This window comes from Juglans regia, chromosome 10 (assembly GCF_001411555.2).
Source record: "Juglans regia cultivar Chandler chromosome 10, Walnut 2.0, whole genome shotgun sequence".
Taxonomy (NCBI): Eukaryota; Viridiplantae; Streptophyta; class Magnoliopsida; order Fagales; family Juglandaceae; genus Juglans; species Juglans regia.
Genome location: NC_049910.1, coordinates 10,809,382 through 10,880,489, shown reverse-complemented (window position 1 = coordinate 10,880,489; position 71,108 = coordinate 10,809,382). Strand labels below are relative to the sequence as shown.

At 36.9% G+C, this 71,108-nt stretch overlaps 5 protein-coding genes and 1 pseudogene across 7 annotated transcripts; 2 read left to right on the top strand and 4 right to left on the bottom strand.

The window, feature by feature from the left end:
* Positions 1 to 393, bottom strand: part of LOC118343744 — a 3,892-nt pseudogene extending 3,499 nt beyond the window's left edge.
* A 553-nt stretch (positions 394 to 946) lies between these two features.
* On the bottom strand, positions 947 to 4,503 carry LOC108989053 (protein XRI1-like). Of its 2 annotated transcripts, none has more exons than XM_035694331.1 (9): positions 4,294 to 4,503; positions 3,304 to 3,362; positions 3,093 to 3,212; positions 2,835 to 2,974; positions 2,270 to 2,333; positions 2,070 to 2,172; positions 1,951 to 1,991; positions 1,749 to 1,832; positions 947 to 1,251 (listed from the first exon to the last, which is right to left on the bottom strand). In XM_035694331.1, the coding sequence occupies exons 1-9, from the start codon at positions 4,311 to 4,313 to the stop codon at positions 974 to 976; spliced, it is 909 nt and encodes a 302-aa protein (XP_035550224.1). In that variant the 5' UTR covers positions 4,314 to 4,503; the 3' UTR covers positions 947 to 973. The 2 variants fall into 2 exon arrangements, with proteins under 2 accessions (XP_035550224.1, XP_035550225.1); XM_035694332.1 differs by having other exon boundaries at positions 3,304 to 3,359.
* A 4,684-nt stretch (positions 4,504 to 9,187) lies between these two features.
* On the bottom strand, positions 9,188 to 12,527 carry LOC108989051 (small ubiquitin-related modifier 1-like). The gene is made up of 3 exons (XM_018962506.2): positions 12,241 to 12,527; positions 10,718 to 10,867; positions 9,188 to 9,558 (listed from the first exon to the last, which is right to left on the bottom strand). The coding sequence occupies exons 1-3, from the start codon at positions 12,343 to 12,345 to the stop codon at positions 9,490 to 9,492; spliced, it is 324 nt and encodes a 107-aa protein (XP_018818051.1). The 5' UTR covers positions 12,346 to 12,527; the 3' UTR covers positions 9,188 to 9,489.
* Positions 12,528 to 31,683: 19,156 nt separating this feature from the next.
* Positions 31,684 to 46,638, top strand: LOC108989048 (UBX domain-containing protein 1-like). 2 transcript variants are annotated; one of them, XM_035695083.1, is made up of 11 exons: positions 31,684 to 31,910; positions 32,736 to 32,852; positions 33,389 to 33,465; positions 34,958 to 35,037; positions 35,244 to 35,304; positions 36,065 to 36,132; positions 36,264 to 36,345; positions 37,672 to 37,755; positions 37,876 to 37,953; positions 45,444 to 45,563; positions 46,296 to 46,442. In XM_035695083.1, the coding sequence occupies exons 2-11, from the start codon at positions 32,747 to 32,749 to the stop codon at positions 46,329 to 46,331; spliced, it is 792 nt and encodes a 263-aa protein (XP_035550976.1). In that variant the 5' UTR covers positions 31,684 to 31,910; positions 32,736 to 32,746; the 3' UTR covers positions 46,332 to 46,442. The 2 variants fall into 2 exon arrangements, with proteins under 2 accessions (XP_035550976.1, XP_018818038.1); XM_018962493.2 differs by having other exon boundaries at positions 31,687 to 31,910; positions 46,291 to 46,638.
* Positions 46,639 to 48,038: 1,400 nt separating this feature from the next.
* On the top strand, positions 48,039 to 56,619 carry LOC108989049 (ankyrin repeat and SAM domain-containing protein 6-like). Its single transcript, XM_018962498.2, has 6 exons — positions 48,039 to 48,400; positions 49,744 to 49,805; positions 49,908 to 50,173; positions 54,664 to 54,738; positions 55,003 to 55,065; positions 56,277 to 56,619. The coding sequence occupies exons 1-6, from the start codon at positions 48,297 to 48,299 to the stop codon at positions 56,319 to 56,321; spliced, it is 615 nt and encodes a 204-aa protein (XP_018818043.1). The 5' UTR covers positions 48,039 to 48,296; the 3' UTR covers positions 56,322 to 56,619.
* A 7,651-nt stretch (positions 56,620 to 64,270) lies between these two features.
* Positions 64,271 to 65,972, bottom strand: LOC108989052 (RING-H2 finger protein ATL52-like). The gene has a single exon (XM_018962507.2). It carries the CDS (start codon positions 65,750 to 65,752, stop codon positions 64,565 to 64,567), a length of 1,188 nt encoding a protein of 395 aa, XP_018818052.2. The 5' UTR covers positions 65,753 to 65,972; the 3' UTR covers positions 64,271 to 64,564.
* Positions 65,973 to 71,108: the final 5,136 nt, after the last annotated feature.

Sequence of the window (71,108 nt, the reverse complement as noted above, 5' to 3'; positions counted from 1 at the left end):
CTCTTGATCGATATCCTTTCAAAAGCTCTTATTTCCCTCCATATATTCTTCCCTGTTCTTCAGTTTTTTTCAGACCCATCTTTACCTTTACATCATGGATGGACATCCAAATCCATCCAAGACCTCAAGGCAATAACATCTAGCTTGGAAAAGAAAGAAAATGAAAAAAGAAAAGAAAAGATATATTACCTGATTTATTGTATGCAATATAGGCCCCAAGCATGATGAAATGTATTCCACCTGCATTAAAGGAGTAATAGAGTGTGGATGAAGACCCACTTTCATCGGATGGGAATGCAAATCGTGAGCTATAAGCAGCAAATTTAGAAAGACATACACATGAATTAATAATAAGATACAAATCCATTTAGAGAACTCACAATCCCCCAACCAACAAAGACTAAACTTATAAACATATATAATTGGTTAATCTCAGTGGGTAAAGTAAAATGTAGCATGAACATATTTAAAACTGATTACAAACTGGATACAATTTAATGCAACAAACTCAAAGAAGCCAATTAACACAATAATGGTTCATAAACAATACAGATGATGGTAATGGCCATAGTGGAAGAACAAATGAGATACATGTATTCTTTCGACTCAATATCAAACACAACCTATATATAACATTCCAGCATCCAAGGCTTCTGCAATATAAGAAATTTGGTGAAAGATTAGCATGGCTTTTCTAAAGCATTAACAGGAGGATCTAATAGAAATAGAGATTCTAATTACAATTTAAGCTCAAAGTCATGTATCAGGTACTTGACACCTACAACACAACTTATAAACATAAGTACTTTGATGAGATAATTTATGAATTACAAGAACTAGTCCAACGAAAAAACAAAGTATCAACTACTATACTTGTGAACCCTCCAATATTACAAAAAATACAACCCCAGGGAATAATGGGGAGAGAAGGGCCAAAACAGTGATGAGTTCCAAAGAGCGGTCATCTACCCATTCAACCTTTGGTTCTCATAATTGTGATGCTTCCTTTTCCTCCTTCAGTGCGAATTTTTGTTTTTCCAACTACAGGCTTCCCAGAGAAGGCCGAAGTGGGGTAAGAAATGACAGGATCTTCATTACCTTGCTTCGATTTTGAAGGAGGTGGTGTGCGAATCCTCTGGTTTATTTCTTTCAAAGTTACATCTCCGTGGGCCCCACTTGGTTTAATGAAAGCAAATGGATAGGCAACAGAAGCAGCCAACTTAGTTGGAGTCCGTATGAAAGAATTCCTACCTATGTGGGCAAAACAGATCTGAACCAGTTAGTTTTTATTTTCTTTATTTCATGGTATATGTGTAAGTTGTTTCCAGGTATAAGAATCTAGCAGCATAATTAATTTTGCAGAGAACACATATTTAAAATCTATTATAAATTTTTTTTTTTTTTAAATTGATGCCTTGGCTCTCATGACAAATGAGTACATGACTATATCCAAATGACTCCAGTGAAGAGTACTTCTACTTGCAAGCAGGTGTGGAGGACACACCGTCCACAATGTTTATGCTGCAAGATTTGATTTCCAATATTAAAATTGAAAATTTCTCTTACAAATCAAATCATGCCATATCAGCAGTGTGAAATATGTGTTCTCCACACCGGCTTGCAAATAGAATTTTTCCTCCATTGAATGGATGCCAAATTTCATGGTAACAACTGTTATAACAGGATTCATAGATCTTTTGAGCAAACAAACACAAGCAACGAATAGGATATTAAGTGTAGAGAGAAACCTTTAAAAACAATTTTTTGAGGAGTTCGAGTAACACACTGTTGGACCACATTATCTTCATACTTGGGTGGAAAGTCACACAACTCTACAAGATAAAACTAACTCAATTGTATCAGCAATGATGCTGCATGCAGGAAAAATAGAAAGAAGAGAACAAAGAAAAAATAGTAAACAATATAGAAAGCCAAAACAAACTCATGCACCTGCAATGTTGAACTGAATATCAGATGCTCCAGATAAATTCCTGAGTCTCAAATGATAAAGGAATCAGATTGATGTAAAATAGTTGTTGCACTAAAAATTTAAGCCCAAAGAAGCATACACATCATCAGTGTTGAAATTCATCTCGGTATCATTAAAGCATTCTGCAAGCCACTCTTCAGATGACTGATCCAGGCTCTCATTAGTCAAGGCAGATGCATTTCCTGAGATACATTGAATTTCAATTAAAAAGAAAAAAGAAAAACTTGTGCTACATAAATCATATTAGTGAAGAATATTGCCAAGATAAATAATACAAACCTGAAGGCCCAGAAATCCAATATGACGATTCAGGGCAAAACTCTTCAAGTGAATCCTCCCTCTCCTAAACATAGAACCAGAACAATGTTGATGACAATTCAGAACAACATCCACAGCAAATATAAAGTTCTGTTCATTTACTTGATTGCCATGATACTGGTACCGAACACACATTAGTACCAACAGATGCTTTGGTCACAAAATTTACCAAAGTGTGTAATTCCTAGAGAATTAAAGGAGAGAAAAATGAATTGAGGCTAGTTAGGCAATATACCAAATATCAATAACAATTGTTGCACGTTTAAGCTTGGTTTAACAAGTCTGATGACATTCTTTTCCCAACTAAGTGCATAAAGACCAAAAATTAAGTGCATATTGATGCATATTACATTATCTGGGTAACATTCTTTTCCTAATCAACAACATAAAGATTGTATTGGAATAGAATATATGAATATGCAATCATTTTCATCCATCGTCAATATGAATATTACTTTACATCCAAAAATAAAAAATTATTCCACACCATACATACAAAACAAGTAAAGAGTTACCCAGGACTCACATTTGATTTTAGGAATGCAGATGACCTCTCTTCACTTGAATGGGAAGGATCCGTAGCTTGACTGTTGAACTGTAGCATCCGGCGCCTCTTTACTTGTAAAGAAGTCTCTCTACATTCTTCTGGTTCCTTGTCCATATTCCCTGGAAACACACTTTAAAGTTATCGAGCGAAGAAAAGGTGCTATCCACTGAAGGCACGGGTAATCACAATTATGTCAAAGAATATTGGGAACAAACGATGGTGGAATGAAAAAAGTACCACTATGAGCAACATGGTAAGCCAAATCCCCACAAGCCTTGACAGGAGTTGTTTCATTGAATATGTATGAAAGATCCTCTTTGTTCTGTGGTACTCCATTCCATAGGCATTCAGATATGTCTGCCAAAAAAATATGATCCTAGCAGACATCACACACCTCATTCGAGTGCACAAACCAGTGAGTTAATGAAGAACCAGAATGAGAACTTACCGGAATTGGGATCCTTTTGTAGACAATAATCTTTTATGTGCCAGTCCCATGACTCACTACTACCATTTCATGCAAAGAAGAAAACAAGCCCATGTTCATAAATAAACATTTCTAAAGCTAAGTAAAGTAAATCTCCAACCACAAGAATTTTTAGGCTCATCCAGTGCCAACGTGGAAGAAAGTTAAGATGGGGTTGAGAAGCTAGTATCCAAATTTTAATTTTGATAAGTAATTGCACATTTTATTGCGCAAGTACACAGACTGTTTAGGAGTGGAAGCTCAGGCTCCAAATCACCTACAATAATATTTGGTAATATCTACATTGATAACCTTTTCTATTTGGGGATTGAAGAGATTGCAATAGTTAACAACCCCACATAGACAAAAGCCGAACCGAAAGTTCATAGTGGTAACAACATCTAACAAGTCAGAAGCAGAAGAGTACAATGGCAACATTGGAAAATCGTTCGGCTGAATAATACTGTAACTGCAAATACTAGCAAGAAACAGGTAAACAAACAGAAAAGTAGAATGGGAATATTGGGTCAATTTCTAGAATTTGAAAAGAGCATCAAATAAAGAAAAAAGGGGTGCTTACTTAATCTGGATATAAACACACATGGGGAGCTACATGAAAGAGAATCATAACCCGGGAGTATTATCAGACATATTAGCAAAGAAAAAGCAAAAGGAAGAAAGTGGGAAAATATTATCAGAGCCCACATCCTCATCGTCATTATAACTTCAAAAATAAACCAAACAATCTAAAAAAAGCGAATAAAAAAAAAAGAATGAAATCAAGCAAATCCCTTTCATAAAAGACTGAGAAAAGTGAAGAAAACCCAGAATAAAAAACATAAATGCAAATGAAAAAACAAATAGTGAGGCAAAGAAAAGGAAAAATATATCATACGAATCCACATTTCCATGACAAACCCAGAAACATGTTTCACAAAAACACAGGGAGTGGATGGGAAAATATAGATTTACTTGTCATTGTTGTAATCCATTCCAGTATCAGCAGCCACCAAAACAAAATTCACAGCCTTCTAACTCTGTACGACCACAAGTAGCCGTTACCAAGAGATCGATTTGCTCGCACACCCACGCTCTCGCTATATTTCAAGCTACACTGTCTGCTGCTTGAGATGTGTACTGTTTGGTGAGCGAGTAAAAGTGCCCACTCTCTCTCTCTCTCTCGGAAACAGCAAACAAGGACGGTAATGTCCATGACCACGACCATTACAGTGAGCGCTTTTACTCCATTGGGACCCACTCCGGAATCCGTTACTCAAGAGATTTAATGCCTTTTTTAATTTAATTTAATCCCCTTGAATTTTATCTCAAAAAAAAAAAATCTCCTTGCATTTTTGTCTTAAACTCTTAATTAAGAAAATGTTCCGTTTCGCATTTTTTTGCTAAAAATTGGGGTGACAATTTTTTTTATGGGGACAAAAAAAAAACATAGCCTCCATTTTTTAGATCGAAACTTCCTACTGCTACTATTTTTAATATCAAATATATTTTATAATTCAGAAAAATAAACATTATATATTTTAAAATAAATAGTAATATTTTATTTAAATTATCTATATATTTTTTTAAAAAATATGAGTTATTAAATAGTAATGCTAAATACAATAATAAATTATACAAACACGGCGTACTCTTTAAAAGAGAGTATAATTCACTATTAAAAAATTAATTTTTTTTATATGAGTTCTATATTTACTTACTTTTTTTAAAAAGAATGCATAGTAATTACTAATTATACACTCTATAACTGTAAATATTATTTCTACATAGAGAAATTATATTCATCAGTCACTATTCACTCTCACATCTTATATTTATAATTTTTTTTTATAAAATATGAGAGTTTTTTTCATAAAATATGAGATATGGAATAACAAATAGTGATTAATGAGAAGATTTTTCTTCTCCACACGCCTATTAATAGAATTTTTCTTGTTTTAGCTAGTTAGGTAGGCATGAAATGAATTTTTATATGTGCGAGTGGGACGATGGATTAGGAATTAGGCACATGAAATTACTTTTTAGAAAAATAATTGAGGTGAGCGTCATAGGATTGGATGGAAATTGCTGATGGGCCGGAAAATCCGGGAACTTCCTTTTCTCCGTGGGCTTTTGCCTCAACAGTCAATACTGTGCGCATCAGTTAGGCAGTACCTTCTTTTGATCAAATTTAAGTGGTCAGCGATATGTTAAAGAAATTGGAAAGCGATCCTCAAGGATCTCTTGAGATAATCCTCTATGATAATTATCAGCAAAAAATATTGCTTTTTTTTTTTTATAAATTTTTAAGTTTTTAAATTTTTATTAAATGAAAACTTTAAAAATTTAAGGATAAACAAAATAATTTTTGCTAATAAATTTCAAATATGATCGTAACAATGACATTTATGAAATTCACTTAAAAGTTATAGGATTTTATTGTATCTACTTGGTAGATTTGGATCTTTTAGAGTTATTGTTCCAATTTTAAAGAGTGTAGTGAGAGAGATATATGCACATAAAATATACCCCACAATATTTATAAGTTGTGCAAGTAAATTTTTTGAGGCAGCATTAAATGCATAATATATATTATAAAACTCAATTCATGTATATATCTCTCTTATACTTTAAGCCTTCAAGTTTGATAGGACGAAATTTTAGGAAATCTTGTCCCTAATCGATGAATTTTGTGGGTTGATACTTTAAAGGAAGTGTTAGTTTGGGGTATCAAATTGTTAGTTTTATGCAGTTTGAGGAGCGAAATGGGATTTTCCCTATCATAGGCTTACTCATGAAATTAGAAATGATTTGTACAAGTTTCAAATAGACAAGTCTCACGCAAGCCTTTGTAAAAAAGTGGACCACATTTTTAAAAAATATATATAAAAGAAAATTTATTCTTTATTAGTGAGATTCACTTTTTTAAAAAAAAAAACTTGTACAGAGCTTATTAATTTGGAGCTTGTACCTAGCCCCAAACTAATTATATTTGCGTCGTATGATACATTTGGTAGAAAATGAATGATAGAAATTTTGAAGACTCAAAATGGAAATTGGAGGGGCTCAAAATATTAATTTTAATACTCTTTATTTATAGAATTTAAATTTTAATAGAATTTTATGCTTTTTAATGGATTTAATTTCTGAGATCAATTTCATTGCTTGTGATAATGAGAAGTGAGCAATGAGCATGACTACTCTTGATGAATGTTCAACTTGGAGGGACCAACTCATTAATACTTAGATTATGACCTAACTCTTTGCCAATGTTTGTTGTCAGGATATGCAAAGCAACTTCCAGGAATCTTTGATTTTCATCCCTATATGTGTTTATTATAGGGTTCCTTGTTTGATTCTGATGACAGATGGTCCCCTCAAACTGCTGGCATTGTATTTCGCGAGTGATTTTTTTGGTGTTCTCTCTCTCTCTCAATGATACAAAAATTTATCTTAATTTCTATAACAAATAAAAATCAAAATATATGTTCCTATAATTTTTTATAATGAGAAATGATATTTATAATAATAATGTATACAAATTATGCATACTTTTTTTTTTAAAAAATGAATAAATCTAGAATACACATAAAATAATTATTTTTAAATAATAGATTATTTTTTTAAAAGAAGTATGCGAGACTTTATCTAATATTACTCTTTTATAATATCATATTGTCAAAATTTATCTAAGATTAGGTTTAGATAATGAGTTGAGATGATAGTTGAAAATTAAATAAAATATTGTTAGAATAGTATTTTTTAATATTATTATTGTTTTGAGATTTGAAAAAATTGAATTGTTTATTGTATTTTGTTTGAAAATTTGTAAAAATTATAATAATAAGATGAGATTGGTTGAGATTAAGGCTACATTTCGATATTAAACTGAGTTGAGTTGAGTTGAGATGAAAATTGAATACTACGAAGCGAGCCACAAATACTCTCTCTCTCTTCTTTGGACCAAAAAAAGTTGTTCTTCTTCGCCATGCTACGCTCTCTCTCTCGTTCAAAAGAAGAACTTCATTCATGTAGAGAATTTCTTTCCATTTGTAAGTGCAACTTATATGTAAAATATTTGTTTTACATCCAGCCCGATCTCTCTCTCTCTCTCCCCTCCTCCCCCCACTTCGCATCCCCCCCTCTCTCTCTAAAATACACACTCTCTCTCCTTTGAAGCCCCCTTTCCTTTGTGGTGAAAGTTTTGAAGGTTTATAAAAAAAACTTTTTAAGTCCAGATCTCTCACTTGTTCCAAGAGCAAAAAAATACAACCCAGCCCAAAAAAACAGCAAAAACAGTCTATCTTTGAAAAAAACTAAATTCAAACAACAAAGAAAATCAAAGTTTCGAAAACCCAAAAAACAAAGAAATACATGAAGGGAGTTTTTGATAAAAAGCATGCGCAAGGCAGCGAGATATGCTAAGATCAAGAACTTGTATGTACTATGCTGTTACCCATTACTTAAGGTGCGGATCACTGATCCCCTTATAGCATTCTCATTAAATTAATTAAAATTAAATGATATTTTTTATTAATATAAGAAAATTTTGATTTTTAGCAATTCCATTCACATAAATCTCTATATTGAAATAGTTATTTTTTCATTATATAACAATAAAATAATATAAGATGAATTTAATTTTAGTTATTCGCAACAAATCTCAACGTTAGATTATACATTTATTCATTATATAGTAATGAATAACTAATAATTTCAAAAATATTTAATTTTTTAAATTATTATTTTATTTTATTTTATTATATTTTATTATTATACCTATTATATATCAATTAATAATCATATTCTTATTAAATTAATATACCACTAACTCAAATTAATATACCAATTGTGATAAAATATGTGATAGAAAGAAAGGGAGAGAGAAATAATTAATAAAATATATATTTGATGTATGTATAGTAACCTTCAAATTTGAAATTTTTTTTGAAAGTCACTGTAGCTAAATTCTAAATATTTGAAATTTAGTTAATCCATTATGAGCATATTTTGCTTTCTAATAGTTAAATATTTAATGAATTTAACTTTTAACTAATCCAATGAGAGTACTCTAAAAATCAACATATATAGTCACATTACAAAATATATTCAAAATCAAATAAGAGAGTTGCGGGGGAGAGAAGAGACAAATGAGTGATTTTGATTCAGAGATGAGTTGAGATGGTTTGTGAATATTAGAATAAAAATTGAATTATTTATTATATTTTGTGTAAAAATTTGAAAAAAAATGTTTTGAAATTTAAAAAAGTTGAATTGTTTATTATATTTTGTATGTAAACTTGAAAAAATTGTAATGATAAGATGAGATGAGTTGAGTTGAATTGGATTGAGATGCATTACGAATACAAACGAGACCTGAGAAAAAGAGAGAGGAGAAAGAAAAGAAGGTGCTGGAGAGAGAAGAGAAAAAGAGGAGAGGTACAATTCAATAAACTCGTATTCACCATAAAACACAAGTCTTGTGTGTTAAAACTCTATTAGCTGGTGTAAAGTAAAAAATAACACCCGACCCGTTTGAAAATTTTCTCATTTTCAAAACCTTCCACATATTTCTAGCTGTGAAATTTTCGTTTGGAACATTCCGTGATTCCGGCCCCACAGTATACATGAGGATTACGAAATTTAAACTAACAGTCTCACAGATGCAGATTTTGAGAAGATTTCAATAATTTGACTTAGAACTAATAATTAAAATTTCGAGAGCAGGAAATGCGCTGGGCGGGGGGGTTATGGGGTAAGTCATGCCTTTCGGCTTCCGGTATGATAGGAAAGAAAAAAAAAACCCGTTCAACCCAAACGTATAGTTTCCATCCATCAGAATCAAAGTTCCGAAAGAACACATCACACGAGAGGGAACCCCGAAGGCCTCTAGAGAAATTAATAACGTGATCATCATACACACAGAAGAGAGGGAGAGAGAGAGAGTCAAAATAGCTCACAGCATATTGTAGTACCAAAAGACAACAACAAAGCATTTAAAAGTTTAAAGTATCATCGGTACATAATACCTCAACTCAACTTTTTTCACTTCAGCATCAGATCCATTGCTAATTACATAAATATTTCCATAGTTAAATCAAGATAAGAAACTTTGCACTTGACATAAACTCTCCATGCCACAGGATCCACATAGAGTAGCCCAATCTGAAGTTAAGGGCAGTTTCCACCCCCAGTTTGGTGAAGCATTGCATCAATTTCATCACCATCCTCCATCTCAAGCTGACCCCAAGTCCAAGTTTTGTGCATAATACAAACAAGACGGCAAAACAGCAAGTAAGATGCAAATACAGTTTGGGATGCTTGTATATTAAATCTCTAACATTAACATTAATCTCTAGAAAAATTAAAGTACGGTTTGAATAGTGAAATGAGATGAGATGATTTTAGATAGAAATTAAAAGTTGAATAAAATATTGTTAGAATATTATTTTATAATATTATTATTGTTTTGGGATTTGAAAAAGTTGATATGTTTATTATATTTTGTGTAGGAATTTGAAAAAGTTGTAATGATAAGATGAAACATTTTTACTATCCAAACGGGACCTTAAGCTGAAACAAATTTTTTTTATTGGCACCAGATGTCCGAAAACAAATTTCCGACTAATGTTAGGGGTGCACAAGTCCTCAGTAAGGAGTTTCCTACAAGTGCACATCAGGTAATTCAAGAAGAAGTTCCATCAGTCCGATGGCCCATAGAAATTGTTTGCACCCTATAGGATTTGAACCTTAAACTAGAGAGAACATACTACCAAGACCAAAGCCTTTAGTACTCGAGACTGAAACAACTCAAGTACTAAACCATGGATTGTCACTTCGCTTAACAGCTCAAATATGTAATCTCTCAACGGGGACAAGGAAGGATTAAGGGGATGTTTGAAAAAAGTTTTCATCTCATCTTATCTCATCTCATTTTCTTCTCAAACATCATTCAAACACAAATATTTTCAAACTAATCATTACAACTTTCCCAAATTTTCAAATAAAAAATAATTTAACTTTTTCAAATCTCAAAATAAAAATTATATTAAAAAAAATATATTCTAACAATATTTTAACTTTATAATATTTTTTATTCAACTTTTTCTCTCTTTTTTCAAAACCCAATAAATACTTAACTCAAACTATCTCACTTCTATTCACAAGCCATCTTACAACTAATTACAAAATTATCATCTCATCTCATTTCTCATACATCCCCTTAATGCAGTCAACAAATGTCCAAATGTTGTACATATGAGTTTAAAACATTTCAAAAAATTGGACCGCAATTAATATGATATAAATAGCAGAATGTAACCATTACAAATTCAGCACCTTCTAAGAAATATCACTATAATCAAAGGGTGCCTAGAATTTAAAAATAATGAAAATCTACCTCATCCGGAGTCTGTTCTGCTCGAAGTCTGCGCCCATCAAACAAGAATGCAATAGAGTTGAGCTCTACAGATTGACGATCACAGTATGCAGTCATGAGTTTCCGCAACTGGGTGCTTCTTTTAATCCTAAAGAACACCTCATTGCCATCCTACAATCAGACAACAGCTACTGAGATTTATGAGGGGACCAAGATGGAAAAGGCGACAGCACACCTTTTTTGGTAAGTAGAGAAAAAGAGATAGCACACCTTCTTCACTCATAAAGACAGTTCAGTAACAGCGCACTATAAAAGACCTTGATGTAACAGCGCACTATAAAGACCTTAGCATGTACAACATATTTCAGAAAAGGTTTAAATTTGGAGTTCTCAAAAGGGGTCAGGGTCGAAAGTAATTTATTTGATAAGTGAGTGGCCCATGCTCGCCTGCAAAGTAATAAAATGGCATAGAGCCTACCAAGACATAAAAACAACTTCCACGAATTTCATGGCAGATCCCGCTTATTTTCAATTGTTAAAAATGCATTTGTTTTAGAACATTTAAATGAGTAAGGTGCCTACACACACAAAAAAAAAAAGTGTTCAAGCAATGGTCACTTGCAGACACATTGTTACTTCAGTTAAACAAAAAGTTGCATTTCATCTAAAATAACCACACAATGTATGACTCCTATGGTCAAAGGTATATGATAAGAACATTTTTCTTCCCAATAGAAAAATAAGTCTAGATGGCATTACTCCTCTAGCATATAATTGGGAGGAATTCGATAAGACCCAAATATTCCATTTCACATTGCACGAATTGAATTACAAAGAATTTAAGTACTCGTGTTACTAATCTTAAACAGACACGTATAAACAACCTTCACAAAGTAAACATCATTACCACATACTGATATCGGCAACACACCACACTAGCAATTTGAATTTATATAAAACCAGCTTTTCAATACAAAATGGCATTCTTCTATCACAGTTACAGATAACTGCACCGCCAAACTTTTCTCTTCTGTTATCACCTCTAGTTTTTTATTAAATCCCATAAGTGCATTTAAAGAGTATCAGCTGTACAATATTATCTCTCACATTCACATAGTCGATACAACTGGTCAAATAGAGTGAAATGAAACCGAACCCTTACACACAGAGACACACAAGGCATAAAATTTAACACACCATCATCTGCACTTTTCACGATTAATCCAATTGCATACGAGAAACCCAGAAAAATAAAAAAAATCCGTCAGACACCTCCTTTCAACAGAGTTTATCTCTCAACCAAAATCAACACACACAGTGAGCCTCACACACTCAAATAGCTCCATTAAACACAATCCAACATCAATTGAAATCCCAATGCCAGCCAAACACAGTCAAAACAACAGCCATGTAGTTCTCCTTGATCCCTCCATTGAGACACAACGTATCAAGGATTAGCACCCAAATATATATATATATATATAAACAGAAATTAAACATAAAAAGCAACATCATTTTCTATTACAGATAACAGATATCTATACCTGGCCCTTGACTTTGAGATTAATGTGCTGGTCCATGGGCTTCTTGTCCTCCTCTTGACCACCACTAACACCACCACCACCGGCACCGGCACCTGTTGCAGACATCTTCACCCACAACTCCTTTTAAATCCACCTAATTCCCTCCCTTTCTCCGTCTCTTTCTCACTTTGAATCTCTTTGTGGTTTTAGGGTTTTCTTTCTGCAACCAGAAATAGCAATATTAGGGTGATGTAGGGAGCCCAATTCGTCGATTCGACACCAAAAAGAGCAAGCGTCGCATACACGCTACACTACGGCTTCCCTCCACTTGCGGAAGTGGCATTACAGTAATTTAGGATGAACATAATTACACGTGTCGGCTGGAGAGAGCGAGTGTTACAGTTGTTTATGCTTTTGTAAACGCGCGAGGATGGAGGGGAAGCGGAATAAACTGAAATTGAGAAGGGTTTGGATTCCAGAGGGAATCACCCAGGGGAAAAAGGTGACGTTGGAATGGGCGGCTGAAATCGAAGAGAAGAAGAATCGGACGGTAGTAATTGGATTCCTGAGGTCACTGTCTTCGCTTCTTTTTTTTAAAAAAAGAGTGCGTTTCTTTTATGTGTTTTGATTGGTGAGTACGATGCGTATAATTTTACATATGCTTATTATTTCCTGTCATTTTTTTATTATTATCTCTATTTTTTTTATTTTTTTTACTTAATAATTAAAAAAGTAACAATTAAAAAAGTTGTATATTTTTTTTAATTTTTTCTTAATAATTAAGAATGTTAAAAAAATACTTGAGATAAAATAAAATAAAAATTTAAATACACTATAAAATTTTAAAATAATTGTAAAAAATAGTAACTTTATCGTTATTTTATTTTTATTGAATCATTTTCGAGTTTAGAGGTTTTTAATTTTAGATAATTAAAAATCTGAAAAAAAAAAAAAACAAAATTAAAGTTAGATTCATTCTTATCCACTTCAAGTGGTCGCTGATTCACTACGCTCCCTTGGCCAGTGGTGGTCCTGTATTGACCAGATATTGTCAGGTCAGGTTTTTGCGTTGAGTCTATTTAGGCTGCGTTTGCTTTCGTGACCAAATTGTTCGGTTCAGATGATTTTTTTTAATATTTTAACATTCAATTCTTAAATTTTTAAATTTATTTTAATTTAAAATTTTTTTATACGTATGATCTATAATTTTTTTTAATTTTTCATAAATATATTTAAATTCATCTTAACATTTAAATATATCTAAACTCATTTTAGATGGACTTCATAAAACTTAAAGTGCGTTTAGATGTTGAATTGAGTTAAATTGAATTGAGATACTTAAATATTATTATTTATTATTATTATTATTTTGAGATTTGAAAAAGTTGAATTGTTTATTATATTTTGTGTTGAGATTTAAAAAAGTTGTAATTATGAGTTGAAATGAGTTTAGGTTCCAAATGAAGCCTCTACCGTCTCAATTCACTATTATTCATAGAGAACTTAACTCAGTTAAACTCAACTCAACTCAACATTCAAATGCAATCTTAATGTTATGATACGTTAAATTATAAAATTATTTTTATTATAAAATATATATAATATATTATATGAAGTAAAATGATACTTGATCCCTCAAACTTATCGTTCAAAGTTATTGTTCAAATATCTTATTTTATTTTTTATTTTTCTTAATAATTAAAGATGTAAAAAAATGTTTAAAAGAAAATAAAATATTTTACCTAGCGGAATGCCTAGCGATAAACATTAGGCGACTAACTAATACTATCCATTACATGAAACTACATTAATTTATAAGTTTATTTTTATAAAATCTTTTTGTTACTATGACACTTTTCTTTTTCTTTTTAAATAATTTATTACAACTTGTGATAGATCATCTCATAGAGAAAATATAATATTAAAAAATGCTATAAGTTTTTCGATATTAGATATGGTAAGTTCTACATATTATTTATATTTTCTTGTAAGTTAGAATCCAACTCGGATAAAAAATTGAACTATCTCTATCGGTTGATGTCATGTTTTGCAGGCTTGGACGATTCCATGATGACAGTGGTCGGGACACAATGCTTGGATTATTCCCTACAAGGAGGAGATGAAGACCTCGGGATCCGTGATACATCTGACACTCAAGTTAGTTTCAATGTAAGAGAGGAAGAGAGAAAGCAGTAGGAATATATGTAAAATGTTAACCTTATCTACGGTTGCAGGAGGCATCTATTTATACTTGTCGGTTTGGTCTCCATGGTAGTGGGGTGTTGCTCTGTAGAAGATCGGATATTCATGCCACCTACTCACCGTGCTATAAGGCACTTAGGTTTGACGTGAGTGTTCCGAGCTCTGGGTTGCATTGAATGCGACATACTTTCTTCCTTAAGTTTCTCTCATCTCATTAATGTGGTGTGACTTCCTCTCTAAGCTTCTCTGTCAGTCATGTCTAGGTGGCGATATTTTCAATCGGCGAGCACATCTGTCCGTTGGTTAGTGGTTTCTAGGCTGTCTTCCTTGCCACACGTTTTGCTATGATTTTTCTATTTACTCATCCCCTTGATCTGGGCCTTCGATGTATACATGACCCAGCCCAAATCCCATGTCTGGTCTAGGTCTGGGTCTAACCTAGGGAATAATTGCCTTCACGGTACCCGCGAATTTTCAGCACCCTTTGGGGTCTGGGAATTATGAAGAAAATTTCTTGTGCTCCTTTAAATTCTAATCGGGGGGCTTTTATGAAGGGTAAGGATATTTGCACATGCATATTCACCTGTTCCCCTTCTTCAGGCCATTGGGATGTGAAACATTCCCTGAACATGTCGCCTTCCCATGCGTAGAGCTAACGATGGTTCCTGCCCTCATTAATTGAAATTGTCCCTTCAGATGGACTTTCGTGCTGGACATGGTGTTCAGGGTTGGTTCGTGTGAGGTACACGCCCTGTTGGTGACTGTTGGTGTGGTTTCCCACGACTAACACATCCGTTAGGATTTCATGTTGCTGTTTCAGAAGTCCCGCCGTCCCCTCACACTATTTCAGCATATTACTTCCTTCATTTTTCTCTCTTCTGCCATTTTTGTTACTCCAGACCTCTCCTTTCGTCTTCTTCCTTGAGCCTCCCTCTTTTCCTATTTTCGAAACATGAAAGATATAACCTCTCATTTCTTTTGCCATGTCTAACCGAGACGATACCAATGCCCGTTTAAGCTATTTTGTTGGGAAACAGTGGTTGTCCGCTGTGACCAATGATGACCTTCATGTATACCATAGGTTGTACAACATTCCTCCATACATTGTTCTAGAGATTCCCGGTCCTTGTGTCTCTACCGTGGATGCTGACGGACTGGCAACACGAGTTGCTATATTCCACTATATGTTCACTAACGGACTGCGGTTCCGTTCTGCCGCCCTATCAGGAATATTTTGGACTACCTCGAGTTGGCCCCGACACAGCTTCATCCCATTGCCTGGCGCTTGATGGTGGCCAGTTGTATTGCCTTTCAGATAGCCCTTGGTGGTTTTTCAGAGGATTATCTCGATTTGACAGCTCAAGAGTTTTTATTGGTATATCGCATCAACCGGCTTCCTGGGAATATCTGCAGTTTCCAGTCGTAATCTTCAGAGAAACGCTTTGTCTCCTTGGAGAAGCGTCATTCTTCGATAAAAGAGTGGCAATGACGTTTATTTTTTGTTTCGGGTTCGGGCTGGGAGTTCCCGGAAAAGGAGTTGGAAGGTGGGGAGTTTCCTGTCCGAGCGGTCTGGGCCAAAGTGCCAAGTTCCTTTCCATCAAATTGTCAGAGAGGGAAGAACTTAGGGTTGCCACTGTGATGTCCTAGGCGGCAGCTCACCCCAATCTTTCTGAATCATATATGTTGCTGACAGATACTAACATTCGGCATTACATAACACTTCCCTGCCGTTCGCATGTGCTTGGTCGGGAGTTCTTGATGGTTCCCCATTCCCCTCCTAGGGAAAAATGTTGGGCCACCTCTTCTCTGGAAGGTGATCGGGTGAAGCGGCCAAGAACAGGTGAAAGCCCCTCCAAATCTGCTCGCCCTGGGGCTGGGGACCTTCACCCTCATCCCTCTAGACCATCTCAGACTACTTCGTCTGCCCGTGGTCATGACTAGCCTTCTGGCTCGTCATTCTGCCTGCCAGCGGGGTCTCCTTTTAGCAAGTATGTTGGAGTCCCTTGCTTGACATCTCGACCACCAGGTCACAGGGCCCACGGTGACTCCCGCTCGGGTTCCCAGGTTCCTGCTCAGAGGGTCTCTGAGAGTTCCATGCGCCCATCTTCGTCAAGTGCCCCTTGTAAGGGAGAGAGCAGTTCTCACCAAGTCGCTCCGACGACCAGCTCTTCTTTTGCCCGCCAAGTTCAACTGGCAGGTAACACACTTGAGATTTGATAAGCTGTGACAATCTTCCTTTTTTAGTACGCTCCGTGAGTCAATTTTTCTTTCAGGTTCCGCTGGGGAAGACGAGGGAGCTGACATTGCCATTGCTTTTCTCTTCTCCAAAACTTTCACCAACTCTACCGCTCGTGATCCCGGTCAGATGATGGGAGCTTTTCCTTCATTCGAGGAAATGCTTGACCAAGCGGAAGTTCCTCCACTTGAGCCGCTGGTTAGAGAGCCGACTCCCTTTAAGGAAAGGCTTGCCAAGGTGGAGGCTGCTTTTGGGGAGTGCTTGATGATGCCACTAGTATCTTTTCCGAAGTCCTCGGGCCTCACTCCTCCAAGCTTCTCTGCAATTCCCGAGCCAACAAGTCTTGGTACCACTCCTGGTACATCTTTTGCAGCAGTTGTGGAGGCTACCTCTTCAAGAGTCGTGGGGCCAACCCCTTTGGAAGTTGTTAAGTCGACCATCTAGGAGGTGGTGGCACCGATCCTTATGGAGGTTGTGGAACCAACCCCCCAAGAGGTCCCGACCTCTTCAAAGATCTTGGAACCCATTCCTTTCTATGTTTTCGAATCGGGCACACCGGCATTTGTGGGGGTGATCCCTTCTTTAGTCTCCAAGCTGACCCTTCCAACTTTTTCGGATGTGACCCATCCTCATTCGACCTCTCAGGTAATTGTTCTTGTATCCTTCGTTCGGACTTCTTCTTCTTTTATTATTGTCTCGTGTCCTGTCGACTATTTGACCCAAGAATCTTCGGTTCCTCAAACTGAGGTAGATTCTCTGAGCTGTGTAGACGTCATTCTAATGGAGGATAGTTCTTCTCCTGCCTCCCCCCAGATCGAGAATGGTTATGACCGTTCTGAGGCTCCCCAGGGTGAAACTTCTGCTCAAGGTGGGGAGGGTTTTGGCCTTCCGTTCGTGCTTCCTCGGGTCGATCTGCCGTTGGTGTGCGTAGGATCTCCTTTTCCTACTAGGGGAGCTAAGCCTCAGGGAACAAGGCCAGGTTTTGAGAAGGCTAGGGATGAGTCAATTGCAGCGCAAGCTCGGAAGTTTAGATCTCTGTTTGTCAAAGTAAGTGTATCTTTTTTCCATTGTTTAGCTGGTTTCTAACCTCCGTTGTTGTTTATAACTTCATTTTTTCCGATCTTCAGGCCGCCGATCAGTATAAACCCTATTAAGGAGGAGTTTAGGGCTCAAAAAGTACTGAACACCCTCATGCACCTGCAGGGAAAAAAGTTGAGTGACGATCTCCACAACCTATCCATGGAACGTAACTCTTTGTTAGAGGACATTGAGTTCTACCGTCAGAAGATTCGGGCTCAAAGGAAGGAGCTCGAGGTGAAGGATCAGAAGATTAGGGCGAAGGATCGTCAGATACAAGCGAGGGGCCTGAAGATTGAGCTCAAGGATAAAGAGATCCATTTTAAAGATCTGGAAATCAAGGAGAAGGATCTGGAGACCGCTTTAAAGGCCTGGGAGTCGCACTCCACCAGGAAGGAGCTCGACGATCTTCAGAAAAGGTTCAATCTCTTTCTTTCTGAAAGTGGGAATGCCTAGGCGTAGGTTGGGAAGCTGGAGCATGAGTTGGAGTCTGCCCGGTAAGAGCTGAAGAAGTACCACTGGGCCGTCGAGATGTTAGCAAGGAGGAAAAGGTGCATTGAGGAGGTTCATTCTCGAATATTCTACAAGTACATCGGGATTACCATGTCGGAGGATAAATTAAGGACCTCTGCTCGGCAGCTTCAGCTCGAGGCTGCTCGTTTGGAGTCTTCTTTGGATGTTGCGCGGCAATGGGCATATCTCCTTGAGTCCCAACTTAGATTGGCTCCTGCCCTCCATAATGACGCTTGGATTTACGGGTACAGAGAAGGTCTTGAACGCCTACGAGATCAACTGATGGAGAACCTTGAGACTGGCCTTCGCACCTTTAATCTTCAAACACTTCCTCCGAACTACAAAGCTTATCGTGAAATGCTGACCATGGACATATAGGAGATGCCTCTAGCCTTTTGCGATGCTCCCCCATAATTTTAGCTCCTATGTATATCTTTTTGTTTCCAGGCCTGCATGGATTTTTAGTGTAATTCAACAAATATGTACATGAATATACCTTAAGTTTTGTTTGAGTATGGTTGAGTTTTAGTTTCATGTTTTGTCTTTTTTTCCTACTTTTCGAATTTATTTGTCCTCTCTCTTTGATCCTCTTGCTTACTTTGCTTCCATTCCTTTTTCCTCTCAGGCTGGGTCGGGCAATAGTTAGAAACCGAGCAGTGCACGTTGTCTTGTCGGGAATGAAACCGAGCAGGGCACCCTTCATTTTTGTTTGATGGAAACTAAGTAGGATATACTGTTGATGGAAACGAATCCCAATAATTATTATGCTCAACTTTTTTCGGACGTGTCTGGGAAGAGTTTATTCTTTCTAACTTGTCAAACTTCCTATTCACGTGATTGCTTGCCGAATTTGTATTTTGCACACGTGGCAACTTAGCGTCAGTTATGCTTTCGCATTAAATGACATCCCTTCAATTACTGCGTCATGGCTTTATTCTTTATCAACTTTTTGCCAGTTTCGAAGTCACATTGAATGACGCATTTTCGGTCTTCGTGCATTGATTGTCATTAACCTAACGATTGTGCGTTAATTTTGCATTAACTCTGCATTAACTTATTCATTAATTATGTATGTTGTACTGATAGTCATGCGCCGATTCTGCATTTACTTTTGCACGTTATGATTAATGGTTTCCTGGAGGGGACACGTGGCTACTCGGGGCGATTTGTGGAGTTATGATGCCTTGACATGCCAAACGTCAACCCTGCCTATAAAAGGACCTATCATTTTCTTGAGGAATTCATTCTATTTGCTTGTCTTTTCACATGCATTATGTGACTTCCAATATCTCCTGGCATCTTTACACCCTAGTGGATGACAAATCCTCTTGTGGTGTTCATGCTATCATTGGATATGGCAGTTTGATCATCGAAGATTCAAGTCGCCCATCCTTCCTGTTATTGCCCTTTTGCTTATTGTGTCTAGCTTGTTCTTGTCCCTTTGCTTACGGGGCTCAACTTCAAAAGCTTTTATGGATATCAGAATCTCTTCGAAGATCTGTACTCGAACTCGCTGCCTGCTTGTTCACAGCAGAGAAGGGCAAGAACATTTGGGGAATGGTGGTGGCAGTGGAGGAGGGCTTTTCGCCCGGTAGACGGTTCTCAATGTAGAAATTAACTCCGAAACATTTTGACTTTCAGAGTTGTTTTCGGCTTTTCGCCCGGTAGACAGTTCTCAATGTAGAAATTAACTCCGAAACATTCTGACTTTCAGAGTTGTTTCGTTGTTGCTTCAGCAATCACGTACCCCATCAAACCACCCACAACTGAAGACCTCGAACTCATTTCATTCCCCTAGAAGCGTGGATGGGGATCCAGATGCTGCAATATGGAGTTGCCCAGGCCATATTCCTTCTCGTCAAGTTTTCTTTTTGTTCCTTGTTGTCTCAATGCAAATTCTTCCTTGTATCTTTGCAACTTTATGATGTAATTTTCTTCTTGTATCTTTGCAACTTGATGATGTAATTTTCTTCTTGTAGTCCTGTGTGAATAATAAAATGATTTTGTGTACCTGGCTGTATGGTTTTTGCCTTCTCCTTGTTGCATTTTATTTTTACCACTTTTCCTTTCCTTTCGTTTCCTTTTATTTCTTTTGCCTCTTTCGATAACTCTTTGACTTGTGCTCCTCATGAGTTTTGATCCATAGTTGATTTCTTGTGGCTAGTCAAGGGACTGCGCTTGTTTGCTGCGAAGGTCTGCAAGTCCAGCCTAGGGGCTGGCTTGTGTTCCGACTGGCTGTTGTTCAAGGTAGAGCCCTGGGGCTCCGGTCCTTAGCCAATGCACTGCAGACATCAACCTAGCACGAAGGTCGGCAAGTCAATGGACTTGTGTTCCGAGTGGCTAGTGTTTGGGTAGAGCTTAAGGCTTTGGTCCTTAGCTAATACATCGTGACCAATCAAGAGACTGAGCTTGTACCTCGTGAAGGCCAATAAGTCCAATCTAGGGACTGGCTTGTGTTCCGACTGGCTGTTGTTCAAGGCAGAGTCTGAGGGCTCTGGTCCTTAGCCAATGCATTGCAGGCATCAACCTAGCACGAAGGTCGGCAAGTCAATGAACTTGTGTTCCAAGTGGCTAGTGTTTGGGTAGAGCTTAAGGCTCTGGTCCTTAGCCAATACATCGTGACCAATCAAGAGACTGAGCTTGTACCCCGTGAAGGCCAACAAGTCCAATCTAGGGACTGTCTTGTGTTTCGACTGACTGTTATTCAGGGTAGAGTCCGATGGCTCTATTTCTTAGCCAATGCATCACAAGCAGCAACCTGACACAAAGGTCAGCAAGTCAATGGACTTGTCTTCCGAGTGGCTATCGTTCGGGCAGAGCTCAGGGCTCTGGTAAGAGACTGGGCTTGTACTTCGAAAAGGCGGCAAGTCCAATCTAGGGATTGACTTATATTCCTATTGGTTGTTGTTCAGGGCAGAGCTCAGGGGCTCTGGTCCTTATCCAATACATCGCAGACAACAACCTGACACGAAGGTCAGCAAGTCAAGAGACTTGTGTTCTGAGTGATTATTGTTCAAGCAGAGTTCAGAGTTCAGAGTTCTGGTCCTTAACCAATACTTCGTGGCCAATCAAGAGACTAAACTTGTACCCTGCAAAGGCTGACAAATCCAATCTAGGGACTGATTTGTGTTCCGACTGGCTATTATTCAGGGCAAATCCCGAGGACTCTGGTCCTTAGCTAATGCATTGTAGGCAACAAGAGATTGAGTTTTATCTGTTTGGATTTTTGACAGCAGGGGATAGGAGAATAGAACATTGGAGTTAGTTCATAAAATTTTTATTGACAAGTATCTATCTTAACACTGTGGGGTGGCATTATGACCTTCATACAAAATATTTCCTTAAGTACTCAGCATTCCATGGGTGGGGTAGTTCATGACCTTCTTGATCCTTAAGTGAATAAGAGCCAGGCTTCCCGGTTGTTGTTACTAAGTACGGCCCTTTCCATTGAGGGCCTAGTTTACCTTCTTACTGGGTGGTGACTCTCGTCTGCTTCAAGACCATGTTTCCTATCTTGAAGTTTCAAGGCCGCACTCATTTGTTGAAGTATCGTTCAACCTTTTGTTTATTGGTCGTCGTTTGGCTTATTGCTTCCTCTCGCCTTTCTTTTAAGAAGTCTAAGTTTTCTTTCAACCCCTTGTCGTTGCGCTCTTGGTTGTATTGTTGTGCTTGGTACGTGGGTATGGCCACCTTCGCTGGTACTATGGCGTCGGTCTCATAAACGAGGGCGAAAGGCGTTTCCCTTGTAGGGGTCCTTATTGACATTTGGTATGCCCATAGTAAGCTAGGGATTTCCTCGGCCCATCTCCCTTTTTGGTTTCCTAGTTTTTTCTTCAGGATGTTGAGTAATGTCTTGTTGGTGGCTTCTACTTGTATGTTCGCTTGCGGGTGTCCTGTAGATGAATACTTAGTTTTGATTATGAGTTCTGAGCACCACTCTCGATAATGGGAGCAATCAAATTGTCGTCCGTTGTCTGATATGAAACTTTGGGGAATTCCGAAGTGACAGATTATAGATTTCCAAAGGAAATTTGTAATCGCTCGTGTTGTGATCATTGCTAGGGCTTCTATCTCCACCCATTTTGTAAAGTAATCGACTGCCACTACAACGAATTTTACCCCTCCTTTGCCCCCATGGAGCTGACCAATGAGGTCAAGCCCCCATTGTGTGAAAGGGCAGGGGGAGGTGAGTTCTTCAGGAGGATAATGGGGAATAGGTGCGTGTACTTGGCACTTGTGTCATTTTTTCACCAAGTGCTTCGCATCTTTGAGGGAGTTAGGCCAATACTATCCTTCTTGTGCGACTCGTGCTGCTAGAGCTTTTCTGCCAGACTGGTTTCCGCATACTCCTTCATATACTTCGGCCAGTACATATTGAGCTTGCTCAGATGAGATGCATCTCAGAAGGGGCTCAGTGAAACCTTTCCTATACAGGATTCCTTCCACCAATGTGAAGCGAGTCACTCTGTTCCTGATCTTTCTCGCCTCTTCTTGGTCGTCTACAACAAGTCCCTCCTGAAAGAATTTTATAATGTTGATGGGGGATAATGGGGAATAGGTGAGCTCTTCAGGAGGATAATGGGGAATAGGTGCGTGTACTTGGCACTTGGGTCATTTTTTCACCAAGTGCTTCGCATCTTTGAGGGAGTTAGGCCAATACTATCCTTCTTGTGCAACTCGTGCTGTTAGAGTTTTTTTCTGCCAGATTGGTTTCTGCATACTCCTTCATGTACTTCGGCCAGTACATATTGAGCTTGCTCAGATGAGATGCATCTCAGAAGGGGCTCGGTGAAACCTTTCCTATACAGGATTCCTTCCACCAATGTGAAGCGAGTCACTCTGTTCCTGATCTTTCTTGCCTCTTCTCGGTCGTCTGGAACAAGTCCCTCCTGAAAGAATTTTATAATGTTGATGATCCACTCTGGGGGTTGTAATAGCTGGACCATAGACATTCCAATCCCAATGGCTGGTATGTCAATTGTCCAGATTGTGGTGTGATCTGGAAGAGGTGTTTCTTCTTGGTTTGAGGCAACTTTTGCTAGTCGATCTGCTTTTAGGTTTTCTCCCATCGGGATTTGCTGTACATGGGAATATTGGAAGATGTCATGTTCTTCTCCTACTCGTTGGAGATACTTCTTCAAATTTTCTCCTTTAATAGCGAACTGTCCCGTTACTTGGCTGACTACCACCTTGAAGTCAGCCTTTACTTCGACCTCAGCAGCGCCTAACGACTTGGCTATTGCCAAGCCAGCAAGTAATGCCTCATACTCGGCCTCATTGTTGGTGGCTTTGAAGCCGAGCTTGAGCGCATAGTTGAGTTCTTCTTCGGATTCCCTGATTATGTGCACTCCTACTCCTCCTTCGGCCCGACAGAATGAGTTGTCGACGTAGACTTGCTAAGGTTTGCCTTGGAGTGTAATGATTATCTCTTCCGAAAAGTCTGAGAATTCAGCCAGAAAATCTGTCAATATTTGTCCTTTAATTGTAGTAAGAGGGAGGTATTTGATCTCGAACTTGCTCATTTCGATCGCTCAGTTAGTCATTTGGCTAGATATATCAAGTTTTTGTAATATTTTTCTCAGTGGGATATATGTGAGTACCTTTATTTGGTGGGCTTGAAAATTTGGTCTTAGTGTTTTGTCGGCGATGACCAATGCGAATGCTAACATTTATGTTCGGGGATATTTGGCTTACTCTTAACTAGAAGGTTGTCTACGTAGACTTCCATATTCCGCCCGATTTGATATTTGAACATTCGGTTGACCAATCGCTGGTATGTTGCTCTTGCATTTTTGAGATCGAATGATATTGCTTTGTAGTAGTAGAGGCCTCAGTCAATGATGAATGCAGTCTTTTCTTCATCATCTGGGTGGATCATGATCTGGTTGTATCTTGAGTATGCATCCATGAAGCTGAGTAGGGGGTATCTTGCTGTTGAATCTACTATCAAATCTATCCTTGGTAGGGGAAGCTGTCCTTTGGGCAGGTTTTATTTAGGTTAATGAAGTCTATGCACATCCTCCACTTTCCACTTACTTTTTTTACTAAGACAACATTGGAGAGCCACTCGGGGTAATATACTTCTCTGATGAACCCCGCGGCTAGAAGACGATCCACTTCCTCAGCGATGGCTGCATACTTCTCTGCGTTGAAACTGCGGCATTTTTGTTTAATCATTTTCAACTTGGGGTCCATGCTGAGGTGGTGTTTGATGATGGACACATCAATTCCAGGCATCTCTTTGTGGCTCCATGCAAACACGTCTTGATGTTCGGCGATGAGTCGTCTCATGGTCTGGCTCAGCTCGATGGCCATCTTAGTCCCCATTCGAACTGTGCACGTCAGCTTTCCTGGATCCACTGGCACTAGGGCCAAGGGTTCATTAGGCTCTGCCTGCCGTAGGGCCTCTTCAGCTCTTACTTCTCTGTTCAGCTCAGTCAGTTCTAGGGGTGGGGGTAGGATGATTGCTTCTTGGTCTTCTTTGAGAGTTCGGACCTCTATTACTTCGGGTTTCATTTCCCATTTATAGCAGTCTCCTGCGATTTTCTGTTCACCATGCGTTTCCCCCACCCCAGATGGAGTTGAAAATTTTACTTTGAGGTTGTATGTGGAAGTTACCGCTCTCATGTGATTCAGGGCAGGACGTCTGAGAATTGCGTTGTAGGAATAGGGGACTTTCATCACAAGGAAGTCTACCATGAGGGATGTTCTGGGGGTTGTTCCGGCCAAGACGGATAGAGTGATCGCTCTGATAGGTTGGACCATGTCTTCGATGAAGCCTTTGAGGGTAGTTGGCGCTGGGCGTAGCTGGTCTGGCGTGATCCCCATCTAAATAAACGCCTCCCAGAATAGGATGTCGACAAAATTGACATTATTGATCGACACTCTCCTTGTCAAATAATTGGCGATTTGCTTCATTATGACCAGGGCGTCATCATGGAGGCATAGCAAGCCTTCTTTGTCCTTCTCATTGAAAGTTATAAAGTGCTCTCTTGGTTGGCCCTTGGCACCAGAGGCTGACCTATGGGTAGGGGACACTTCTTCATGCCTGGCTTTTCTGGCATTGGCCTTTCGTGCTAATGAGGTAGTCCCTCCTTCAGCATATCCTCCAGCTATTGTACGTATCTCACCTATCGGGGCTTCTCTTCTATTCTGGCTCTCCCGACGCAGACTTGCTCGGTGCCGACCTATAGTTCTTCTCCTAGCAGAGTTCCTGTTTCTCCGGGTAGGACTCCTATTTCTCTGGGCAGGGCTTCTGCTTGTCTGGGCAGAGGTTCTACTTCTCCTAGGACGCCAATGATCGTCTCGTTGTTGGCTACGTCTCTCATGACCACATTGGTCTATATGAGCTTCCATTTCTTCCATATTTTGCCTCCTGGTGAAGCAATCTTCGGTTCGGTGGCCTCCAGTCTTGTGGTAGGTGCAATATGTAGGATAAGCCGAATCCCGTCTTTGGTTGTCTTGAGAGTTTGGTCCTTTCTCAATTTCTACCACTAGGTTAGAATGTAGGCGTGGCATGACTTTCTCATAGGAAATTCGCTTTTCCTTTCACTTTGCTTCATGGGAGAATTGTTGTCCTCTTCTCGGATTGGCCTTTTGCTCTGGTCATTAGCCCTTTTGTCCACTCTTTACATTTCAGTCTATCTGGGAGCCATCAGCGCTCGGAGTATTTCCTCAGCATTTATGAAACTGTATGCACGGTCCATGAACTCCCTTAGCGAAGTTGGGGTCTTTCGAGTAATTTCCTTCATGAAGGGGTTGCGAGGCCAGACTCCCCTAATAATGCTGCCAATGTAATTTTCTCATCTTGGTCATCCGTCGTCATGCGCTCTTTGTTAAAGCGAGAGAGGTATGACTTGAGGCTCTCATCGTCCCTCTGCTTTACAGTTAGAAGGTAGACAGCAAGTCTCATCCTCTTTCAACTGGCCATGAACTGAGTTAAAAAGAGACGAGCTAACTCGTTGAAGTTGATGATGGTCTTAAGCTGTAGAGACCCAAGCCAAGCTCGTGCCGCTCCTTTCAACGTAAGGGGAAATGGTCTGCAGGCGACCTTACTAGGGAAACCGTGCAGGGTCATATAGGCCTTGATAGTTTCTAGATGTTCCAAGGGATCTTTTGACCTGTCATATGCGTCCATCTGTGGTACTTTGAATTTCGGAGGTAAAGGTACCGCCATAATCTCGGGGCTGTATGGTAGCTCAGCGCTGATGAGAAGTTGATCCACATTTGATGCTGGGCCTATCTGCTTAGCCACCTTATCACACTTGTTTTGGAGCTTTTGGATCTGGAGGTCCACCCTTCGTCATTCTTCCTTCGCCAATGTTGCGTTGGGGGGTTGGCAAATCTCAGAGTGATGACTTTGTTGATCTCCTTCTGGTTCCCCGTCACCCCCTCGTAGGACAACATTCTCTCGACAAAGGGTTTCCATTTCGTCCATAAGTTTCTGTATGGTTGCAGCCTGTTCATTGAGTATTCCTTCCATTGCTTCGGATCTTGCCTTTTCACGTCGCAAGCTCTGAGAGTGTGTTGTCATCAACATACAGAAGGACATGCTATTTATGGGAAACATATATCCCACAGATGGCGCCACTGTTAATGTCGTGTTTCGCAGGCTTGGACGATTCCACGTTGACAGTGCTCAGGACACAATGCTCAGATTCTTCCCTACAAAGAAGAGATGGAGACCTCAGGATCCATGGTACCTTTAATGCTCAAGTTAGTTTCAATGTAGGAGAGAAAGAGAGAAAGCAGTAGAAATGTATGTAAAATGTTAACCTTATCATCGATTGTAGGAGACATCTATTTATACCTGTCGGTCTGGTCTCCATGGTAATGGGGTGTTGCTCTGTAGGAGATTGTATATTCATGTCGCCTACTCACCGTGCTATAAGGCACTTAGGTTTGACGGGAGTGTTCCGAGCTTTGAGTAGCATTGAATGTGGCATGCTTTCTTTCCTAGGTTTCTCCCATCTCATTAATGCGGCATGTCTTCTTCTCTAAGCTTATTTGCCTGTCATGTCTGAGTGGCAATATTTTCAGTCGGCGAGCACATATTTTCGTTGATTAGTGGTTTCCAGGCTGTCTTCCTTGCCACACGTTTTGTTATGATTTTTCTATCTACTCATCCCTTTGATCTGGGCCTTCGATGTATACATGACCCGGCCCGGATCCCATGTTTGGTCTGGGCCTGGGCTTGGGTCTATTCCAGGGAATAACTCCATTCACACTATCCATATTGTAAATGCTTTTTATGAACTCTTTTTTTATTTTATTTTATTCAACATGTTTCTTGCAGTTTTTTTCAAGTGTCGATGTCCTTCATGTTTACAAATAACAGAGTGATCATGCATGCAAAGATACTTATCTATGGGTTTGTGAAGAAAAATAAAATCAGCAAAGAATAAAAAAAGTTGTCAAAATCGATAACTTTTTTATTTACAAATATAAAAAAAGCTTTGTTTTTAGGGTTCAATATATATTATTTATAAACTAAGGCCTTATTTATTTTTGCAGATAAGAGGATATGAGATGAGTTAAGATAAAAGTTAAAAGTTGAATAAAATATTGTTAAAATTTATTTTTTAATATTATTTTTATTTTTGGATTTGAAAAAGTTAAATTATTTTATTTTGTGTGAAAAATTGAAAAAATTATAATGATTATATGAGATGAGATAAAATTATGAAATGAGATGAGAATGATTGTGAAAATAAACGAGGCCTAAGTTGTAGGAGAGGAAAGATGAGAGAGAATAAATTAGTCAAATAAGTTTGGTCAATGCTACAGTTCTCAACAAATCCGTTGAAATACTGTGGCTCACAAACATTGTGTATTGTTTTTTAAAAAAGAACATTTTATTATATAAATTTTATATTTATTTTTTTTAAATAAGTGAAACTTGCCTTTATTTTTTTTTGGGGTGGGGGGGAGGACGGAAGAAAACCGTAGTTACAAGGACATTATCAATAAAACAAAATCAACAATTACAAGTTAAAAACAAACAAACCCAACCTATGACTTAAGCCACTCTTAAATAAGGAAGACTCATCTTATCCGTTTTAAGCAAACATTTTAAAAAACGTGGAATATCATTATAATTATTCCCTGTGCCGCTAAATCCCTCAGCTCCCATGCGTGCCAAAAAATCTGTTGGCGAATTATCTTGCCTATAGACATGATAAATAGAGTAGTTCAACCCCTACAAAAGATCTAATATCTCCTCCCAATAGTCTTCAAAGTACTAATGGCCACATCTTGGTTTTTCCACCCACTGAATCATAAGCATAGAGTCCATCTCCAGATCTACATTAACTGAGCCCAACATCTTCACTAACTGCAAACCATGTAATAAGCCCATTCCTTCAGCAAATGTATTTGTACCATGTCCAATATGCACCGCAAAGGCACGAATCATATCACCATTTGAGCTTATAATCACCCCCAACACCTGCCCTCCCTAGGTTGCCTAAAGAACTACCATCTACATTCATTTTTAATTTCCCTTCCATCGGCTTTAACCATTTGACAACCTACACATTCTTATTCACTGGCTTTTTAATGGGAATATTAAAACTTTGTAAAATCTGAGCATCCCTATGCGAGAGAGAAGCACCTGCAGATCATTTTTCTCCTACTCGACCAACCCATAATTGAATAGACCTCCAAACCGAGGCACTAGATTCAAGAATACCCTCCATGCAGTTTGTACACCGACGCAACCAAAGCCTCCAGGTGATGATGAGAGGAATTAAACCCATCAGCTGTCCCATTTGTGATCTTTTTGTAGCTTTTGAAGCCACATGCAACAATCTCTTGCCAACGTTGTGAACATAAGGAATACCCACAAGTACACTTGCTTTTTTTCATAGCAAATTCAACTTGTTGCCAAAACATGATTTTAGTCTTCATAACCACCATTCACACAACAATCAAAACAATAGGAATACCAGTCTTTTTGACTCGATCATCTACACTAAGAGCAAGACTAAAAGCTTTCCACACCATAACAAAAATATGTTTTGGTAAACAAGAGTGCCAAACCCATTTTGTTCACTGAAGTTTAGGAGCTTGTACTCGAATGATGTCTCAAGCACTTTTAGTGGAGAAATTCTCATCCGAGTTGCCTTTCCACACCAAGATATATTCTCCTTCTCGATTTCTACCAAGCATTTGGAGGACGACCTCCGCTTGCTCCATACCCAAAACTCTTTGAAGAAAATCAAAATCCTAATCATTTTCCGACTTGAAATCCTTCACTCGAATGTTAGGAAAATTTGTGATTGATAGACTATAGCAAAGAGGGCCATCATTTAATCAAGCGTCTCTCCAAAAAGAGATGTTACCATCTTTAATATGCCATTTGGAATTTCTAAGCACCTCTGGCATACAAGAAATGATCATTCTCTAAAATCTAGTGTCTTTGTTTGGATGAATCAGAGAACTATGATTATGTGTAACATACTTAGCCCTGAAAAAATTTTGACCAAAGAGAATCATCCTTTATAAGTTTTCAAGCAAATTTCATGTGGAGAGATTTTTGGACTTCAAAAAGATTTTTAAAGGCCCAGTCCACCCTCTTTTGACCAAATATGTCATTAAACTTATTTAAAAGAAAAAAAAAAAATCAATTGCGGCAAGTTTGGTGCTTCCTGTCGTCTCAAGAGGTTTATTTTATTTTATATTTTTAAGAAAAATGAGTAACGTGAATACGCAATCCAAAAAATCAAATGAGTTATGAAATGCTTTTTATAAAAAAACAGTTATGAGAATTGAACTCAAAATCTTGACAATTGAAGTATAATTAACAACCCTTGTGTAAATACAAAAAAAAAAACACCCATATTTTGTACCATGTTAGCTTCACTAAAATTTTGTTATTTAAACAGCATAATAATTTGTACAAGTTTTATATGTACAAATATTGTATAATATTTTGTTAAAAAATGGATCTCGTTATGAAAAAAGCATAAACAAATCATATTTTTATGGTGAAATATATTTTTTTAGATATAGCATGCACGAGACTTGCATAACTAACAAGAGTTACTCATAAAAAAATAAAAACATATTTGCCTCTTGAATGCTAAATATAATTTTAAAATGTGTAAATTTTGTGCACTGTTTTAAAAAAAATATTGGAGTCTACTGTTAAAAATGAATTTTTTTATATGATTTTCTTATCAGTAAGATACCCTCACAATAACTTTTTACAATATATTTCACAATTATTTTTTAAAGGAGAGTATTTTTATAAAGTAATATGTTTTTTATAAAGTATTTTATAAAAGTACTCATCATTTTAAATTATAATTATATAAAGTATTGTAAAAAATATTGTGCCTTTATTATTTTTCTCATCTCTTTTCTTGAAGCACTCTCAATGGCTTTTCTATTTCGCAATTTTCTGTAAAATAGAGAATAATATGTCAAGATATGGCTTCCATTACATTATGTAAAATCAATGCAAAATATATATGAGTTAAAGTATTTCTCTATTTTTAATATGTACTATTCATTTACATAAATATATATTTTTTATTATTTCTTTCAGTTTTTTATCTTTCTTTATACTTCTCACATTTATTTTTTTATTTATAAAACATGAAAAAATTATAATATTTTTAGAAAATCTATTTTAATAAAAATAAAAATAGTCATGTTAAAAAGTTTTCAAAACCTCATAAAAAGATACAAAGTAAAAAGGAAAAAGAAAAAGATGAATGAGTTCTTTTCATCTTTATTTTCTTTCTGATATGCTATTGATGTTATTTTGGCAACAGAGGTATTGTGTTCACATTAATATATGATAAATATTGAAAGCTATGAGAATATTATAAATTAAGTGGTAGTTAGAAAAATATTTAAAATGAATAAAGAATTAAGAAATAAATAAATAATATTAAAAATAAATAAGTTTATGTATGGTATGTAAAATTCGTTAGTTAAAATATAAAAAAGTAAATTTTGATGATGTATTTTAAATAAAAAATTTTAAAAATAATTAAGAGTGCTCTTAGACTGCATTTAGGAAGTGTGAGAAAATAGAAGACGTGGCACGACCGCACGAGAGACATGTTTAGGAAAGGTGTCGTTTGGATTCGAAGATGAGTTGAGATGAGTTGAGATGAGTTGTGAATAGTAGTAAGATGAATTGTAAATAATAGTAAAATTTGTGAGTTAAAATTATTGAATAATAGTAAATAGTAGTGAGATGAATTGAGATGAGTTGTGAATACAAATGAGGTAAGTTGGTTTAGATATTAAAAATATTTTAAAATATTTGTTAAAACTGTTGATAAATAGAAATAAAATAATTTATAAAAAATAGTGAAATAGTTTAAAAATAATTAATAACAATTGTTTCCTAAAGATGCCCTAAGCAACACAATTTTCTATTTCTTTTCTTGCCACAGAGGAAGGGTTGTGGAAAGGTATAAATACAAGAATAAGAATGCTAAATCAGCAAAGAATCCTCCTCCTTCCTCCAACAATGGTACTCCATTTTCGTGATTGCTTAGACTACAGGGCTTCGATGAGGTTCCCATTGAACCTTCCTGACGTACATATACCTCGCTTCTCGTCCCCATTTTGCCAAATCATTCAAAGCCTCTCTGCTCAGCTGTTCATCTTCCTTTTCCGCCACAATCCTCGCCGATCCAACTCGGTATTCGTTGAATTTCTCATTTATTTAATATGCCTGGGTAATTGTGAGTGCTATCTAATTCATTAGTTTGGTTGCTCGAGAAAAATTCTAGAAAATGTTGGAGTTTGAGCCTTTTCGCTCTGTATTTGGGAAACCCTGAAAACCGGGATGATTCGAATGATGGGAAATGTTAGATATTCGAATTTTATGGGTGGTTTGCTAATTTTTTGCTTTAATAGAAAGCATAAGATAGAGGAATCTAAATGTCTTTTTTTTTTTTGTTTTATTGGCAACAACCAAAACGAAGGCCGAAGGGAAATGATATATGTATGATTTTCAGTCAAGGATTAAAAGGCCTTCTTTGGACGCAGAGACGATTGCTTAATCTATGCGCCGGAGTGGGGGGGGGGGTGGTTCATGCCATAGTGATTATCTGCAGGAGGAGATCCTAGTTCTCTTAGCTTTACCAGTTAATCATTCAAGGTGCTTTGCATGGGCAGCTAGTTCTATCACCCCTTTAGACTTGTAGATCGAAATTGAATGTATTTTAATCTTAGCTTCAGCTGTAACTGCATATTATCTCTTCCTTTGTGTATGTGATGTGAGTGTAAGTGCCTTTTATTTGAATCAGCTGCTTGAGTTGTGAACTTTTTACAATTTATGGCTCTCAAAACCAAGTTTTTTTATTCTATGTTCTGCAACATGTACGTCTAATTATTTTGTAATGTCTTAGAAGATGTAAAGGTGGGAATCTGCTTGCTATGCCCTATGATTCTGCAAAGTTAATAAATGGAAGATTGGTTGGTATATGATTTTATGGCAAGATTAATGTTCCATGATTTTCAGGTGTCATATATATGCCTGTAGAAATGGCTGTTCCAAAAGTAAACAACAAAATGCTTGAAGAACTTGAAGACATGGGATTTCCTAAAGCACGGGCAGTACGAGCTCTTCATTATTCTGGTGAGCAATTTATGGCAGATACCATGTGTGTGTCTGATGTTGATGTGTGGTTTCCAAACCTTGCATGAATGTGACTCAAGGAGAAATATAACTGCAACATAATGCTGATCAATTAATGGGGTTTCCATGATGTTGGTCTGGGAGGCCACAATGTGAATTCTAGGTAGGGGTGAGGCCATGTTCAATGCTGCAGCATGTGATTTAGCATGCACCATAAGAGCATAGCAGTAGTAAATTGTTGCCTGGTTCCCATTGGTATGCACTCCTATCTAGTGATGTTGCTAGTGAAGTTATCTAGCATAGCTAAGGACACTTAAGTTGTATATGAAGAAAGCACTTCATGTAAAAGGCTGGAGATGATGATCTGATACTATGGCATGCTCTCTTGATTGTTGATCCCAAAAGGAATTCTAGCTTTGAGGACTGGTCTTCTAAGCATTCTTGTTGATAGGGAATATTGTTACTTGTCTTTCAGAGTCATTATTTGCAGTTGTGCTATTTTCCTAATTGTGAACATAATTGTTTCTGTTAATAAGGTAATTCTAGCATAGAGGCATCTGTAAATTGGATGATTGAGCATGAGAACGATGCAGATATTGACCAGATTCCCTTGGTATGCTTTCTCATCTTGATTGTGTTCCTTTCTGACATCACATAGGGATTTCTATAGTGTTGATTCTTGATGACATCCCTATTTTGATTTTCTGTCCTTATCAACTAATATGGCTTTTATCATGCTTATTCTTTTCCTTTTACTCTCCCCCAACCCTTTGCCCCTCTCCCCCTTGTTGGGTTTGTGGAGTCTGGTTTATTGTTGTGGCGGCCCGACTTGATGACTCAACCCGACAAGGATTTGTTACAGTTTTTGAGCAGATTTGCAATGAGGCTTGTGCCATGGAGCATAGGCTTGGGCTGAACTATTTTTTGACTTGGGAAGCACTAGGCAGAAAGTTTGCTCGACGTTCGCGCGACGGGTGGCTTGAGCGAAGATCAGACAGAGAGTTCGCTCGAGTTTCACTTAACAGGTCGCTCGAGCGAACATCAGATAGAGAATTCGCTCGAGGCACGCTCAACACTTCGCTTGAGCGAATATTGCAAAAAAATGAAAATTAGAACTTCCGCCGTGTAACCCTATAAATATGCTTATTATGAACAGTGTGGCCAACTGAATAGTGAAAATTTTCCCCAAAGTGTATTGTGTGATTTCGCAGCATTATAAAATCCTCTAGAGCTCCGTAGACGTAGGTACGTTGCCAAACCACGTAAATTTGTATCGTATGATTGATTGTTTGTTTGCTTTCTTGTCATCATTTCTTATAACACCCCTCTCCTGATCCCCACACCCTAGCAGTAAATAAGAGGCATGATTTTCATATCAACCGTGTTTTCAATCATGATGAGAATAAATTTAGCAACTAAAACTGCAACATAAAGTGAAAGCCTATTTCATGCGCCTTAGATCTTTGATTGTCGCATGGTACCTTCTTGTCTCTATTCTTTGTAAATGTCTTCTATTAAAGGGATGAGAAGCTCAGCAGGAAAGTCAATGCCTTATAATATGGAGCATGATCATATGATAAAAAAAGATTTTCTCATTAAGGTGCGGTTTGGATAGTGAGACGAGATGAGATGGTTTTAGATGAAAGTTGAATAAAATATTGTTAAAATATTATTTTTGTTTTAGAATTTGAAAAAATTGAATTGTTTATTATATTTTGTGTGGGAATTTGGGACAATTTTAATGATGAGATGAGATGAAACACTTTCTCTATCCAAACGGGGCCTAAAATGACTTTTTTGTGGATGAGTTTGATTAGGTTGTGAGAGCTGAAGTTTAGAAGGAACAATCCATTCCATTTTATCTCAAATCTTTTTGAACATGGTCTTCTTTTATGTTAGTTTGTTGTTTGTTTGTGTGTACTTTTTGAGATTTGAAAAATGTTCTTTGCCTCTTGCAAGCCTTGTTGCTTGATCTCATTCTTTGAGAAGGAGGTTGAGAGAAAGGTTTTAGGGTGCAAATGTTGATACATATTGCACGTGACATTAAAGAATCTTTGGTCTTGCACATAGTCACTACTTTGCTTGAATTGTTCAACTTCTCCCAGATAGCAGTGGACATTGATGTTGAGACTCCCCAACCATTCCATATCACAGAGCTAATGAAAATGAAGGCACAGGAACTAAGGTTTCCTTTTCTGCTTCTTTGCAACATATCTTATTTTTTATACTCGTTATTTCTTATCATCTAGAAATTCCATTAGCTTCTTTCCCAGTTTTGACCTTTATATGTATTATGTTTCAATCTGGTTTGACATTGGAAATTTTTTGGGCTCATCTACTGTTTCTGGCTGGCCGGTTTCTTTCTTGATTACTAATCTTGCCATGTTTCAGGGATCGAGCACACAAGATGAAAGAAGAAGAAGAAAAGAAATTAGAAAGACATAGGGAGAGGGTATGCGGTTTTTTTTTTTTTATAACTAAAAATGTATTAATATGAATAGGCATAACCAAGTACACTAAGTGTATACATGAGAAAACACCTAGCCTAATTATGGTTTTTCCCTTTCCTTTTATGATAACTCCTTTATCTTGCTTTTTACTCAACTTTTCTTTCCGTTTCTATTTGTTGATATGAGATTTGATATCACTTACCAAAAAGAAGACATGAGATCTCATATCTCTTCTCACTTTTTCTATTGCTTTTTTTTGGGAGGGGGGGGGGGGGGTTCAGGACAGAGAATTTTATATAGTGCTCTAGAACATAAGTAGAAAAGGTGCCAATATCTTTAAGAGAATTTTTTAAGCTCAATTGACAACTTAAAATGCATTGCAGATTGTTTGTTCATAAGAGATGAAGTTGGGAAAGTAATAGAACTTTCTATCTTACAAATGAAGGTTAATACTAGCTTTTCTACTTATACACTTGAAATTTTCTTACAAGTTTACTCTTTGAGTCTTTTATAGAAGTTTCATTATTAAAATAATAAATGCAATAGCATTCCTTTTAAGATGATTATTGAGTTTCTCAGCTTAATAGACATGATTACGTTATGAACATGCCACGACTTTGCTGTCTGTTAGAATATCTTATTGCAGCCACATTGGTTGGTTTTTGTCAGATCAAACTCTTTTGGTTTTATTTTGGAATTCTTAAGTACTTGTTTGACACCACACATTTCTGTATTGTAACCTAGATAGCTATATTGTTCCAGGAGAGGATTCGAGCCAGTAAGGACCTCACTGAGGCAAAGCGAACTACAGAAGAAAGTGAAAGAAAACGGTCTGTCCGAATCCAGTATTGCTCTTTCTATATAGCAATTCCATATCTGTTTATCCCTTTTCCTTTCTAGATACATGGGATTGTATTTTCCTCTAACTTTAAGTACACATATCTGTATTTGGTTTCTTCAGCTATTTAGCCCTACAAAAAGCAGAAAAGGAGGAGGAGAAAAGAGCAAGGAAGAAAATTCTACAGAAACTAGAGCAGGATAAGGTGTGAGAAAATTTTGGCCACCTTTCACTATACTGACTATAACCTGCAAAGATCAGCGTTTTGGACTAGTAGATCATATTTGATATATTTCAATATCCTAGTCTTAAAGCCTTTTACCTAGGGCCTTTCGATTTCAACTAGAGAGACTCAGTTTTGTTATTTCTAATGCTGAACGAATTTCATTGTCATGTCAGAACATTTTAGGGCATAAACAAGAAGTAAGATGAAAAATCTCGCTATACATCATGTAGCTTTGCTATTCAGTGGATGTACATTGTGCTAATTGTGTTAGGTGGGAAATACAAGATCAAGGTTTTAAAAATAGATGGGCAAGCCAGTAATCCCAAGTAAGCAACTGCCACTAAAGAAGTGTGGCCAGATTTTTCTCAATTTGCAATACTTCCTACATTGCATATAGATAGTTGTAGTGCTTTTATCGTCATCAAATCTTGTGCTATCCAATAGTGACCTTTGGGATAAATGGTGAGCAGCTGAAAGGGAATATGAGCCTTCACATGAGAGTAGTACTGGGAAATATCGATGGTTAAATATCTCCCACTATCCAATATTTTGGCTTTTGTTACCTGTATCATCAATCAGATATATAATAAAACAGTAAGGAATGGTAATGTGGAAATAGAGGAAAAAAAAGATGGCCAATGTTCGACATAGAAAGCATGAACAAATTTGGTGCTGTATTGCTTAAAACCTGCATCTGAGCTGAGGGCAAAGACAAATGTAAAGGGTCACTAAGATGGAAGATGAGTACAGAGATGGTCACTCAAACTCTGACCTTCCCAATGAGCTCTCTTGTGAAATCAGCATTTATCCCAAAAACTTAAGCTGATTGGAAGCCAGACTCTCTCTCAATAAGTGAGTCCAACACATGAAATATTTAATTAAATGGCTATAAGTGTAGAGTTAGGGTTCGAACTTAGGACCCCTACTCTAATACCTTGTGAAATAATTACTTGCCCCAAAATTTTAAGTTAATGGAAATAAGTAGATTTTATTATTTATATTATATCTGTAACATCTCTCTCTCTCTCTCCCCCTCCCTCCCTCCCTCTCTCTCTCTGACCTTAAAGACCTATAGATGAGCAGGAACATTAAAAAACCAATAGTTTTATGTACTAAACACATGCCCAAAAGATTGGTTTGAGATTGCCACTAAATTTGAGACAGCATCATAACATATCACTGTTATATCCTTTGCAGCTGGTTTAGCATGATCCTTACTAAGAATTCAATTGAATATTACTGATTCAAGGTTTGATGCTACTCTCTAGATTCTGTGTGAATAAAAAAATATACATGTCTTCACAGGTAGAAAGAGGGTTTCGAGTGGGATTGCCATCGGAAAGGCCTGAAGCATTAAAACCTTCCATGCCTATTTTGCAGGGAAAAAAAGTACGGGTTTTGAAAGTAGTATCTATAGATTTTACCACTGCTATATCTTATTTCAAAATTTATATTTTTTTGTTTTTACTGAAATTACTGGATGAAACTATTTTTGTGTTTATGTTGCAGGCCTCATTGCCTGTGAAGTCTGGTACAAAAGCAGAGCATATGAGGGAATGCTTAAGGTCAATTAAGCGCAGTTACCTGGTATATGGCTTATTCTCTGTCTTCCAACATATTCTGCTTGTTAAAAACCACTTATCCCGAAAGATTACACTGATGGGAAGAGCTAAATTTAATCATTTTATTTATATTCTAATCCCCTCTCACATGTAGGCTAGACATCCTTTTAACTTGTCGCACAACCATGCCATGCATGGGAAAATTATTAATTTTTTATTCGGTTTATAATCAAATTATGAAGATTTTTAAATGTGACATTATTCTATCACTAATTGTAATAAATAAGATATAGACAAAGAAGATGAAGCGTTATAGAGAAAAGAATATGAAGTGTTCTGGAACTTTTAAAATTCCAAAATGTCTAGTAGCTAATTACATGATCTTTGAAATTATTTTATTTTAAATAACCATGCTCGTGGTCATTTAGTGTAGGGGTGCATGACGTGGCTTAATCTTTGCAAATTATATTAAAATTCCACTTTCTAGTATTTAGTTACATGACCTTTAAAAAATTTTAATTTAAATGACCAAACTCGTTATTTAATGCAAGAGTGGATGACGTGGCTCAACAAGAGCAAAGCTCATGCTTTTGAAAATTATATGTTATAGGTTTGTAAATTAGTATGTTATAGAAAAAAGCCCTAAATTTGATAAGGATGAAATGTGTGTGTGAGAGAGGAAAAGAGTAAGAGACACGGGGTTCATGATTGAAGTGGAAATTGAATAGTCTTTTTTTATGGCAATTAAAAAAGGATTAATTATTCATTAAAAAAAACGATCAATAATAAAATGGTTAGAAAACTTCATATTATTTAAATGATATATTATTTAAAATAATGGTTGAAAAAACTTTTCTCTCTCTAGTTTTTCTCTCTGTACACAATATTTCCTTCAGTAAGTTCACGTAGTCCATGGTGGTTGTGGGCTCTTGACGGTGGGGTGTCTGTTGCAACCTTGGAAGAATATATCTTCCATGAGAAGTTTAGCAATCGAATCGAAGGTGTTCGAGATACAGGCAGAGGGGCATGAAGTGCTTATCACTGAGAGGAAAGGATCGCAAACTTTGAGGTTGGGTTGGGACACAACATGCTGGGTCTTAAGGGCTCTGGAGGAATGTTCTAAGCATGGGAGAAAGGTCTATTACTTTGCTTATAGGGATAGAAACAGGGGCTACATTGCGCAGAAGGCCTTTAACTTTCGTGGCAGTTTCTTGGCCCTAGTGGAGTATAGTGGAGGAGGGCGTCGGAGTTTTATCTTTATCCCTAGGGAAAGGGATGGAATGGGGTGGAGGAAGCTTGCGGTGGCCGTGAGGGAGGTGGGTAACAAAGGTGCTCAGGGGAGAGGTCTACCATCTTCGTCGACAGTAGCACTCCCGTTGGCTCGGTCGTACATGGAGGTTGTGCAGACACCTTGAGACGTGAGAAATTTTGCTTCGGCAAACCTAAATAGAGTAGGTGAAGTTTCTGTTTTGGGAGGTGTATAGAGGCGGGAGGGTGATGGTAGAGGCGTGTTTGGGCAAAATGATGTATGTGTTTTGAAGGATTTGTGGGATATGCAGGCTGCTTTGGAAGAGATGGTCATTAAAGTCAAAGGGATGATACGGTGCGTATTGGGTAAAGAAGCCATGGGGTCGAGTTTGGGCCTGGGGAGTGGGTTGAGTCTGATCTTATGAAGATGGAGATTGAGGCGTTGGGTGTGGGCCAGGAACAGGGGCTTAATGGAAAGGCCCAGTCTAAATAGAATATCGGGCCCGAGCCCAACCAATTGAAAGGTTTGGCGTGGAGGAAGAAGTCGTAGTTCTGGGCGGACTCAAAGGCGGGTGGGTCAGTGCCACCGTCGTCGCTGGCAGCAGGGTCCGTGAAGGTTGGAGGGGTGAACTTAGGCAGATTTGCCGTTAGCTCAGCTATCATCGTCTTGGCTCTTGCACATACTTGGTCGATGGAGGTAGATAACGAGATCCCGACGTCAATCGCGAGTAAAGGCAAATTTCTTGCGAGCAAAGGCAAGGCAATTTCGGCTCAGTCCCGAGACAATGTAACGGAGCCGATAATAGCATAGGTGCTTTCACCACTGGCACATAAAGAGTCAATAGGCACAAATGAAGCCTCGGGTGAGTTAGTGTTGGTCCACCATGTTCTGGAAAGGGAGGCAGGGGAAATTGTTGAGGCTGCTGAGGGACAAAATGAGGTTCTGACCTCTATGGTCACTCACACGAGGATGGTGGAAGGGGGTAATTGTTTACTGAAACAGTTTTTGAATTTAGAAGGAAGCAGGCAGGTTGAGTTTGAATGGCCTGAAATGGAAGAGCAGGATAGGATGGTCTCGGACCCACAACTTGAAGTAGCTGTTTATGAGGAGGAGATGGGTAGTTCATCTCCATTACAGATGACTCATCTTCAGATTGTGTCCGAGGAAACCTCAGACTGGGTTTTTAAACAAGTGGAGAAGATTCAAAGCTGTGTGGGTCTCTTTTATGATGGTTATGAAGAACAATTGAGGGCACTTTTAGTTGCTATTAAAGCTGGTTGATCCACGGTTGAGAAGTCATCTGTGAGAAAAAAGTGGGAGTTGAAAAGATTGCATTGTTCTATTAATTATGACAATAAGGAGGGTACTTCGGGGAGGGACAGATCAAAGGGGAGGGAAGCTATTTCAGTTAATGAAGCCTAAAATAATGTCTTGGACTGTAAGGGGGATCAATAATGTCAATAAACGCCTCCGCATTAGGTCCATTATTCATAGTTGGAAGATCGATTTTGTATGCCTCCAAGAAACAAAATTGGAAAGTGTTGACAGGAATGTAATTAGTAGCTTGTGGAGAGGTTCGTTTGTAGGCTGGACTTATTTAGCCTCTTCGGGTGCTTCTGGTGGAGTGCTAGTCATGTGGGATAGTAGAGTTGTCGAGATGGTAGAAGAGTGCATTGGAGATTACTTGGGGGCATGTGTATTAAGAAACGTGGAAGATGGGTGGTCATGGGCATTAGCAAGTGTATATGGTCCCAATAGGGATCGGGATAGGAACTTGCTGTGGGATGAAGTATCAGGGTTGTATTCTGTGTGGGATCTTCCTTGGTGCATATGTGGGGATTTCAATATAGTTCGATTCCTAAGTGAGCGGGAGGGTCTATCTTCGATGTCTACAGCTATGGAGGTTTTCTCACAGCTGATTTTTGACTTGGAACTGTTGGATTTGCCGTTGGTGGGGGGTGAGTATACGTGGTCCAATTCTAGAGGCAGTTCAAGATTGGACAGATTTTTAGTATCATCGTCGTGGGAAGCTCATTATCCGAAGTTGTGCCTAAAACGATTTCCAAGGGTAGGATCAGACCACTTTCCCATTATTCTTGAGTGTGGGGGTATTCATGAGGGCAAACTGTACTTTAAGTTTGAGAATATGTGGCTAGAAGTGGAGGGCTTCGTTGATAAGGTAAAAAGTTGGTGGCTGTCGTACCAGTTTGAGGGGACTCCTAGTTTTGTTTTGGCTAGTAAACTCAAAGCTTTAAAAGCTGATTGGAAGATATGGAATAAGGAGGTTTTTGGGAATGTTGAGCAGCAGAAAAAAGCCCTTTGGGAAGAGTTTCAATCCTTGGAAGCTGATGGGGATAGCGAGGGGAGTTTGTCTAGGAAGAATGAAGTAAAAATAGAACTTAAGAGGTTCTTTTGAGGGAAGAAATATCATGGAGGCAAAAGTCGAGAGTTCTTTGGCTTAAAGAGGGAGATAAGTGCACTAGCTTCTTCCATAAAATAGCTAATTCTCATAGATGTAACAATGCTATTGAGATGTTAAGAACTGAAAATAATCTGCTATCCTTACTTGCCAAGATCCAATAGCATGTTGTGCACAGTTTTTTAGTTCCCTCCTAAGTGAGACGGAAGCTTGGAGACCTAAGATTGATGGATTGAACTTTGCAGCGGTGGATGATTTTTCAGCAAGTTGGCTGGAGAGGCCGTTTGAAGAGCTTGAGGTGCATCGAGTGGTGTGTGGAATGAGGAGAGACAAAGCTCCCGGGCCGGATGGGTTTTCTATGGCATTCTTTCAGGATTATTGGGAGATTGTGTGGGAGGATGTGATGAAGATATTTCATGAATTTTATGAGTTTCAAAAGTTTGAGAAGACTTTGAATGCCACTTTTATTGCCTTGATTCCAAAGAGAGTGGGTGCTTCGGAGTTAAAGGAGTTTCGCCCAATTAGTTTGGTAAGTAGTGTCTACAATATTATTTCAAAGGTGTTAGCAAATAGAATGAGCAAAGTGATGGAGAAGATCATTTCTAAATCTCAAAATGCATTTGTTAGAGGACGCCAAATTATAGATTTGGTGTTGATTGCAAGAATGTGTAGATAGCTGCATGCGGGAAGGGGCTTCGGGGTCCTTTGTAAGTTGGACATGGAAAAAACATATGATCATGTAAACTGGAATTTTCTTTTGTATATGCTTAGAAGATGCGGCTTTGGAGATAAGTGGTTTGACTAGATAAGCCATTGCATTTCAACTGTCCGCTCTTCTGTGCTTGTTAATGGGCAGCCTTGTGGGTATTTTCCGAGTTCTAGAGGTTTGAGGCAGGGGGATCCCTTATCTCCCTTCCTATTTGATATTGTTATGGAGGCCTTGAGTCGCATGGTGGAGGCAGTGGTAGGAGCAGGATTTATCTCAGGTTTTTCAGTCGGAACTAATTCTAATGGCCCTTCTACAATATCACACTTGCTTTTCGCTGATGATACCCTCATTTTTTGCAAGGCTGTTGGGGAACAAATTCAAGTTTTGAGGGCTGTCCTGCTGTGTTTTCAAGCCATCTCGGGGTTAAAAGTGAATTTAAGTAAATCGGAGTTGGTATCGATGGGAGAGGTCCATAACATTCATCACTTGGCAGAATTTCTGGGGTGCAAAGTTGCTTTTCTGCCCATAAAATATTTGGGACTACCGCTAGGGGCATCTTTTAAGGCCAAACACATTTGGGACAGGGTGGTGGAGAAGATAGAGAGGAAGTTGGCAGCTTGGAAAATGACATATTTATCTAAAGGAGGTAGGATTACTCTTAAGAGTACTCTCTCTAATATCCCTACCTACTTCCTTTCTTTATTCCCTTTACCAGTTGGTGTGGCCAACTGTATTGAAAAATTGTATAGAGATTTTTTATGGGAAGGCTTGGGAGAGGAGACTAAAACTCCCTTAGTGAGTTGGAAAAAAGTTTGTTGCCCGATTGCTGATGGAGGTTTGGATATTCATAGTTTATGTAGTTTTAATAAGGCGTTGTTGGGGAAGTGGCTATGGAGATACCATGAGGAAGAGGAAGCATTGTGGAGGGGGGTGATCGATCGAAAGTATGGTAGTGATTGGGGAGGATGGTGTACCAAGGTGTGTAGGGATTCGTATGGAGTGAGTCTATGGAAGTTTATTAGGAAAGGTTGGGGCTGCTTCCTAAAACAAGTTAACTTCTCGGTTGGTGATGGTTCAAAAATCAGATTTTGGTATGATGTTTGGTGTGGGGATATTGAATTGTCTAGAGCATTTCCGGTTGTTTTCAGATTGGCGACTAATAAGCAAGCTTCAGTTTCTGAGGTGATGGGTTTTTCCAATGGAGTGGTGCTTTGGGATGTAGGCTTCTCCAGATCTGCCCAGGATTGGGAAGTAGAGGAGGTTACTGATTTTTTTAGACTGTTGTATTCAGTGGAGATAAGAAGACAGGGGAGGGACCAACTATGTTGGAGGCAAACAGCCTCTAAAAAGTTTACAGTTCGGTCATATTATAAGGTGATACTAAATCAGCACCATATTGGCTTTCCTTGGAAAAGGATTTGGTAGGCTCATGTTCCGTCAAGGGTGGCTTTTTTCTTATGGACAGCAGCAATAGGGAATATTCAGACTATAGATAACTTGAGGAAGCGCGAAATGATTGTTTTGGATTGGTGCTTTATGTGCAAGAAAGAAGCGGAATCAGTGAACCATCTACTACTTCATTGTGAAATGGCTAAAGTGCTGTGGGATGGAGTGTTTGGAAAGGTTGGGCCGAGCTAGGTTATGCCAGAAGCAGTGGTTGATTTTCTAGCAAGTTGGACCAACTTTCAAATGCATACTTGCTCCCAAGTGGCAGCTACATGGAAAATGATGCCTCTGTGTATTATGTGGTGCATTTGGTTGGAGAGAAATGAGAGGTGCTTTAATGATCGGGAACGCAATAGAGATGCATTTTGGAAGTTTTTTATAAGCACTCTACTTAGCTGGTTCTCTGCTATTGTACTCAAGGGTGGGGCTGTAAACGAGTTCTTGTCTTCGTTTTTCTAGTTTTAGAATGTAACTAGGTGTTTCTTTTGTATATTTCCTGTGTACTTGGGTTTCGCCTATTACATTGTGCTTAATAAAATTTTTAACTTATCAAAAAAAAAAAAAAAATGGTTGATGTGGCGCAACAACAACAAAGAAGATCGCTTTGAAAATTATATTGGTAATAGATAAACAGGCCAACACGTGAAATATTTAATTAAAATGAGGATGAAGTTTGGAGCTAGGGTTCAAAGTTAAGACCTCTGCTATGATAATATATTGTAAAGTTTGCATGGATGATGGAACACAAAGAAAGAGGAGATTAGAAAATCTTATGTAGCCTTTCTCACGCTTTTATTAAATATAGATTGGAAATACAATCAAATGACCAAAAAACCCTCATTAAAAATTCCTCGCATTAACTTAACCTTCTAACCTTAACTAATTCTTCCAACGTAGTGAAACAAACACAAGAGTTGAGAGTCATTTAAAATACCTGGGTCCATGAAACTGACTTATATGAAGATGAAGAAGAAGAAGAAGAAGCAGTGAACATGAATGTGTGTTTATGTGTGTTCATTTATACCATGGCATAAATGACAGAACATTGTATATCCAGGCCATTTGTGTGTTTATCTAGTCCTGTGAACATGAATGTAAGTCACATTCACATCTATTATCTTATTGTATCCAGTAGCTTTCTGTGTTTGGACTAGTACTTCTTAAGTGTCATATATTGATTATCTACTTCATTACTTTAGAACCATCGCATTAAATGCCAGAGTTTCCAAGACTATTTTGATCTGCCATTTACTAAATGGTGCTTCATTACCCTTTATATAATTCAATAGAGAAGCCAAACTTTGAAGCTTTCGTTAGTAACATTTTTGGTATAGTGGACTTCTTATCAGTGAAAGAAAGAATATGCTAAGAGCTCCTTGATTTACATGCAAAAACTTGAAAACATATGCTAGAAAGCCTTTGGTTTCATATCATTCTATTATATGTTGCAATTAAATTAAGGTGAAGGTAACTGCACCACTTTAGATAAGATATACTCAGGATATGGTATGCAGGTGAAACATGTCATGGATTTTATTGCATTGACTTCATATTACAAGGTGTATGAACCCTAGGTTTCACCACTGACAGAAAGGTTCCAAATGTACTTTTTTGTTAACTAAAAGTGTCACCTACTTTCTTGGTATCCTGACCCACATAAACTCTCCTCAACTTTTTCCTTTCCTGGTCTAGGATGATGATGCCAGAGTAAGGAGGGCATTTCAAACTCTTCTGATCTATGTTGGCAATGTCGCTAAAAATCCTGATGAGGAAAAGTTCAGGAAGATACGACTTGGTAACCTATTATTCCAGGTAAGCTCCTTTGATTTATCTTCTTTTTTTATTCTCTCTCTCTCTCACTCACTCACTCACTATCGCTGGGGGGGGGGGGGGGGGGGGGGTTTCAGGTTTGATCATGTTGGTTAAGCCTTAATCCCAACTATACAAGTATGGGAGCTGATTGAAATTAATAGGAACACCATTTCATAATCTCTACTAAAGTCTAGATTGCCCATGAATGGAAACTTATGGGATTGGTTATCGCCAGAGAGTTTGACTGGTTATGGCAAGTTATCCTCCGAGGTAACTGGATTATTTTTGGAGCAGCATGGGTTATTTTGGGCGCCTTTGACCACTTTAACAACTCGAATATATTACATTTTGTCACTAGATCCACGTTGATGAAAGAGGTGGACCTATTATGGGATCATGTGCACTTTGACCAGTTTAACTAATCAAATATCATACAGTTGTCCACTAGTACCACCGTCAAGCAATGCACAGACTTGACGTGTTAGGAATTCACTGTAAACCAGCGCTCATTGGAGCCTAGCATTGACTGGAATTGTCTTAACTCATATGTTGGTATATCCAGCAGAGCTATGTTGATAGACTCTTGTAATCATCATTATAAACATGGTATACCCAAGACAAAGAAAATGGTTTCATGGCCAAGACCCAATATCTTGCCTATAGTTTTTCTTTCTGTTTAGTGATTTGTATATTACTTCTGTTGTAAAATTTCCTACTTATTGAACAGGATAGAGTTGGGAATTTGAGAGGAGGTGTGGAATTTCTTGAGCTCTGTGGGTTTGAGAGAATGGGAGGCGAGTTCTTGTACCTTCCTCGTGATAAGGTTGATGAGGCAATACTTAACACAGCAGGGTTTGAATTGAAGTCTGCGGCGACCAACCCCTTCTTTGGACTTCTGAGCGTGTAAGACAAGATCGTAGTGTGATAACTATGCTACTTGAGAATGCTCAGTATATTTTGTGTTAGGTTCCTCGCCGTGATAGATGAAAAATTGTGATGTACAAAACTAAGAGCTTGACATTAGGAATTGTTTATGGATTATTCAATCAAACTCTACTTGGAATTTTACAAGCGATTTATTGTTATACTCGCATGCTTGCTGGCTGTATGAGGTTATTTCGTAAACTTGTACTTCACACCTACTTGCTATAAGTTGGGTGGCATTTATAATTTGAGTAATTTTATATATAATTGTGAAGTGCGTAAATGTCGCATAATTATTTTGAAAAAAAATAAAATGTACTATTAAAAAATTAATTTTTTTCATGTAGATCTCATATTTTATTCATTTTTTTCAAAACGATTATTCAACAGTTGTACAATTCACGATTGTAAATATTTTTTCTTTTATAATTTTAGGCCGAGCTTGGTGGATACACTCTAGGGGTAGACTTGATTTGATTGTTTGTAAGTGAAAAATAAAGAAAATATTATATGCTATATCTTCTTTCCACCTTTATCCTACTGTGTTGATGTGGTATTATTTTTGAGTTTTTCATTTTAAAAAAGATAAATTACTTAGGACTGCTGGGTGGGCTCTTGCATTGATTCGGGCGGGCAATCTGCGTCGCCCAAACGGACGGATGGATGGGCTTTTTAACATGAAGAAAATGTGGGTGCGCATAACCTAGTATAAAAGGGGAAAAACAAAACCCTAATTTCATTAGCTGCCCCGCCCAAATGGACGGACGGATGAGCTTTTTAACATGGAGAAAATGTGGGTGCACATAGAATAGTATAAAAGGAGAAAAACCCAAATTTCATTTTCTCGTCTCTTCTCTTCTCTCTCGCTCTTCTGTTTGGCTTTGACCCTCCATTTTTAGATCTCGTTTGTGTAACTAATCGAGAAGAGATGAAAAATTTATAAATAATAATAAGATAATTTATGAATAATAATAAAATAATTTAAATTAAGATATTTTATAGAATTTTAGAAAAAAAAGAAAAAGTTAAATAAAAAAATTGTAAAGTTAAAAAGGGTTGGAATATAATTTTTGTTTGAGATTTAAAAAAAATTGAATTATCTTTTATGTTTTATTTAAAAGTTTGAAAAAATTATAATAATTAAATAATAATTAGATCCTTAGATGAAAAGGTTGCTCTCTCTTCCTAATTTTCTCTGTCGCCGCCCCAACCCTACATCATTTAAGTAACTAAATTATCATTTAAGTAAGTGGATTATATAAAGGGAAATTATATTTGTAATCAATTTTACGTAATCTCTTTAAAAAAAGTAAATAAACACGAGATCTAAATGAAAAAAAAAAATTAATTTTTTAATAATAGATTTCACTATTTTTTAAAACGATTATACGATATTTGCATACTTTACGACTGTACGTAATATTACTCTTATATAAAATCATCATATCAACGATTTAATTGAGATTAATCCATTCAAGAAAATGAAAACAAACTGAGGTTAACCAGATTTGATCAAAACGTTGCGTTTAATTTCTTTTGGTCTACAAGCTTCCGCCTTCAATTGCATGATCGTTCTCTCTCCCTCCCCGGAATTGAAAAGACATCCGGAGCAGAACTATTGCATGATCATTCTCTCTCTCCAAAGGAAGGGGTTAATTAGGGTTTTGTTCGCTCTCTAGAATTCCAAAATCTCTTCCTTAACCAACAGATTCTTCTTCTCTTAAGAAACTATTCCCGGTAAGGGTAGCTTTAGGGTTTGGGTTTTTCTATTTGTTAATTAACTAGTAAGGAATACAGTTCTATAAGAAGATGTACGCTGATCGAGAGGAGGTCGAAGCGAAGAGGTCAATAAAAGACCGACTCAATGGGGCCTCCGTTGGTGATACTCGGCGTCGACAAGTCACCGGCAAGAGGTTTGCCTTCTTCTCTTACTTTCCTTTTGTTTCCCCTGGAAATGGCTTCAAGGAAAATCTCCTTCAAGAAATTGTTCCCTCTGTCTTCGATTAATAATTTACTTTACTACGTAGTTCTGACGGCTTAGCTGCATTTAGCTTCGAGCTGATACGGACTTCCGGCGTAGGCATGTGAATTTTTTCATCGTTTTTCCCCTTTCTTTGGGCCTTTTATTCTACGGTGATTTACGGGGGCGGTTTTTGCCTTTTTTTGTTTTTTTTTTGGCTCGGAGACAGAGCTTATTTCTGGTTTATACTTGAACTAAAATGTCAATGTGTATTTTACATTGAAAATTCTAAGAATTTAGTATCTGTGGTTCCCTGCATTCATTAAAACTTTAGTTTTTTCTGCTTAAATTCATTCCTTATAACGTGGGCGTTCTATTTCTGTGATAATCGAGAAGGAATTGCATTTGACAGTTAGAATGCAATCCCCATACTGACAAATCTGTGACTCAAATGTTTTTTTCTTTTTAAAACCAAAATTTGAAGGTTACCTGTGATTGTCTCTGAAAATTTTGCTGATGCTATTATACACGAATTATGGAAACAATAGTCATTAGAGAAGTTAATTTGACTTTCTTAGTTTTGAATCTGTCAACTGTTTCCAAAATCACTGGATATCAGATGATGTCATTTGCTTTCTTGATCACCAATCTCTGCTTCCCTAGTAGAGCTTAAAATCAATTATAGAACTCTTTCCATTTTTTTAATCTACTCTGACGGAGGGAAGGGGTTGGGATACAAAAATAAAGGCTTCAAGCTTAGTTTGAAACTGTCTATCACTGTGAGCCAAGCTATATGAATATTTTTAACAAATGGTGAATTGTACTTCCTGAAATTTCAAGAGCACCTCTGTATATAAACCATCTAGGATTTATCTTCGAGAAATATTCTAACCACAAAGTGATTACACAAAAGTAATCCCACCAATTGATGTGGCTTGATGTGGTTTGTCAGATTGTAAAGTTACTTTTATTATAAAGCAGATCTGACGGATCACATGAAGCCATGTCAGTTTGTAGGATTACTTTTGTATAATTTTTGTGGTTGTAGCACTCCTCTTTATCTTAAATGCAGCTGGTTGGTTTATGTTTATCCATTTATGGTTCCAAGTTGGAATCTATGGGTTCTATGTTGCATGGTAGTGTCTGCTTTCTGGTTAATCAAGTGGCAATCAGTTTTTCAGAAAATATTCTCCTTTCCATCAATATCTTCTGGTTTTTTGTTGTAACTTATTGAGTTCTCCACATTTATTGTGGCCAAATATATTGATAATCAATTCAATGGCATATCTTTTGTAGGCATAGGCAAGATGACAAGTGGGAACATGATCTTTATAATGATGATGAATCCCAAATTTCAAGTATGAATTCTCTCTAATACTGTGACATGCAACTAATGCTTGCTTATTTGTAAGATATTGCTAAATCTTCTTTATTTGGTTTTTAACTAATGGCTTATGTAGATCACAAGGTTGAGGCTCGAGATCTCCGTTTGAAGCTCCAAAGGAAAAATATCCAACAAGCATTTCAAAGTGGGCCTCTTTCAGGTGTGAGGGATCTACGTGAAAAGCTGTCTGGCCTGACTAATACACAATTAGTGAACACTGATCCCTCAAAGGCAAAACTGGAGGCTTTTAGACTGCCCAAGAAAAGTGTAGCTGTTGAGGCCCCTGCAACAGAGGCCAAAAAGGCGACCAACCCTTCTTCTAAAAAGAAAGCTCCACAAAAGGCATGACCCTCTTTCTTTCTGTGTTTACTTTTCTGTCATTTTCATGACTCCATGTACAACTGCAGGGAAGATTAATGAATTGGTTTTTTGGTCATGTTTAGGTTAGAATTTGAATCTGAACTCTATTAGGATATACAACATTTATATCATAATAGGGTTTGGAGTTTTATGCACATTCTTACATAATTATTCTCTAGGGATATTTAAATGTTTCCGTTCTTGTATCATTTGATAAAAACACATTAGGACCAGGACGAAGTTTTGGCTTAGTTTTAATGTGTGTGTGTGTGTGTGTGTGTGTGTGTGTTTTAAGGGAATAGCTTTATAATAGGAAACTTATGTGATTGGACATCATGTGATTGTGCATGCTTCACTAGGATTTGCTTCCCAAAACTTTGTCAATGCTGAGTGAATTATGCTAGGGTTTGTTGCTAATCGCAACAATATGCCATAAGGTATCTCAGGAAATATGGGGTGACCTCAAGGGTTTGGACTAAAGTATGGGGTGGGAATGAAGCAAGCTGTAAATATGGACAAGAAAAAAAAGAAGAGAAGCAGTTTATGGTGAGAAGGAAACGTGGGAAATTGAAGGATATTATATTGGTTTCAGTGTGTTTTATTACAGTCGGCTGTGTTTTGGTGTGATGGGATTCATTAGTTAGAGAAGAGCAATAAGATCCTTACTGCAAAAACGTGATGGGTGTAGGGTCCACCTATTGAACCTAGCTTTTGCAAGCAATATTACTATCACAATCTCCCCCTTCTTACTAGGGGGAAATATCTCTATAACTATGATCTTGAATCTATTTTGTCACTTGACATTATTTTCCCCTTCAAATATGGATTTAGTTATTATCATTATTTCCTTTTTCATGAGAATGATTTGGCCTTGTGGTTAACTTTTCTCTCTCGGCCTCGACTCCTAAGCCCTAAGAGCGTGGTGGCACAACCCATACAAGCAATGACTCCGTTGACTATGTCGTCGACATAAAAAGAGTCGACGACGTCCTACGATTCTGCTGGGAGTACTCCGGCATCATGATCTTCCTCGGTGACAGATCTTGTTGTTTGGAGATGTCGAAAGTGAGAGATAGAGATTGCCTATCAACAAGAGGATGCCGAAACCCTAACCTTCAGTGTTTCGGCGTACTCTCACAGTTTGGGGTGTAAGTTGAAACCGGAAAACCGGACCAGTTTTACCGGTTTTGAACCGGTCCGGTCCGGAACCGGTTCTTAGAATGTGAAAACCGGCCGGTTCCGGTTTTAGGATTTTTCGAACCGGACCGGACCGGTTGATAAAAAAAATATATAAAAATAATATTTATATTATTGTATATATAAGTTTTATACAAAATATTATATATATTAATATATATAAGTTTTATATATTATGTATAATTATAATTTTTTATGTGAAAGTTTTATATATAATTATATATATTTATATATGAAATAATTTCTTATTATAATTTATAAATTATTACATAAAATGTTAATACTAAATCACTAAAAGTTTATAACTAATACTAATATTAAATATATAGTTTATAACTAATACTAATATATAACTTATAATAAAAGTATAAAACAATATTTTTAAATTAGTTTTTTTTTTTTTTTTTATAAACAAATTTATAATGACAAATTGTGAAACTTACATTTTTAAAAAACCGAAAAATCGGACCGGACCAGACCAGAAACCGGTAAAACTGGCAGAAACCGGTAAAACTGGAAGTACTAGTTTAGGAAGGTAACCGGTGCGTAATCGGTTTTGAAAAATACAAAACCGGTACATACCTGTTTGGTCCTAGATTTTATCCAAAACCGGACTGGACCGGACCGGTTACACCCTTACTCACAGTCGATAGAGACGACGTCGTCAGACATTTCTCTATCTGAATAGGAACTTCGTTGTCGCACTGAAGCTCATGTCGAAGTTCTCTCACGTTGCACAGAAGCTCTCATAGTTTTGGGCTTGCACAAATTTGCTTCTACTTTTGCATCACATTGTTGAGCTTGCTCTTGCTCCTGCATCAAAAGGTTATGACCACTGGTTGGTTGCTCTAGCGGAATGAGAGCACATATGGCTATTTTCGGTGATGACTACTGGAAATGGTTCTCTATTTCATTCAGTATACACGTCATTATGGGTCAGTTTGTGCGCTTTTGGGTGGAATCCAAGACCTTCAAATTTTTACTAGAGGCATGGACGTCCTCAATAAAAATTGTGGAGAAGAGCAGATAGATTTGGAGGTCTCTAGTTATGGGTTGTAGCGGCATAGGGTGGCTGGTGGAAGCTGTGTTTCAGGCAGGAAGACAAACGAAATTCATCAAACACATGCTCTGAAGGATATAGAGCCTTCGTGGCTCAACGATGCTCCAACGTACACGATAGATTCTTAACAGTAACCAAATATGGTGAAGGAGGTAGGCACGGGGTTCTAGTCATTCCAGAAGGGTATGAAGGCCTGGCTTGGGAGAAATTTGATGTCGAGCTGTGCAGATTCGCTGATCTTCTCCCTCACAATGGGTCATTGGGGAAAAGCCTAAAGAATTTATCTACTCAGGAGAACAACAATATGGGCAAAGCAAAAAGACCCGAGCACAACCACGATGGTGAGGTGTTCATCCTCAGAAGCTCTGAATATGCATCCTGCTTCAGTGACTCATTTTGCTAATAGGGGCGAGAAGGAAAGCAGTGAAAAGGGTATGCAACCTTTACAGATTGCACATGGACTTATTCCAAGTTAGAAGGGGTTTGACTCGGTTGGTTTGGGTCTTCCTAATGGCATGCACTGTACATTAAAAGAGATGCAAAACCAGCTTGCTGAGTTGAAGGCCGAGGTTGCTTTATTATCAGCAAACCTTGAAGGGCTAGGTGTGCTAAGAAGTGGTAATGGTGCCGTAAGGTAGAATAAGGGCTGGCTTGGCATGTTAAGTGATGGGCCAAATGCTATAAAATTAGATAAAGGAAAAAAGAAAGTTGGGTTTGGCCCAGTTTCAACATCTACACCCAAGCGAGTGTGGTGGGGCAAAAGGAGAAGCGGACCATCTACATTCAAAGTGGGTTCTATGTTTGGGAATTGGCATGGAGACGGCTGAAACGGACTGCCTCTCACCAAGGGTGACTCGGAAAAGTTCGCTGACAAGTGGCACAGTCAATGCTCTCTTCGTTGAATCGACAACACCCACAATGGAACCTAAGGTATTGCCAAGTTTTGGAACCCCAAACTTCCTCTAACTCCAAACCTCAGGCACCTTGTGGGTCGAAACATAGCCAAGGTGGTGACAGCACCAATGGCGCTGTGGACGAGATGCGAGACGATGCTGGTGTGGAGGAAGGGATGGGGCTATCATTGGTACCTTGCGAGGAGGAATATTTAGTGCCTGGCCTACATTTTGTAGCTGAGTCTGCAGAAGATGTTGTTCCCTTTATATCTCTCTCACTGATTATCAATATAGCTGATTCATTATTGGATTGGGTTTTGGACAAGGTAAATGAGATGCAACAGTGTGTGGGGGATTACCTGTGAAGTATTTGAGGACCAATTCACAGCACTACTCACTGCAATAGAGGCGGGTCATGTACTTAGCGCAAAATCAAGATCTAAAAAGAGTAGAGAGCTAAAGCGTCGTACTTGGGAAATCAACTATGATGCTAAGGGAGGTAGTTCTAGTTGAGGGAGGACCAAAGGGAAGTCAGAACCAATTGTATGTTTTTAGTAGGCTCGTTCGGAGTGTACAAGTATTGAGGAGTGTGTTGAGGAATTTACAGCGGCTTGGTTTGTGGGCAAAACCTGGCTTGGTGGGATAGGCATGGGTGCACTAGTGGTGGTTTGGGGTAGGCGTGTCTTTGGGCTTGGGCTAGGGTTTTTGTTAGGATCATTTTTCTAGATGGGCTAGGGTTGTGTTAGGATCATTTTCCTTGTTTTCTCTGCACCCCAACTAGGTGTTTTCTTTTGTATACATCCAGTGTACTTGGCTACGCCTATTGATATTAATAAATTTTACTTATATAAAAAAATATGGATTTACTTTAAACTTATAAAAAAATATATATATGTATTTAATTCAAAATAGGGTTATATGGTGTACCTCATCTTCTGGTTATAGTTGAGACATGGGGACAAAATCTTACAATTATAGTGGTTAAGCAGTGGGAGTCCTCCCATTGGGAAGCCCATAGCCAAGTAGGGGCTTTCTATTGGGTTAAATAATTTAAAAGGAAAATGGAAAAAGAGGCATTTCTTACCATTATGTGGTGCAAATTTCTTTATTAGTTCAGCTTGAATCGTCAAAACAATATTTTCTTGGAAATAAGAATCTTTGGATCAAGTTGATGAAGTGAGAGTTTATTGAGATTATTTCGCACCTGGACTTCAAACTAAAAATATATATTTTTTTTAAATGATTTAGTCTTCCAATGAATCACCTATCTACGGAAAATGCACTATTTCAATAGTTTCTAATTCCCGCTTCTTTTTGTGCAGGCTGGTACATCTGTGGATGAATTTCTGCACTCTTTGGATCTCGAAAAGTATCTTATTACTTTTCAAGCCGAGGAAGTATGTAAATGGAACCAATGTTCATGACTTTCTTGTATCATTTTCTAGCTTCTAACTTATAACTAGGTGTTCTCTTTCGTATACTTCTTGTGTACTTGGGCTACGCCTATTTACTTTGATTGAATAAAATTTTATTTATTTATCAATAAAAAGTATGTAAATGTTTGCTTCTTTCTTTGTATTGCAAATTCGTGTACTTTCTATGCTGTTTTCTGTCTTTGCTTTTATTTGTCTTAACTTTTGGACCCCATTCTGTTTATGCAGGTTGATATGGCGGCTCTACTGCACATGACTGATGATGACCTCAAAGCTTTAGGAATACCGATGGTAAACCCAGTGAGACTCAGGCACAACACATAGTTTCTTTCATCTTGCATTTTTAGTCTTAAGCAGTATCTTAAGAGTTCTCTTTTTAAGAGGAAAAAAGGCAATATACGGGCACAACCCTGGTATACAAGAAGTATACAAGAGAAATATCGAAGTTATTTCTGCTGACATTTGATTTGTGGAACTTCTCTCACATGTATAGTATAAAGTTGGAATAGTGCAGATAGGTGATTACTTTCCCCTCCTGCCAATCATCCTTTTCAAGACTGAAAAGTTCTACTTTTGAAAACTATTGCAAAGAACACCAAATTTCTCCCCACAGTTGTAATTAGGCTCCCAAGCTTTTTGGGAAGGGCTGTACCAGAAGCCCATAGATCTTATTTTATGTTTTTAGATTAAACATGGGTTGCACTTTTGCGCTTATTAATTAATATTTCTTATCAAAAAATTTTGTTTTGAGATTATTTTTTTAGTATTTCCAACTTGGTTTAAAATATTCCAATACCATTATTTTCCTTGGAAATCCTAGCCCTTGTAGGAAAAGGTCTTAAAATAGCATATACAAAGGCATGCTTGTATTTGTGGTTCAGGGGAGAGTTACATAAAAATTTCTAGTGGCTTTGCAAGCTTGTGGGATGTTATCACCTTCCCCTTCCTAGGTGTGATTGCTTAGGAAACCAAAGTGCAACTGCCTAGGCCAAACAACTTCCAGAAAATTTTGTAACTGTGATTTCTTATTGACTGGCACAGAGGTCGTGAAGATCCAATGTTTTTCATGCCTATCAATTCCAAAACCCTTCAACCCAGCCAAGAACCCATCAAGAAACTTCACCATGTTGCCAATTTCCCTAAATTCTTGCATCAATTGGTCCGTAGGATTGGGGGAACAGGTCATGTATTCATTTATGGATTGAGCTTATTTTTTGTTTGTGTCTGTACTTGTCCCAACTGAATTCCTTTTCAATTTTTTCTTTCTTTGGTTGACAAAGAAGATGTTGAGAGTTGGTTAATAGAAATTGTTGGGTTACTACAGATTTTACAGCAATTTTTTTTTTTTTTTTTTAAATTGCTCTTGGGTACTGTCACATATCTATTACGTAGCCCCACCCCTAAAGTTGGGCGTGTGGCACATGCAAGCATTGTGTACTGTATAATACAACTTGCATCATCAAAAGCTTCTTACCATTTAAGGTTTACCTTGGTGGTTTCAGGGTCCAAGAAAGAAAATACTTTTAGCATTGGAATCAAGAGCCTGACATCTGGGAGTAGAGCAGGTTATTTGCCAGATCTTCATTATATTGGTATGGCAGAGCTTGCATGTTAGCAGGCTGTGTTTTGACTTGTATCAGCACCTCTAATTTTCTTCTGTTCTTTTTTTTTTTTTTTTAGTTTCTTTTGTTCCCCTTTTTACTGGTTGTGCTGCTACTTAACCGATAGTGGCTTAATTGATAGTAAACAGGTATGAAATTGTTGGCTTAAGCAGAGGAAGAGGGTTCAATGTAAAGAATTTGCTGGTTTATTTTATGAAAGCTATTTTTTTGGATTTTTCCTACACGTTGCCCCTCTGCTTTGGTGTTATAGTCGTTCCCAAGGTTCCCGGTTCGACTCCTCAAGGTATTACAGATTCTGATATTTTGACGCACAAAACTTCATGTAGTCAACTTCCAATTCGCCCTTGTCAGCTATATTATGTGAACAAGGTTTGATATCTACGTGCGATCAAAACCATGACTTCAATTTTTAGTTAGAGATCATGATATATAAATATATATATATATATATTTTGTGCAAATTATGCTGTTTGTTCATATATGAAAATTACTTTATAGAAATTTTTTTTCTTTTGTCAATGATCGAAATTTTATTGACGCAAAAAAAAAAAGAAAAAAAAAAAAAGAATTCTACATAACTGCCATACTCAACCGTGGCTCGGTAGAAACATAAAGGATATTAAATCCACTGGTACACATACTATAATAGAGGTTGTCTTGTACGCAGCTCTATTATTAAGTTCATATGTCTGAGTTGGAGTTGATTGATGTGAAAATCGCATTGGAAGTACTGTATGGTTGATATTTTTATTTTTATTATATTATTGTATTTTTTGGATGATTGAAAATTATTGCAGAAGACTGCTGAAAACGCTGTTATGAAACATTCTGTAATACGAAAATCCTACAAAATATTCTCCGATCTCAAAAGCAAAATTTCAGAAAATAAAAATGGAGGATGAAAACTTAGAATTTGTATTAGGTTTCGATTGTTTCAAGACAGATATTTCTCGATTATTTGTTCATACATGTTTGTGCGACTAGAAGTTGTTTCTCCGTGCAGGCTCTCCTCGCATCTCTCTTTTAAAATGAGTATTTTGGGCACTTTTCTTTTAAAAATAATAAGATGAATGATGATGCTAAATGAATATTATCTATTTCAAGTTACATAGAAATGATAATTTTCCTAAATTTAACACAGCTCATACAAAAAAGTAATTATACATATAATTGTGAAGTGTGCAACTGTCGTATAATCACTTTGAAAAAGAGTGAGCTTCACTATTAAAAAATTAAAAAAAATTAATTTTTTTTATATGAATTTTATTTTTATTCACTTTTTTCAAAACGATTACACGGTTGTTATACAATCACGGTTGCAATATATTTTCTCCATACAGAAATATACAATAAATGTTGCCATATGATTCGGGCCACAAGAATGTCTTCAAACAAAATTAAACTTTTTGTTGCAAGTTGTACGTTGTCAAATTATCCGCCATTACAAAGTTTTGAAATGAGGGTGGTTGTCATTTTCTTGCAAATATAGCCCAATCCAACTTAGGGCAACTTATAATAAAAAATCTCGGTTTTAAGCGACGTGTTTAAGACCGATGATGGTGGGTTTTCTTTTCTTTTTTTTTTTACCCAAAATAAAAACACTGTAATCTTCACACATCGGAAAATATTCAAGAAAACAAATGTTAGTGATTTCTTCATAATCTGCATAAACGGTGCAACGTAATCTTAATAGGGGACTGCTAGTTCCACCGACAGGGGTAAGAGTTTCTACCGATTTGAAACCATATGCTACATTTATATTTATATGGTTTTCAAATTTTTTTCCCCTTACATATTACTAATGATCTATTGTCTGAAGAATTTCAAAAACAATTCTTATCTAACCATAGAGATCTCTTGAATATACACTACCAAGAGTAAATTTGCACCTATTCTACATTTGCTCATATGGGTATTTTATTAATTAATGATTGGAATGTGAAGATATTCTAACTATGTTTCAGAGAGACAAAAAATCCAAAGAAGTTCAAATAACTCACCGAATAGACAGCAAAACAATGTTCAAAGGAGTAGTAGCTGACAGACATAATTGATGGGTGAAAAAAGGAATCCTCCGCAAGAGATCTTGCTTGCCTAGATGATACTGGTACGAAAAGAGAGAAAGCTACAGGCAAATTAAGAACCCTCTCCACTGAATATAAACTAAACTTCCGCCTAGAAGTTGTGGTAACATACCAGCTGAAGCATCCTAAATTCCAAGGGAGGCATTACTTAGAGCTAACTTTGCAGCCTCAAGAGAATACATGCACTACCTGCTCCAGTAAGCTTCCTTTTTTTTTTTTTTTACTTTTTGGTAAGAGAATTGTATTAAAATGTGTTAAATATCACAATCAGAAACGGCCGATCTGTTTTTGCAAGTGCGGTACAACCAACCAACAACAATTGCCAAGCGCTACAATTGCAGATACAATCACAAAACACTATCAGCTAACTGTCGCAGATACATATGCTTCTTAAGATACTCCAAAACAAAACAACAAACAAAATCCTATCAAGCTCCTGAAAACACAAACACACACACAATACACAAGATGCCTCTGGAGAAGTACAAAGCTTCAAATCATCATCTGCACTAGGCTATAATTCTTTTTTTTTTTTTTGGATAAATAAGAAAATTATATTAAGACAAGTAAATAGGCATAGCCCAAGTATACAGGAAGTATACAAATGTAGAAACCTAGTTACAAGTCAGGACATAGAAAAAGAAACTAGGAAATCATGGACCCTAGTTCCATTAAATACAATGGCCGAAGCCTAAAGAAGTAAGGTATTAAAGAAGAAACATCTAAGTTTGTCCACCGGACATTCCTTATCTTCAAAACACCGGCCATCCCTCTCAAACCAGATACACCATGCAAGAGATAATGGGATCATGTTCCAAACAGCGGCAATTTGAGAGTTACCCCTGAGACCTCCAAATGGAGAAGGCCTATGATCATGCTAACTAGGTTTTTTCATTGTATTTGCTATAGAGATGTGGCTCTGGTGATAAATAGTGCGGGTTGATCACATAATGTATTTTTTCAAGAGCAGTTTTCCATTTGGCTTCTTTCACAGCCCTCAAGGCCTAAGACAAGAGGACCTATTATGTCCCTTATTGTTTGTAGGTCTCATGGAGGCATTAAGTAGAGTGTTGACTATGGCCGTGGAGAGAGAGGACTCTAGCCATGTTTTTGACAAGCTATGGAAGTTCTCAAGAGTTACTTGTGCCACATCTCCTTTTCAACGATGATACATTGATTTTTCCAGAGGATAATGCGGATCAATTTTGCAATTTTGTCTCTTACGCTACTTTCAGTATGCTTTGAAGCTATATCAGGTATTGAAGATAGGCTAGTATTAGGGAATGTAGGGTGGCAACTTTACCATGAAGTACTTGGAATTACATTTGGAAAAATATGAGGGGATGAGGGATCTTCTCAAGTTTCATCAGATTTGAGGTGGGTAACGGGATCAGATTTTGGCAGGATGTTTAGTGTGCAATAGGCCATTGAAGGTAATGTTCCCAGAGCTTTTCAGAATTTCTTGTGACAAGGATGCATTGGTGGCAAAATCATGTCAACACATTAACGATACTAGCCGATGGAATATCACCTTTATCCAAGCTGCAAGCGATTGGGAATTGATTCCTTTTCACCAATCTTCAGTCTATTTTACTCTACCAGAATGTGAGGCATTGACGAGGATAAGATAAAGTGGATTATATATAAAACGAGGTAAGAGGTCAGCACTTTTTCATCCTGCAATAAGGACTACAAGTAATTTTTTCCTTGGAAATAAGTATGGAGGAACAAAGCCCCTTTGCAGATGGCGTTCTTTGTATGGACAACTGCATTGGGGAGGATCCTTACTATGGACAATTTACAAAGAAAGAGAAGTTAGTAATCGATTGGTGTTGCATTTGCAAGAAGAGTAAGGAAACAGTCAATTAGATATTTTTGATCCGTGAAGTAGCTCGAAGAATTTGGACCTTGATGTGGAATATTTTCAGAGTTTCTTGGGTGATGCTCCAAAGGATCGTGGATTTTTAGGATATTTGGAGATGTCAAGATGTAAGTCTCTACAGTATGGAAGCTTGGAGGCCCCTTCCCTCATGTCTGACATGGTGCTTATGGATTTGAACGAAATGCACAAAACTTTGAAGATTGTGGATGAGCTTAATTCCTTAGATAAATGATGTATTGATGTCGACCCAAAGGGGTTTTAGTCTTCCTAGTTATTGTTTTCCTCCTTCCTAATCAGGTGCTTTCTATCAAATACAACTTGTGTACTTGACACTTGAGTTGCGCCCCTTTACGCTATTAATGAGATTTGAATTGCGTGTTAAAAATCAACAAGTTGGTCTTTAGATTTCACAAATGGGGTAGCTATGTCTCTCTACATAATATCTTGTCTCGTACAAAATTGCAACTACCTGAATATACTTGGTCCTCTTATCGTACACAAGATTGGAAGCAACGAGTATAGCAGCTTGATTATCACAACATAGTGGGATATGAGTAGAGTAGGTGCTTGGAAGCAACTTCAAACAAATCAACTTGCAAGCAGTATGAGTCATCACTATGTACTTTGCTTTTGCACTTAACTAGGAAACTGCACTTTGCTTCTTACTTTGCCATCATAAAGAAATTTCCTCCAAAATACCCTACGGTGGATCTCTTATATGAAGGAGATCCTGGCCAGTCTGCATGAGTGTAGCCTTCTAACTAAAGAGAGCTCCAGGTAAAGGCATATTGTTTAGGAAGAATGGTCATCTTGAGTATAAGAGGGTGGTGAATGAGATCCCACAGTTCATGGTTACATAGACACATTGTTTCTAACTCAAGTAACAAATGTTAAAATAAAACCCAAGCTAATTTATAGGCCTTACAGTCTTCTCTTACAAAAAAATAAAAGTGCGGCAATAAATTGAAGATAGAAGCACACGTGTTAAAGCTGCACAGTGGGCAACTGGCCACAGTTTGGGAATTTAAGTAACAAAACTGGAATGAAGAAAGAAAATAGAACTATGAGACAGAGAGGATAAGTGATTATGGTGGTCCCAACAAATCAAACTCTTTTAATTGCTCATTACAACACATCACTTACTAAAATAAATACCAAATGGATATAGGTGGCAATGAACTAGTGCTCTTGTGCAGGAATGGACAATATAGTGATTGTAAGTTCCTGTGCTGAAAACTTGCTAAGCAGAACATAGCAATTACAGGTAGAATCCCTACTTTCACAGAGAATCCGCTTTGATCTCACACAAAGGAAGCTAGCGTCAATTCAAAATCTTTTTCCATATCAAGAACTAAAAGTCTTCTTTAAAAAAGGAAATGCATTTTGAACAACGACATAGGTAATGAACCCAAATAACTGTTTATACTCCTGGTCAATGAGCAAAAACATCCACCAAATTACCAAGAGAAATGCAACAATTTTCTTTAGATAACAAAGAACCCTGGAGACCATGCAAACGCAACATTTCTTTTCCCTAGTTAAATCCCGAACCCATGTACCGTGCCTAGGGGTGAGTAGCGAGGGCGGGGCCTAATAGTACAATTTGTAATATTTAATATTTTTAGAGGAATTTGTAATATTGTAATAGTTTATTGGTTCTCTTAGAGTCTTAATTTGTATAATTGTAAATTGTAATTTGTAATAGCTTAGTGCTTTAGTGATGATTATTACTTAATTAGTTAATAGTTGAAATTTAGTATATAATTAATAGTTCTATCTATATATATATATATATTTCAATTTGTAAATATTCTTTTTTAGTTAAATTCTGGGCCCAAAGTGGCCAAAAAATAGATTTTGGTCTCAAAGTGGCCCAAAAATAGATTATGGGTCATTTAGGGCCCAGAAAACTGAGCTGGACAGAAGGCGCAGTAAGGGGGCGGCAGATAGATGGAGTCCACCCCCGCACCTCAGCAAGCGAACGGGGTACCCCGCCCCCACATGCCTAATCGTGCCTACATATAAATTTAAAATATTGTTAAAATATGAATTTTTAATATTTTTTATTTGAAGAATTTAAATTATTTTTTGTATTTTGTTTGGAAGTTTGAAAAAAATTGTAAATAAAAAGTGTATGTTTGAGTGGTGACTAGATGTTGAGATGTGATGAGATTAGATGAGATGGAATGAGATGAAACCACCTAAACATCCACACAACCCCGCCTAGGTAATGGGGGCCTGTCCACTAGCCCGTCCATGTGTTCCACCTAGCCTGCTTGACACCGACGAAAAATTTGCCCGATTTGTCGAGCATACAGGACCAGTTGAATTTTTTTTAATAAATCGAGGCGGGTTACAAGTAGGATATCCACCCTCTTGCCCGCCCCACCTATGTATATAATCATTGTCTCTTCCTCCACCTCATTCTTCTCCTCATCTTCTCTCTTCTTTATTGTCCTTCTTCCTCTTCTTCTCTAAGGCCCCGTTTGGATGTTGGAACGTACTGAAATCAACTCAATTCAGTCTAATTTTAAACTAAGTCTAAGATCCAAACACCCAACTCTCAAATCACTAAACATCACTCAACTCAAAATCTCTTTACACATTGGACCCACAACCTTTTTCAACTCAACACCTTTTTCCCACAACCTTTTTCAACTTCCTATAAATACATCTAAACTCATCTTAACATCCAAACACATTCAAATTCATCTTAGGTGAGCTCCACAAAACTCATTCTACCATCTTAACTTACTACTATTCATAAAAAACTTAAATCATCTCAACATCCAAATGAGGCCTTTCTCTCCTCTACTCTTTTATTCTTCATCCTCTCCTCATTTTTGCGAACCAGAAACCTACAACGTTGTTCACTGGTTGCGAAAAAGATATCTACGGCAGGGCTCCGCCCCCCTCCACCCCCCCCCCGTCTGGGCAGCTCGAGCAACCCCGCCAGCCCTATAGGGGAAACAAAGGCGAGGGGCGAGGAAGGGGTAGTGTCCAACCCCTCCCCCCTCTGCACCCCGCCCCCAGCCCAGCCCAAATATTATATATATATATATATATCTATATATATACACATATACATATATAAAGGATTTCATTACCAAAATGAAATCTTTTAAAAAAAAATGAAAGCCAAAACGACATCCTCTTTTTTTTTTTTTTCTTTTTTTTTTTTAAGGTGGGGTTAGGTTTCCCCTCCCCACATAATCACTTCTCCCTCTCTCTCTCTCTTCGTGCGCCATTTTGAACTCCTCTCTACCATGCGCTATAGCCCTCTCTCCCTCTTGCAGTCGCCGCGGCGGCACAACTCACGTCTCCATTTTCTCTCTTCCCCCTCTCTCTCTCTCTTTCCTCTCTAGAGGTGCGGACCCGCAGACAACGTTTAGTCCTTTTTTTTTTTTTTTGCCTCAAATCCTCAAACTTCTGGTTGTTTTTGGTATGATCTGGTTGCTAGTTTTTGTCTATGTGTATTGTTTTGGATTTGAGATGGTTTTGTAAATTTATTGTGGATTTGAATTTATTTTTATGTGTATTTTGTTTTCGGTTAGGACAACTCACATTCGTGAGTTGGCTGTGAGTGGTGGTGGACGAGGGGCCGAACAGATGAGGGGCCTGCCCCTGCCCCTGGCACAAGGACGGGGGCCTCGCCCCTGCATCACGGGGGCAAATTGCAGGGGTGCAAACCCATCCCCCGCCCATGCAGGGTGGGGGGCGGGATGGGGGCAAACCCACCCTATAGGTGCGGGTAGCACCCGTAGCAGAGAGGGCTGCTGGGTAGCAGGCCTACTAGAATTGGTAAATATCCAAACCCGCAAATATATGTTGACAAAGCCTGCTGGAATATCGTTTGGGTCTCTCTTTCAGATATACGAGGCACCAACCATTGAAGATGTGAACTGTGATAATAATAATAGCAAGATTTAAATTCTCTTTCGGAGCTTAAAAGCTATTCTAATTATTACAAATGCACTCATTTGGATCCATATGCTCTTAATTACTCATTTGGAGCCTGATGAAGAAAGCTTCATGCCAGAACCAGCTTCTTTCTACTCGCCCTGAAACTTAAAGCAACTCATGTTTTATCCTTTTTGCTGTAGAAACAAGAGAAGGTAATATTCCAAGCTCAGTTGATTTCTTCATCTAAGCACGAACCTAAAATTATGGATTTGAAAACTGTGGAAGAAGCTTCGACATCTTCATAAAGGAAGGATTGAGCTTGCACTTTTGCAATGTCTGGATGACAAGAACCTTCTGCTAGAGGAAAAAGACCTTTTCATTGAAATGGGACCCTTCTGCAGGGAACGCCCAATTGAAGAACTTTTCATCAGTTTGCATGTGCTCGAAGTTCCACTCCCTGGCTTAGTAACCATCTTTTTGCCAGAACTTTTTAGGTTTGCTAATTGGGCTTTTGAACTTCCTTGATCAGCAACTATATTTGCCACAGCATGATAAATCCTCAATGCAGAAGATGGATCCAATGAAACAGATCTCCTCACTGGCTGTACTTCTTCTTTCACAGCTCGTTGATTTTCATCCAAATTACTTACAACACGAGAATGACGATTCCCAGAGCTAGAACTCTGCATACTTTTCTTTGAATTCTCAGCACCCCTTCCATCTTCAATTGCCAAAGCACTAAAACTTCCATCTCCAACCCCAACTTCCTCACTAGTTCCACCTTCTCCAACTTCCCCATCATAATTCTCAAGATTCTCCACTAGGGTTTCTCCACTTGAACCCGCCGAAACACTCACGTTAGGTTCGGTTGGAGGTACTTGAGAACCGGTAACGTCGCTAACTACAGGAGCACGACACAAGGGGCAATTCTTGTGTGATCTCAACCAGGAATCTATGCAAGGAAGGTGAAAGGCGTGGCTACACTTTGGCAAGAGTCTAAGACTCTCATCTTCTTCAAACTCACTCAAGCAAATAGAGCATTCCGTACCATCAATCAACCCCTCATCTTTTTTGTACTTGAAAACTGTGATGGAATCGATGACGTGTTGCTGGAGACCAACGGTGTGGATATACCATATCGGGTGATCGATCACAGGGCCATGATCTTCATCAAGAAAATCTTCTCGGGTATCAAACAGGATTGGAGAATTTATTCTGCTTGAACTATTCCTCGATGAGTAGTACTTGCGGATGATTATGAACATAATTGCAACCAGAAGAGCTCCGCCAACTATGCACGTAGTGATAATAAGACTGGCGTTAATCAAACGGTTCTCGTAATGGTGATTGTCGCGAGGAGGCAGTGGTTTTGGTGGCGGAAGAAGATAATCACTGTGCGTCTGACACCCACTCATTACGCAGGGAATAGGAGGATGGGGAGGCAAGCTGGTTTCTGGTACTAACCGTTTTCTGAGATGAAACCCCATAACAAAAAAACAGAGCAAGAAAGAGCAGAGGATCAAAACAGAGGATGGAAACAACTCAATCCTTTGTGTATGGAAAAAAATGAGAGCCACGGAGAAGAAGACATGGAAACTGCTTTTTTGCCCTTCATTTTTCACCACAACTTGGGATATTGGAGAATTTGTGATTGTTTTTGTTTTGTTCTGTTCTTTCCTTTTTCACGATTCTCCTGTTGCTTTCTTTGGTACATTTCATTCTCAGTGAAAGACGTGCATTTACTTGGCAGCTTCCTTTTTCTTGGTTTTGAGTATAGGGTAGGGAAGTTGTACCGAGTCAATGGCTTTTTCTTCTACTAGTCATTTCCGCGTTCTCGAAATGAAGGTGTTCCCACTTCCCAATTCCCAATCCATGAAAACCGTAGAAATACTTTTTCACAAATTCAAATAAGTTTTCATATTATAAAATTATTTTTATTATAAAATAAATTTAATAAATCACATAAAATCACTTTAATTTATAAAATTATTTTTATATAATCTCTTTATAATTATAATCCTTCTCATAAAAAAATATTATCACAAATTATTTGTTAAATTTAAATCACTTTATATAGAAGAGAGACAGATATATATGAAATAGATTTTATAATATTAATTATTTATTTTTATTATTTGAAATATATATAGATAATAATAAATTTTATAGGATATAAGCTATACGCATATCTTTCTCTCATTCGAGATTCTCAAATTTGGATAATAATTTAAAGAGACCTTGATCGAATCTAATATAATTTTGTAGGATAATCATGTACTCTTTAAAATTTAGTATTTTTTTTTTATTTTTATAAAACAACGCTATTAAATTGTAAAATGGATTGAATGAATATTGAAATTAAAGAATAAAAAAAATTATCTTATAGTAATAAATCACCTAATTCAATACCTAATTATGCTCCCTATGCTTTAATTTACGATAAGGAGAGATTTGGATTCAAAACACATCTCAACTTATCTCATCTCATCATAACAATTTTTTCAAATTTTTATACAAAATATAATAAGCAATTCAAAATTTTTAAATTTCAAAATAATTTTTTTAAATTTCCACGTAAAATATAATAAATAATTCAACTTTTATTCTACTATTCATTCAAACCATCATCTCAACTCATCTCTAAATTTAAAATTCTCCTATTTTTGTTATAACAAAAAAATTAGGATTTAGGAGGATATACAAAATTGAGTTACGGTATTTAACTTAGATTGAGAAAGAGATCCGTTGAGTTACAGTTGAAACAATGCTCACTTTTTATGTACAGCCCATTGGAGGAAGTTGCATAGAGAGTAACTTCGTTTTGCTTTTCTTATGCCCTAAGTTTTCGACAAAAACAAAGTTGTCGGCGACACGGAGTGACACTATGAATTGAAAATGGTAAGTTTGGACAGAGACCGGATCATTTTTAAAAATTTTCATGATTTTATTTCTAAATATCCTTCAAATATATTATTTTAAACCTTCAAATATATAATATTTTTTAATTTTAAATCTTCAATTTTTTATTTAATTATTATTTAATCATTATAAATACAATTTTTCAAACTTTAAAATATATTCAAATAATTTTTTAACTTTATAAATATTTATTCAATTGAATAATGCTACTCATTATCTCAATTTTCATCATCTCATAATTTAATATTAGATGATTATAAACTATTTATTATATGTTACTTATAAACTTATCATTTAATATCACATCACGAAATGATGAGAAGATGATGAATAAATAGATGATGAATAAATTTTTTCTTTTCTAAAATTTGACATTATTTTATTAAGATTTTAATACTATTCAAAATATTTATTCCAACTTTTATAAATATTCTAAAATCTAAATTAGGTATGATTTTAATAACCAATGACCGGATAGCAATCTAAATATATACGCCAAAAAGGATTAGGTGTCACAAGTCAACATATGCAGTTGGGATATTAGTTATTACATGACTTTGAATGGTAAGACCGAGTCCGCATAGATCAGCATCATGTTATTAAGTGCTTAATTTGTTTCAGTGTAGACCAATGCAGACTGGACCCCTGAGAGAAGGTTGAATGTTCAATGTTTCAAATAGGTAGCGTTTGTTGGAAAAATCTTCTTATAAGCGATTTCACACATCAAATTACGTATTAATATTAAATATAAGATATTCTTTTATTTATTTTTATAATTAAAAAAATTATGTGAGTGTTGATACTTAGTTTGATGCGCCAAACTACTTGTACCTAACAAAGTCCGTGTTTGTTACCCCTTCAAGCCCTCACCACAACAATAAAAAATGTTATATTTACCTTATTTTCTCGACAGACGGACTTATCTATCGATCCTTAAGTTTGTTATTTTTTAAAAAAATAATGGCGGATTTAATATAATGTAACGAGTGTAAGATAAGAATTTAATACAAGAGTACGTCACTGATCAATAAAGAGGTATATAGAAGACAGAGATTATACAAGTCCTTATTATTTATTTTTTTAAGAGTAATGTTATACATTATATTTTTATTTTATTAAGTAAGATGTGACACATTTATCATCATTTAATAGTAATAAATATATCACATTTTATTTGGTGGAATGAAATTGAAATAGTAGTATGATGTATATAATTTTTTTTTTTACGAACGGCCAAATCCGAAAAACAAAATCGGAAGGCAACCTAACATTTACATTGTATAAAAACCATGGAAAGAATGAGATCTTTTTGCAAATTCTTGGGAGGGATCAAGTGGTGCTACTACTTCTACTATTATTATTGTTATTATCATTATTTATTATTTATTATTTTCCAAAGTTTGATGATTATGAGAGCGATAGCTAGGAGAGCCGTTTCCATAGGAGATAGCAAGTATTTTCTCATGCCTAATAAGAGGTGGAAATGGCATGAGAAAATAACAGTGCATGCATGGGTGGTTAGAAGTCACGATCAGCCATAATTGTCCAAACTACGTACTACAATTTTTAGGTGTAATCCGTCTAATTCCATCCCTCTCTATAAGTTTTTAGAGCAATGATATTGGACTCATTGAGTAAAGTCTAAATTTTGATTTAAGTTTTATCAAAATTCTTTGTATTAGACTAGCTAAACAATTTCAACTCAAACGGTGAGTTACAGTAAATAAAAAGTCAAAGTCAAAGTCAAATTTAATGAGTTACTATTCACCAACCAGAAGACTTTTTTATTCCTATTTTCTCTCCCTTCACTCGTGTCTCCTTCTCTCCTTCAACTCCCACATTTCCTTCTTCTTTGTTCTGGTGCGTTTGGACCTTAAACCACTCTCAACTCATCTCAACTCATCATTACAATTTTTTTAAATCCTAACACAAAATATAATAAATAATTCAACTTTTTCAAATTTCAAAATAATAATAATATTAAAAAATAATATTCTAACAATATTTTATCATCTCAACTCAACTCAACTCAACTCACTTCAACATCCAAACACAAAGTTTTCGCACCCTATCTTCTTTCTCTAAGTGATTTGTAATTTTCCATGTAAAGAACCATTGTGTTGGTAGATTTGCAATTTTCTTATTTTTTGTGTTGGTAGAAACTTATGTAAAGATGACATTTATCTTTTGTATTTAATCACAATAATATAAGCTGTGTTTTTCAAATTTTGCAAACTTTATGTTTTGTATGATCTATTTGTAAAATTTACATCCAGGTAATATTGTGATTAAAGGCAAGAGATTTGCAATCAACTTTATATTTTATATGGTCTATTTGCTATCACATCGTTATGGCCAAATTTGCAACCAACTTCCAACATCGTTATGAAGAAATTCTCAATAGGTTATGAGCAAATTGGCTCAGGTAGTTGGGAAACAATAATTTTAAATAAAAATTAAATTATTAATTAATATATTAAGTGTATTTATAAAATATTTCAAAATTTTTTTTATAAAATATTATTAAAATATATAATATTATATTATTATTTTAACTTTAAGATGTCTAGTCTAATATGAATTCACCTAGCCAAATGTTAATGTTATAGCTAAAACTTGAAGTTCTAATTAAAATTTAGATTTGGTAATGGTTAGGTCATTACCAATGCTCTTAGACTCGGAAAACGTTTGGATGTTAAGATAATTGAGTTGTGAATAATAATATTTTGTAGGTCTCATTGAGATGTATTTAACTTTTTTTAAATTGATATGAGTTTAATTATTTTATGGAAAGTTGAAAAAGTAATCGATTCTATCAATAATTAGTTTGAAAAGCATTGAGTTGAGTTTGATTCAACAACCAAACACAACATAAATCTATTCTCTCGGCCTATTAATAGTGGAGACTAAACTAAATTATCAAGGCGTTAAGATGGAACTGGATTTGCTTAGTTATGGTCCGATCCATCTTATCGTTTTGGTTAGAACTGATTTTTTCTCCTTTTTTATCATTTTTTTACAAAATGATTCTATAAAATGATTAAAAAAAGCGATTGAGTGATTTTCTTAGTTGTCTAACTAAGTAACTACTTAATTAAGTGTAGTAAATTATAATGTAATTAATAGTCTCTATATATCAGTACTCAATAATAAATACTCATATATCATATTAGTTAATAATCAATCCCTCGTCTTAGCATTTTACATATTAATATCTAAGCATAGATAATTAAGTTACAAAAAAATTTACATTATTATTTTGTTACAATTTACAACATTATTATGTAAAAGGAAATTAGGAATTCACAAAGTGTATAATATATTATATAAAAGATTTAAAAAAAAAATTATATATTAAGTTCCACTCAGTCCATTCCGGTCCAAAAAAAAATCACATCTTAAAATTTGATCAAAATTTTATTTATTTATTTATTAAAAATTTCGACCGAATCAGACCGGATAAAACAGTCGATCACCCCTCGATCGGATCCCCTCCCTCCCAAACATCAAATCGTTTGTACCATTTCTGTTCTAACCTGTCTCTTCTCTTCTTTCTCTATTGGCCTATAAAAATAAAAATAAAATAAAATTCATCGTCCTCAAACCAAACATTGTATATAATTTTTTTTTTCTTATTAAGATCTCGTTTAATTATACAATTTGGATGAGATTGAATAAGATATTTTATTGAAAGTTAAATAAAATATTATTATAATATTATTTTTATTTTAAAATTTAAAAAAATTAAATTATTTATTATATTTTATATGAGAATTTAAAAAAATTGTAATGATTATATAAGATAAGATGAAATAGTTTAATTTTGTAAAATAAAATCAACTAACCCTAAATGTATGGTGTATAAATAAAAAGTATAAAAAAAATAAATAATTTAATAAAAATAAAATAAATAATAAATAATAA

Excerpts from the sequence above, each read along its gene's own strand:
- LOC108989053 (XM_035694331.1), bottom strand. The coding sequence starts at position 4,313 with ATGGATTACAACAATGACAA. Across the intron at positions 2,173-2,269 it reads TTGGATTTCTGGGCCTTCAG|GAAATGCATCTGCCTTGACT; the intron begins GTTTGTATTATT and ends AATGTATCTCAG. Across the intron at positions 1,252-1,748 it reads TCAAAAAATTGTTTTTAAAG|GTAGGAATTCTTTCATACGG; the intron begins GTTTCTCTCTAC and ends TTGCCCACATAG.
- LOC108989051 (XM_018962506.2), bottom strand. The coding sequence starts at position 12,345 with ATGTCTGCAACAGGTGCCGGTGCCGGTGGTGGTGGTGTTAGTGGTGGT. Across the intron at positions 10,868-12,240 it reads ATCTCAAAGTCAAGGGCCAG|GATGGCAATGAGGTGTTCTT; the intron begins GTATAGATATCT and ends GTCTGATTGTAG. Across the intron at positions 9,559-10,717 it reads CAGAACAGACTCCGGATGAG|CTTGAGATGGAGGATGGTGA; the intron begins GTAGATTTTCAT and ends ACTTGGGGTCAG.
- LOC108989048 (XM_018962493.2), top strand. The coding sequence starts at position 32,747 with ATGCCTGTAGAAATGGCTGTTCCAAAAGTAAACAACAAAATGCTTGAA. Across the intron at positions 35,305-36,064 it reads TAGAAAGACATAGGGAGAGG|GAGAGGATTCGAGCCAGTAA; the intron begins GTATGCGGTTTT and ends ATATTGTTCCAG. Across the intron at positions 37,756-37,875 it reads CTATTTTGCAGGGAAAAAAA|GCCTCATTGCCTGTGAAGTC; the intron begins GTACGGGTTTTG and ends TTTATGTTGCAG.
- LOC108989049 (XM_018962498.2), top strand. The coding sequence starts at position 48,297 with ATGTACGCTGATCGAGAGGAGGTCGAAGCGAAGAGGTCAATAAAAGAC. Across the intron at positions 48,401-49,743 it reads CGACAAGTCACCGGCAAGAG|GCATAGGCAAGATGACAAGT; the intron begins GTTTGCCTTCTT and ends TATCTTTTGTAG. Across the intron at positions 55,066-56,276 it reads AAGCTTTAGGAATACCGATG|GGTCCAAGAAAGAAAATACT; the intron begins GTAAACCCAGTG and ends TGGTGGTTTCAG.
- LOC108989052 (XM_018962507.2), bottom strand. The coding sequence starts at position 65,752 with ATGGGGTTTCATCTCAGAAAACGGTTAGTACCAGAAACCAGCTTGCCT.